General features: G+C 44.1%; 1 protein-coding gene across 1 annotated transcript; it reads right to left on the bottom strand.

The window, feature by feature from the left end:
• Positions 1 to 14,837: 14,837 nt before the first annotated feature.
• On the bottom strand, positions 14,838 to 46,166 carry SHCBP1 (SHC binding and spindle associated 1). The gene is made up of 13 exons (XM_073605811.1): positions 46,032 to 46,166; positions 40,604 to 40,771; positions 37,356 to 37,471; positions 36,946 to 37,154; positions 35,552 to 35,644; positions 28,878 to 29,111; positions 28,524 to 28,701; positions 26,811 to 26,931; positions 24,313 to 24,444; positions 23,140 to 23,258; positions 21,802 to 21,888; positions 20,942 to 21,074; positions 14,838 to 16,478 (listed from the first exon to the last, which is right to left on the bottom strand). The coding sequence occupies exons 1-13, from the start codon at positions 46,117 to 46,119 to the stop codon at positions 16,042 to 16,044; spliced, it is 2,115 nt and encodes a 704-aa protein (XP_073461912.1). The 5' UTR covers positions 46,120 to 46,166; the 3' UTR covers positions 14,838 to 16,041.
• Between the last annotated feature and the right edge of the window lie 25,923 nt (positions 46,167 to 72,089).

Raw genomic sequence — 72,089 nt, 5'->3', positions numbered from 1 at the left:
TCGCAGGCCACTGGTGGACAGAGTCCCCCTGTGCGGCTTACACGGAGGGACGAACGGGTACATCCTTTTGCCACCCGTGCCATTCTGCCGACGTATATCAGCGTGCGGCGGTTGGGAAGGGGTTAAAAAATGAAATACTCATGTCCTGAGGAAACGGGCGAGACCTGTGAAACGCATAAATGTCTGAGTCATCAGACACATTTGATATGTCCTGAAGAAGTGGGTGAGGCATGTGAAACGCGGGGATGTCTTGGATATCTAATCAACATATGATATACATAAATCTACGTAATATTCACGTAGGGTGACATTGTGACTACAAAATTCTAAGATGTGAAAATTATGGTTGTGGTTCCTTAAAAAAAAAAAATAAAAAAAAAATGAAATGCTCCTGTGGAAGAAGGTGAGACCTGCAAAAAAAAAGTGTAGAATTCTAGGATATTCAATATGTCCTGAGGAAGCAGGCATGACCTGTGAAATGCATAGATGCCTGGGATATCCAATACAATTGCTATATCCAGACCTGGGTGTGACCTGCAAAGCGGGTAGACATCTGGGTTATCTGATACAGTATTCGATAAAAGTAAATCTATGTCATTCTCACGTAGGGTCACATTTTGACCTGCAAAATCATAGATATCTGATACAATCAATATTCAATATTTGTACATGTATGTAATATTCATGTAGGATGACATTTTGACTACAGAAGTCTGTCTACAAACATACACCCCAGATGTAAAACTGATGATTATGGTTCCTTAAAAGATCAAATAATCATGTCCTGAGGAAGTGGGCAAGACCAGCGATTTGGGTAGACGTCTGGGATATCTGATACAATTGATGTCCCGAGGAAGCAGGCATGACCTGTGAAATGCATACAGTAGGTGCCTGGGATATCCAATTAAATTGATATCCTGAGGAAGTGAGTGTGACCTGAAAAATGCATAGACCTCTGGGTTATCCGATAAGTAAATCTATGTAATATTCATGTAGGGTCACATTTTGACTACAAAATGATGTCTTCGAACATACACCCCAGATGTAAAAATGATTGTGGTTCCTTAAAAAGTTGAAATACTCATGTCCTGAGGAAGTGGGCGTCACCTGTGAAACGCATAGACGTCTGGAATATCTGATACAAGCAATATTCAATATACATAAAAACTATGGAATTTTCATGTAGAATTACATTTTGACTACAGAATACTGTCTACAAACATACGCCCCAGATGTATAACTGATGATTATGGTTCCTTAAAAAGATGAAATACTCATGTCCTGAGGATGCAGGCGAGACCGGCAAAATGCGTAGACATCTGAGATATCCGATACAAGCACTATTCGATATACATAAATCTATGTAACATTCAGGTAGGGTGCCATTTTGACTACAGAATTCTGTCTACAAACATACAACCCAGATGTAAAACTGATTATGGTTCCTTAAAAAGATTAAATACTCATGTCCTGAGGAAGTGGGTGAGATCAGCGAAATGGGTAGACGTCTGGAATATCCAATACGAATTATAGGTCTCGAGGAAGCGGGTGTGACTTGCGAAACACATAGACATCTGGGATATCTGATACAATATACGTAAATCTATGTAATATTCACGTAGGGTAACAATGCATTTGGATGCTACGATTTATCTGTATTGGCAGCATGAAAGGCCTCTTTTTTTTGCATTAGAACATAATTTTGTAAAATAAAAAAAAAATAAAAAAGGTTTATTTTTATAATTGAGTTGTATGGTATTAATATTTGCATGGGTAGATCTGCATGACAACCCTCAACTTACTTGAGAGCAGGGGCGTTGCTAGGGGGTGGCTATTGGGGCTATAGCCCCGAATCTGGGGCCCATAGCCCCGAGTCTCTCTCCCTGCCTAACCAGCGGGTTGTGGCTGCTGCGGAGGGCAGGTTGGCTGCATGAGAGAGGCAGAGGAGAGGAGAGGAGAGAAGCGAGCGGACGGACGAGCAGAGATGACACCTTTCTCCGCCCGCTCCACATCAGCGCTCTTCACAGCCAGGCCTCTTCAATTGAGGAGCGAGGTGCAGCAAGCAGCAGAGAGAAGACATCATCCCTCACTGCCCGCCACACATTAGCGCTCTTCTGCCCTCACAGCATGGTGGAGTGGAGGTCACATCCTTCCTGTCATCGTGGAGCTCCACTTTGCAGTCAGACACCCTTGCTACAATGTCGGCGGTACGGTGGGGAGCAGCGAGATGACATCTCTCACTGCCCGCCCCGCATCAGCTCTCTCCTGGTCTCACTAAATGGACCAGTGCTGTTAGCCTCCCACCAATGCAGCGTCAATGCACATTTGGTGGCACTGGCTGGCATGGCAAATGACAATCCACATCAGTTGGCAAGTGACAATCTAAAATTGGTGGCAGGAGATGTGGCAATCTGCAAATGGTGCCAGGAGATGTGGCAAGTGACAATCTGCAAATGGTGGCAGGTGACATGGCAAGTGATAATCTGCAAATGGTGGAAAGAGATGTGGCAAGTGACAATCTGAAAATGGTGGCAGGAGACGTGGTAAGTGACAATCTGCAAAGGGTGGCAGGAGACGTGGCAAGTGACAATCTGCAAATGGTGGTAGGAGACGTGGTAAGTGACAATCTGCAAATGGTGGTAGGAGACGTGGCAAATGACAATCTGCAAATGGTGGAAGGAGATGTGGCAATCTGCAAATGGTGGCATGTGATGTGGTGAGTGACAATCTGCAAATGGTGGCAGGTGACGTGGCAAGTGACAATCCACATCTGCTGCCAGGTGAAAGTGGCAAGTGACAATCCACATCTGGTGGCAGGAGATGTGGCAAGTGACAAGCCCAGGGCTCCCACTGATTCTGCAGTATGGTGAGTTGAACCACTTCAATAAATATTATAATGTAACAATAGAAATAATACACTTCAATAATTCGGACACCATATCAACCATGGTGCCATGATGATTGAAGCGCTAACACCAGCCATCGCCCGTGAAAAATTGCTTAACCCCCCCCACGGGCATGCAAAAAGGTTGGTGACCGCTGCTATGGGCTCTAGCCCCAGATCTTTTGCAGACCTAGCAATGCCCCTGCTTGAGAGTAATTTTGATATAACATTTGTTGGGGTGATTAACGCTGCAGTCAATATATTATATAGGGTCCCCAATATAAGAACTCTAATGGATACATTTGAAAACATCCATGTATGGTGTATTAATATTTTGTGTCTACTATATCTTTATTTCTGGTTTAAAAGTTACATTTGTACTATTTGAACCAATACAAGAATCCACCTTTAAGTTTGGAAGCAGCATTAATAAAGTGAGCACATCAGCTGAGCTGACAATATAATCCAGTATGGCTTCTGTAATTACAGTCCTCTCCTTCTTGAGAAGAGAGTAAAAGGGATCCAGGCCCTCTGAGTGGTCACATAAAGTTTAAATACTGCCTTGTTTTACACTTCCATCAATATTACGACTTCACTAATTGAATGTTAATGAAATCATTTCACATAAAGTAGGGGGGAGCGAAAATTTACACCCATTGCAGCAGCTCTGAGGATGTCTGCAGAAAACAACTGGCAGGAAAGGAATACCGGGAGGGAATTAAAGAACAGGCAAGATGTACACAGGGAAAAAAAAATATTTATACTTGCATATTATGGGTTCAGCAGCTAAACATGTACTTAAAATATATGTGTCAATTATTTTGAAGATTTGTAATTCTGTTAAAACAGAGCCCATCGAAAGATAAAATTAAAAGGGAGCTTTTGTTGGAATAATCAGCTTTAATCTGGAGCTCTCCCGCAGTACTTCTCGTCCACCACTAGATGTCCCTGGTCTTCCATGTTGAATGACGGGATCAGCACCGAGCCTGTGACTGGACAGTGAAAGGAGAAGCAGCACAGTGAGGAGGGTCATCTCTGGGTCATTCTACTTCCTGCTGTTCTTGAACTGACTGGCTCCTTATGCTGCGTCTCCATCCCCCTTCGCGATTTGCTGTACAGGGACTCCAAGTCAAGTTCAGGTACTTTCAAAATATTTAATGATTTAACCACTTCAGCTCCAGGTTTTACCCCCTTCATGACCAGGCCATTTTTGGCGATACTGCACTGCGTTACTTTAACTGACAATTGCTCCATCGTGCGACTACATACACAAATAAAAATGTATGTCTTTTTTCAGGGTGGATAAAAATTGATAATAAAAAAAAAAAAAAAACACAAACAAAACAGTTTTTTTTTTTTTTTTTAATTTAAATCGATTTTTTGGATTTTTATCAAATTTATTTTAATAAAATGCTTTTGGAGTAAAAATCTATCTAAAGATAGTTTTCTATTCAAGATACATTAATCATTTAGTTTATTCAGCATGAAATGGAGCTTAGTTATGTAGCATGAGGCTGTATATTCTGCAATATTTTTCATTTTTTTGTAAACTCATTCAATGAATCCAAGCTGAGATAACATGCCCTGTATTGATGCAGTCACACAATTTTACAGTAACCTTGAGATAAAACAAAGTTCGGGAATATTCCTTTATCCCACTGTTTTGCAAACCTATGTACACTACAAACTGTACGATTGTTTGAAGAGAGATGCATCTGTACCAGGCTCTAAGTGTGAGGAGGAAGGGGAAGTAGTAAAAATGAAAGTGAAACCTTCTAAGCAGCTTTCAAACCTTGTGATCTTTCTGCACATAGCTTAAAGTGCTTTATTCCTCCCTTGAGGAGCAAAATGGCAGCAGGCTGTAAAAGAGACCTAGCTTGGGAATATTTTAATGAAGTTCCTCTACCTATGGGTAAAGCAAGTATGCGTGCAACAAAGAGACGCAAGGCCTGGTGGCCCGAATGAAATCATGAGAAGACGTGCAATTTTTTTTTTTTTTTGTATGTGGACCTATCTGATATATTCAGTTTAAGTTCTTTTATTTTTTTTTTTCACTTACTAAACATTGATGTTTAATCAAATACAAGAATATGTAAAATAATGTTATTGTTTTAATTAACCACTTCAGCCCCAGAGGGACTTAGCCTCTTCCTGACCAGAACATTTTTTTGCGATATAGCACTGCATCGATTTAGCTGACAGTTGCGCGGTCGTGCGACTTTGTACCCAAACAAAATTGATGTCATTTTTTTTGCCCACAAATAGACCTTTCTTTTAGTGGTATTTGATCACCTCTGCGGTTTTTATTTTTTGCGCTATAAACAAAAAAAGAGCGACAATTTAAAAAAAAAAAAAAAAGCAATTTTTTACTTTTTGCTATAATAAATATCCACCAAAAATATATATAAAAAAAACGAATTTCTTCCAGTTTTATGTATACTTCGACATATTTTTGGTAAAAATAAATATTGATATATATATATATTTTTTTTTTTTGATTGGTTTGCGCAAAAGTTATAGCGTCTACAAAATCAGGGATAGATTTATGGCATTTTTATAATTTTTTTTTTTTTTTTACTAGTAATGGCAGCGATCTGCGATTTTTATCAGAACTGCAACATTATGGCGGACAGATCGGACACTATTTTGGGACCATTGACATTTATACAGAGATCAGAGCTACAAATAGCCACTGTTTACTGTATAAACAACACTGGCAAGGAAGGGGTTAAACACTAGGGGGCCCCTGTGAGCCGCTACCACTGCTACTTGGGATCTGCGACACGCTAGAGGCCCCTCAATCCAAAAAGCTTTTCGTATTCTATGCGGCCTTCTATGCAAGGAAAGCGATCGCACTGTACTGGAACAAGCCTATTCCACCCTCGATACAACAATGGCAGACCCCGATAGATTTGGCGCTCCATTTATACAAGCTGACTTATATGGGACGCAACTGCTCCAAGAAGTTCGATAAAATTTGGGGGGGGTGGGTGAGTGAGCGGAGACTTCCTCTGGATTAGGACTCGGACAGCGACACGTAGCCGGACTGATATGGGAGGTGAAGGAACCAAGTTTGGGAGGGTTGGGTTGCACCGTTGGTGGATACTAATGGTATCCTCTTGATTATTTTCCCCCTCTTGCCTGACCTCATCCCTCCCTTGATTCTTCCTCTGTCCCTCTTGATTCAATCTCAGTAATCCTTGTACCCCCCTGGTAAATGTGCTGATGGTTTTACATAGCTGTATCCCTGTATATGGTCCTCAACCTATGTCCTTCAGCCTATAATGTACCTCACTGACTTGAAATGTAATGTAACACTTCCGGATCTCTAATGCTTGAATACTAAGATTGTACCACTGCATACCCTTGTCTATTTTGAAACTTGAATAAACTTTTTCTGTTAAAAAAAAAAAAACACTAGGGGGCAATCAAGGTGTTAAGTGTGTCCTGGGGAGGTGTTCTAACTGTGGGGGTGGGCTTACCACAACATGACATCGATCACAGCTCCCGATGACAGGGAGCAGTAGATCCTTGTCATGTTGCTAGGCAGAACAGGGAAATTCCTTGTTTACATCTCCCCGCTCTGCTTCTCCTCGCCGCAATCGCGGGACCCGGCCATACATCGAGTTCGCAGGACCCGCGCCCGCTAGGCAGCAACCTCAAAGGGGCAAACAGGTATGCCCTTTTGCCTGCCCGTGCCATTCTGGCGACGTAAATCAGCATGCGGCGGTCGGCAAGCAGTTAAATAAAAGAATTTGAGTAGTTCAACTTCTACGTCCTACGATAGAACTTGCAGAAAGTGGACCTCCTAGCTTTGATCATAGTAGGAATCACAGACACCTCTGTCCTTCAGAACCTGGGCTTCAGCAGCCATTCTTTTAAAGCAGGCAAGAAGTAAGATTGCAAATCTGGCCTTGACAAGGAAGATACTTACCATCTGGCATTGCCCATGAAGGGTCTCAATTAAGAATCTTACCATACCACATTACCTGGGCCAATGATCACTGGAATAGCATCCATTTTGATTCTGTGGAGCAAATGAGGTTTCAGGGAGGAAAACGCATTGATCAAATTGTACGCAAAGTTCAGTCCAGAAGGGTCCAGGTGTAGCACTCCAAAAGCCAGGCTTAGGTTGACCACACCAGAGAGCTGCAATATAAGAGACCCACTGTAGAAGCAACATAGAGAGTTTTGATCGAAGGGATGTTGAAGAAAAAAAATTTGTGCTAAGAAAATTAGGTTATTCTTCCACACAGTAGAGCTGAGGAGAAGATTTCCATCCACCTAGAGCACCAGACCAGCCTTTTTCAATGAGGGTGTCTTTGGTAAAGGCTTAAAATTTGACTCTTATTGCCCTAAACTTGTCAGCAAGCTGGATTAAGTTTTTTTTTTTGTGAGACAAAACCACAGTTTTTTTTTTTATTGTGTAGCATTACAGGCCAGGGAACCGTGCGGGTCAGCTGCCAGCATCCCAACAACTGATGACATCATAGCTTGATAGGGATGAGGTTGGGTTCCTGGGGAAGTCCTCGTTTGCCCCCCCTCTTCCACCCCTCTCTGTCAGGACTTGGGTCACATTAGCTGAGCGAGGGAGAGAAATAGAATACTAAGCAGTACCAGTGTGCAAAAGGTATATATATACGCTTTGTAATAAAAATAAATCACCTCAAATGTTGTGCATCCTACGTGTATAAATGCCATGGTGTTATGTAAAACTATTGGTTGTTTTTACATTTTAGAATAAGATGCCTTGAGATTGTTCAGGATTTTAAAAGGGTGCCTTGACCCCCAAAAAGGTTGATCTTTGGACACAGCTGTTCACAGCTAGAGGTAAAAGAGCCAATCACAGTGGCCCTTTGCCATGTGATCATCTGTGTCCAATCACAGTGTAAACATACTTGATGGCAGTGGCGCCGCTAGGGGGTGGCTTTTGGGGCTATAGCCCCGAATCTGGGGCCCATAGCCCCGAGTCTCTGCAGGGGTCCCCAAGGGGAGGGGAGGCTTTCTGGGGACCCTGATTTAAGGGGAAGGCTCTCTGGGGACCCTGATTTAAGGGGGAGGCTCTCTGGGGACCCTGATTTAAGGGGGAGGCTCTCTGGGGACCCTGATTTAAGGGGGAGGCTCTCTGGGGACCCTACTGTAAGGGGGGCTCTCTGGGGATATATATATATATACATACATACACACACACACACACACACGTATATTATATACATGTGTATGCCCGCCCAAGCGTACGACTTTCTTCACTACACTACTATCGGCTCTAGGCCCAGATCTTTTGTAGACCTAGCAACGCCCCTGCTTGCCAGTTATCGGTAGTGACAGCCTGAGGAGAAGAGAGACGGTAACTGGCAAAGCTCAGAGGGGTGACATCTACACTGCTAATCAGTGCACATCAATGCTACCCATCAGTGCTGCCTCCTCATCAGTACCCATCCGTGAATGAGAAAAAATTACTTACCTGCAAAATTTTGTAACAAACATTCAGTCTTTTTTCATTTTGGCAAAATATAAAAAAAACAAAAACAAACAAAAAAACAAAAACAAACAAAAGGTCATTAAATACCACCAAAAGAAAGCGGTTTTAAAAAAAATGATAAAAATTTTGTTTGAGTACAGCGTTGCATGACTGCACAATTGTCATTTAAAGTTCAACAATGCTGAAAGCTAAAAATTGGCCTGGGCAGGAAGGGGGTGAAAGTTCCCAACAGACAAGTGGTTAAAGTATATTCTGCTTTTACAGACTACCTGTACAGCTAAAACATGGCTCTTGCATTTGTATACGCTGTAGTTCACTGAATGAGAAAAGATAGGAACGGAGAACTATTTCGTCTCTGGGGCAGAAAGTCAAAACCATATTGGGACACAAGATAGCAAAAAAAAAAAAAAAAAAAAAAAAGAAAGAAAAAAAAAAAATTCCAAAATGATTAAATACTGTACAGGTGCTTTGTGCTACCAACAAAACTAAATGCAACAAAAACGGTCTTGGTTTAGGATATTGGTATATTAATTTTATTGTCTCTCCCCCCCCCCATACAAATAGCAATACATATAAAAAAAAAAAAAAAAAAACACTCATTCATATTGTGAAAATGTAAGACCTCCAAATTATAACCCAATCCCCACCCACGTCCCACAATCTGTTTCATGTAAGAAGTAAATTAGTAGCTTGAAGCAAATTTAGCATGACAGTGCAAAGCACAATAACCAATAGCAACAGGATTCCACTATACCTTCATCAGATCACGTAACATATTATTTCTGTATGCTGATATTTCGCTCCCTTAAGAGAACAGTCCATACAGTACTGATATTTTAGGCCATGGTAGATACTAGAGACATTAATGCTTTTTTTTTTCTCGGTAAACCCAGAAGTGGGATCTCTGAATCTCTTAAACTCTCCGTCAGCTTTGTTACAATTTAATATAAATTAAAATATACAAAAATGAGGTGGAGAAAAGAAAAAAAAAAAAGTATCCAAAGCTCAGCGGAGGTAGGAGCAGAGATAGAAAAAGGAAACACCCCTGAAGTCCCAAAGACATTCAAAAAGCCATAAAAGGTGGCTCAGCCCAACTGACGCCACCAAACTGACCGACACGTTCCATAAAACTTCCTATAAAGATTGGTGATGACTGAGCGCTCCCCATTCTGCAAATATAAATTTTAGCCCCCATACACTTACAAACCTTACTCGCATTACGCCAATTAAAACAACATTTTTTAAAAAAGGACACCTGTCAGAGATACAAGGGTTACCATCATGTAACACTTTCTGAAAATACTAACTGCCTGGCTGTCTTTGGATGCAACACTAAGTTGTCTACATGAAAAAAAATTGCCATATTGTTTGTAATACGATTACCTTCTGTGATCCTTACCTCCATCTAGTGGCCAAAATGCAGTGTTTCTTTTTTTTTTTTTACTGAGGTATATAGGAGTATAGCACAATATAGCCGCTAGAGGGAGCCAAGGATCATAGGAGATGTCAAAAATAAGGTAAATGCCTATGAGTTTAAGGCTGCTCCCTACCTTCAAACTGAACAATTATCTCCCCCAACTTTGTTGCACCCAAAATGAGAACAATTAATGATTTATATTTAAAAAAAAAAAATCTAAATTTTTATTCACACAAAATATAAAACCTAAAAAGGAAAAGCTCTGGTCTGGATACATGCAAAATTGTACACGTTCACATCAATAAGCATATAAACATCAATGCATATCAAGCAAAATTCTTATAAACCACAAGGCACCCAACACTTTTTTTTGATTATGGTTGTGGGAGTCGACTTATCTTGACCTACTTTGGTGATCCATCCTATCTCCTTGTGGGTCCAGGTTCAGACTTCTATGGGTCTAGGGGTGCTTCAGGGCAAATTTTTAATATTCTGTATCATATATTCTGGTAACCCATGCACGTTCACCACAAATCCCCCTGATGAAGATTTGATAAATCAAAACGCGTTGGCTGCCTTGTGGTGTATAGGACTTTTTCTTGATATGCATTGATGTTTATATGCTTATTGATGTGAACATGTACAATTTTGCATTTATAGAGATCAGAGCTTTTATATTTTGTACAGGGTGGATAAAAAAAAAAAAAAAAGGAAAAAAAAAAAAAAAAGATTTTTTTTTTTTTTTTTTTATTTATTTTAATAAAATGCTTTGGAGTAAACATCTATCAAAAGAGTTTTCTATTTAAGATACATTAATAATTTAGTTTATTCAGCATGAAATGGAGCTTAGTTATGTAGCATGAGGCTGTATATTCTGCAATATTTACTTTTTTGGCAAACTCATTCAATGAATCCAAGCTCTGCAAGCTGAGAGAACATGCACTGCATTGATGCATTCATACAATTTCACAGTAACCATGAGATAAAACAAAGTTCAGGATTATTCCTTTATCCCATTGTTTTGCAAATCTATACGAGTGAATCGGTTCTGATATCACTGTTTTACTAACCTGAAAGCTTATTATTCTACATAGAATCTTTAATATTTGCAAACAAAATGGAGGTTTCCCCAACTACCAGCAAGAATAAGTCCTTATATTTAAAAAGAGTACCTGTCACTTTAGATCCATCATGGCAGCCCCTGTTAGCGGGCATCCACTCACCTGCTGCCTCCACATTCCTTACCTGCCGCATCACCAGCCGCCCCATTATAGTGAATGGGACTGTCAGTGAGCCAACAGCGGGTCAGAGGAGGAGCCGCCGCGGGACAGAGATGACAGTTTCTCTTTAAAAATGTTGATTTCAATTGGATTTGATTTGAATCGAGCCTTTTTACTAATTATTTAAATCGGGATTGAAATTGACTTGATTTAAATCAAATCCCTGATTTTGTATGAATTATTCTTTGAAGGACTTTTCTAGGATCATAGGAGATAAAGCGTATTCTAAACAATATGGTGATCGTTCGTGGCAACTGAGCGAATGCTTAAGATATCCATTTTTCACATCACTGCTCTGGAACCAGCGAGTACCTGGGTCATTACAAAACTTATCTGCACAAGTGCCCTGGGCCTGCAACTCAAATGGATTCAATCCAAAGGATCTGAATTACAGTCAGGCACACAGCATTTTTCAGAGTCAGTAATAGCCGTCTGACTTTTTTTCTCCATGACAGGTTTCCTTTAAAAACAAACGACTCAAACAGATACCAGTAAAGAAGGTTAAATTACGTCTCCTGCTTCCAAGGCCGCTGAACACTGCCAAGATTCTAAGAAATGGTCCCATGAAGCCTGCTGGGAAAACAACACTTCCTGTAATGTTGATCTCCTGGGTCCCCCACAGCCCCCAGTGCTTTCTCCTGCTGACCTCCATGTTCTTGCAAGATCTGGAGAACCACTCCCCCCCCCACTTATTCTCCAGGTGATCCTACTAGTAATACATATCCTGTCCTAGGGTGACAAAATTCAGTATACTGTATCCATGAAGGAGCCACGTTGTCACCCTAGGCTGCTCTCCTGAGACAACAAACACTGCCCCTCTTCTGATTTCCATTAAAAGTGATATTAAACACACACTGTGTAATGTACATTGTCCATTCTATTTCTGTATGTGGATGAAGGTACTGTAATTATTTTATTTAAAAAAAACCAAATACATCAAAGTACCTTTTTTCTATATGATATGCAGCTGTCACATTACCCAGCTCTTTCCCAGCCTGTCCGCAGCGAAACCTAAAATAGGAGGAGCTTCTAGTCCTCTGTTACTGGTCATGTGTTCAAAATAAGAAAAACAAACAGCCTTTGGAATACAGAGTAAAAATAAATAAACTGTTTTAAATGGTCATACAAATTATATTATAATTTATATATATATATATATATATATATATATATATATATATATATATATATACACACAAATATTTATTGGCAATAACATGGTGTGGGCAGATTTCTGACAGTCACAGGCTGTGTCACGCCCCTCCAGCCTGTGTCTTAGAATAAGAGGTAGGCGAAGCCTCCATCAATCTACATGTAATATCCCACCCCCATTCTGTTTAGCTGGTTAGTGGGCATGAAGATGGAGGGGGGAGTGGGTTGTCATTTACCACTGTGTATACACCCATATGTATGACTCTATAGTCACATGGGCTGCTCAGATGTGATAGGGAGGTAATGCTCAGCATAGAAAACTCACTGAAAACTGAGCATGTGTGGAGTTTCCACTACAGCTGCAACATTTCTAGCTGAATAGGGGACATGAACAGAAGGTGGAGATAGAGAGCAGCAGGATCAACCACATTTTTTTTTTTTTTGCAGAATATAGGTATTTTTTCTGTACTGGCAGAAAATGATCTTAAACCTGAAATAAAAGAAAACGAATGCAGCCATTAGAGCTAAGGACTGGAAAGCTGCAGTAGATTACATTTTTGCTCTTGGATTTACACCAATCAGCCATAACATTATGACCAGTAACATCCAAACTCAATCACACTGATTATCTTGTTGCAATGGCATCTGAAAGTGGGTGGGATATATTAAATAAGTAAACATGTTGCCCCTGAAGCTGTGTTGAAAGGAGAGAAAATGAGCAAGTGTAAAGATTTGAGTGAATTTGAAAAAAAGGGCCAAAATGTAACGGCTAGAGAACAGAGCAACTCCAAAACTGCAGCTCTTGTGGGATGTTCCCAGTCTGCAGTTGCCAGGACCAAACTGAAAGTGGTCCAAGGAAGGAAAACTGGTGAACCGGTGAAAGGGTCATGGGCGATCAAGGCTCTTTGATGCACATGCGAAGCGAAGCCTGGCCTGTGTCATCTGAGCCAGTAGAGGAGCTACAGGAGCACAAATTGCTGGAAAAGTTAATGCTGGTTCCCATAGAAAGGTAGAAAAGACAGAGGGCGCACTGGTCTAGTGCATTATCCAACAAATATTTATTAAAAAAATGGTAACCATTAAAATCTACTCGTAAACAGGTGATGAATGCGCTTTTTCAACCACAACGTGTGGCTGAGCTGTTCTTCAGGGCCCAAGGAGGACTTTCCTTCGAAACGCGTCAGCCAGCAGGAACCAAGGCTAGGTCCCCCCCCCCATGCTGGTGGTCCCAGGCGGTCTGGGAGTGTTCAGCCACACATTGTGTTTGGAAAAAGCGCATTTATCACCTGTTTGTGAGCAGATTTTAAATGGTTACCATTTTGTAATAAATATTTGTTGGATAATGCACTAGGCCAGTGCGCCCTCTTTTCTTTTATTCATTTCTGCAGTGCTGTAAGGACAACCACAGTGCCGGGACAAGGCCATCTAGAGCCCAGGGCAAACACCAAACTGCAGCTCCCCCAATATGTACGAGGATTATGAGTTAACAACCCCCCCCCCCCCCAAGAAAAATTGAGCACTAATCTGCATGCTTACCCCTAATTTACCCACCCCCCACCCAAGACAAAATCACCCCCCTGCTGAAAATGCCACCTCCCAGCACAAATCTTTGCCCCCCCCTCCCCCCCCCCCCCTCAAATCCTCGCCACCATGGAAACCAGACAGAAAATGAGAAACTTTTTTTTTTTTTTTTAAATGTGGTCTTTTTTTCTTTTTGTAAAAAAGAAAAATCCCAGCAGTGATTAAATACCACCAAGAGAAAGCTCTATTTATGTGAAGAAAAAAAAAAATCATTTGGGTACAGTGTTGCATGACCGCGCAATTGTCAAAGTGTGACAGGGCTGAAAGCTAAAAAATGGCCTGGGCAGGAAGGTGGTGAAAGTGCCCAGTATTGAGGTGGTTAAAAAGTCCAGGGGGAAAGCGATCCACTAGGAGTATTGATGACTTCCAAGGATTGAACAATGAACAACTCTCACCCAGAACTAGCAGCCAGCTTAAAAAATCTAGGAGCCAACACTACGCAGTCTGCATATGACTATATAGGTAACAAAGATGCATAATTAACAGGGAAAAAAAAAAACATTATGTCAAAGTTAAAAGTGGTTGTAAATTCTTACATATACCCACTGAAGGGACAAGCCTCAGGGGATAACACAGATGAAAACAAATCTTTCTACACCAGTTGTACCTGTTGATCTGCAGCCCTCTATCCTCTACAGTCTTCCAAAACACAGATAAAAGGCCATTTCTCAGATCCTATACTTACCCGCTGAAATTGGCCACCACTGATAATACTTATTGGTTGATCCGGGCAAAACCTCTGTTTTTTTTTTCTCAGATCCAGCAGCTGACATCACACAGCACAGCACAGAGAGGAGAGCCAAGTGTAATCTGAAAGCCGAGTGGAGGGAATGGACACCCCCCCCCCCCCCCCCTCTACAGTCTCAGAGAAACATGCACAGCTGTGGGGCTGTCAATCACCTGCTGTGTGCTGGAGGCAGGAGAGGGGTGGTCAGGGCCCAAGGGATTTCTTGGTGTCAGCATAGACTGTCAGAAATAGCTCATGCAGAGAACCAAGGAGAGGCCCAAGAGGAAGAAGATACAATTCACATCAGTGACATGGAGCAGAAAAAGCTATGGCAGAGCCAACATGCAAACTTTATTACCCAAATCCCACTGTGTGTTCTTTGCCTCATATCCCTTGGCAGTACAAAGTATGCAGAAGCAGTGCTAGGAATACTTTTATGGATTGGGGAAAATACAGTATTGTCTGATTCAGCACTTTGTGTGAAACAGTTCAATTGTGTACCATCATTGGGAGGAATTGTGCCCCATCACTGGTATCAGTGAGGGGAATTATGCCCCATCGTTGGCATCAGTGGAAGAAATAGTGTGCCAAGGGCTGGATCAAAGCAAGCAAAGGGCCAAATCTGACCCCTGGGCCGCAGTTTGGAGACCACTGGTGTAGATCACCACAATATTACAGTCAAGTATGACCAATTAGATGAGGCCATTTTAATCTATGGAATATACCAGAACCAGGCAAGGTCTGAAAGCTGTGATTTCTTTCAGTGTAATGCAGGCTCTCTTACGGCAGCAAATTCTCTGTTGTTCATTCATTAAATGAACCTTGTTTTGTGAATAGCCAGGAGGAGAGGTGGGCAATGTGGGCAGAGACCCAACCATAGCAAAAATCTCTTTTACAGCCTCTGTAGCAGCGAGGGTCAACTCTACTGCAGACTTTGACCTCACCAAAGGACCACACGTGATTTTCAGTAAACGTAATGCTGCATAAAACTCAGAGACTGCAACGGGAGATAGTCAATATTGGGCAAGCTGCAACAAATGGCCAAAGAGTGTAGACGTGCTCCAGAAGATGGTCAGAGATTTCAAAAATGCTGTAGAAATTGGGGAATGCAAACTTGCTTCAGGAGACAGGCTGTTGCCTACTAGGGATCACAGCTATTACAGGGCAATAGAGAAACAGAAACTACTATCTGTAGGGGTCCCAAGGGCAGCACAAGTGCCAAAGGCCTGCAATGAGGCCCCTGGGCTGTAGATAGGGCACCAGAGCTTTACAGTGTACTCAGCTCAGACCTACCAACTATTATGCAATTGCTACACATGGGCAGACAGGTAAAAAAAAAAAAAAATACATTATATACAAAACAACCCTTCAAGTCCCCCTAGCTTCATGATTATCTTAATTTTGGTGCAAAAAGCTTCAGCATGGCCATCTTATGTACATGTGCAATGATGATGAGCAATTAAATAAGCAATAATACAAATGAAGACAAGTTCAAGATTCACACGTGCAACCTGAAGTTTAGAAGAGGAAGGTCCCAAAGCTGCCTTTACCATTCCACTTAAACTGATTATTGGCAATGGAGACAAACATCTCTTGGGATAGGATCTGGTCGTCGTCAGCCTTGGTTATCCCCATGGCGCTCAGTCTCTTCTTGTGTATTATGGTCTTTCGCCTGGAATTGGCGGTTAGTTCGGTGGAAATGGTCTGGTTGCCATCGGCCTCTTCGCTAGCAGTGTAGTCATCGGCTTGTTCTTCAGTAAGTAATGGGATACACTCTCCTTCTTTGCCTGGGAGGTCAGTACAGCTTCCATCTTCCATCTCAGTAGTGGGGAGCTTCCCAGAATCCTCAGCGTTACTCTCCATTTGGTCAGCATTGTCTGGCTGCACAGTCTCACCCACTGCTAACTGGATTATACCTGTGGTTGTCTTTCCTTCCATTAAGTTGGTTTCAGGATCTTTAAAAGGAAAAAGAGACAGTATATTCTTTAGTAAGATGAAGTTCACTCAATACCACCATTTTAGTAAACAGAGTTTCAGATAGATGTTGTTATTCAAGTGAAAGCATTAATCCAGATATTAGACCATGTTACACCCATAATTAGGGCATTCTTAAAACCCACCCCCTTCCCTACCTGAATCTCTGGGTACATCTTCGGGCAGAAACTTAGAATCTAGATATCGGCACAGCTGTAGATGGCTCCGCCCACACAGCTCCATCATTCATGTCTGGGATCGCTCCCAGTGAATTACCACATGTTCCATCTGCCACAGTGACTCTGCCAAGCCAGACTGGTGATCTCTCCTACTTCACCCCTTTTAATCCAGCCGTACTTCCTCTAGACTCATAACAGCAGGTCTGTACTTCTGTAACTCTGCAAGAGCCTGTACTTTACACTGACCACAAGCACAATGCTCTGCAGGCTCCATTGCACAAAATTAGTAAATGCACAACAATTAAGAGATCACAGTTGTTGCATTTACTAGATTTCCACAAAAGGGCAACTACCACTTGAAGTGTATGTTAAAGAATTGATATGACAATGTAGCGCTTCCAGGTATTTATTATCCCTTACAGAGGTTACCCCACTACAACAGTGTACAGTCTGATTATTGGGGGGGGAGAGCATACTGAGGAATTATAAAGCACAGCGCAAAAGTGATTAAAAAAAACCTCACACTGAAGAGATTATATATATATATATATATATATATATAAAAATTTTAATGAATCAAAAATTAAACCGTCCCAAGAATTTCAATCCACAATTAATATACTAGTCTATCAAAATCTTTTTTAAAACGCCTTGTGGGAGGGACGAAAAGAGTCGATGGAAGTTCCGGTCTCATATCGACTTCACATTCGCCGGTAAACTCACGGCGGACCAGGAGTAACCCGAGCCTTGCTGGCGTTTATTTCATTTAGGATTGCAAAGCGATTTACCTTTTAGAGTTTTGTAAGTGTGATTTTGTACCTTTTAATTGTATAAATGGAACATACTACACTCTAATGCCCCGTACACACGGTCGGACATTGATCGGACATTCCGACAACAAAATCCATGGATTTTTTTCCGACGGATGTTGGCTCAAACTTGTCTTGCATACACACGGCCACACAAAGTTGTCGGAAAATCCGATCGTTCTGAACGCGGTGACGTAAAACATGTACGTCGGGACCATAAACGGGGCAGTAGCCAATAGCTTTCGTCTCTTAATTTATTCTGAGCATGCGTGGCACTTTGTGCGTCGGATTTGTGTACACACGATCGGAAATTCCGACAACAGATTTTGTTGTCGGAAAATTTTATAGTAAGCTTTCAAACTTTGTGTGTCGGAAATTCCGATGGAAAATGTGTGATGGAGCCTACACACGGCCGGAATTTCCCACAACAAGGTCCTATCACACATTTTCCATCAGAAAATCTTATCGTGTGTACGGGGCATAAGAGCTCTCTCTCTATTTTATCTCAATGGAATATGAGTGATGGGAATGCTGACAACTAGACATTGTATCTTACTGCCCATATAGGAAGAGTGTGAAAAATTGTTACTTATAATTATATGAGAATTATTCCTGCGGTATGGTGAGATGTGGGTGTTTTGCTGTGGTGAATTGGAAAAAATGTCCTGAGCATTAAATGATTTAGATCTCTCTCTCTCTATATATATCTATATCTCTCTCTCTCTCTCTCTCTCTCTCTATATCCTCAGCGCTGTCAATATCCCAAACAAGCCCAAAACCGAAATGCCATTCCAAATTATTGAGGACGTGTGCATACATGATCCTTTATAAACCAAGTGTGCAAAAATGAGCATTTAAGCAAAACATATAACTTTATTCAATGAAACAAAAAAAAAAAAAAAAATAAAAAGGTGTCCATAAATAAACAAAAGTGTAGAAATTCTTCACGAAGTGCAGTCCGTGCTGGCATTATTTTTATTGTATATACACACACCGCACTGTCCCCTTAAGACAATAAAAGCAGCCAGCACAGCAGAAGATCAACTCATGCAAAAAGTAACATACAATATAAAAAAATGCACTATGAAAATATGAGAATCTCAGACATACACTGAGAATAATGAATGTAGTTAGCCAGTGATTGTACAAACATTATGCAAAAAACATAAAAAATAAAACAAATAATATATAAATCCAAAAACGTGGTGTGCACACAATATTGGTATAAGTGGAAAATCACTAGATAGTAGAATTGTCATGAATGACATATATAGTAACAGTCACAATCATATTGTAGTAGTCCAAAAAGGAAAATACCGGAAGTGACCCGAATAGAGTGAAGATACTGTACAGTGACTTTGGTGAAAAAATTGATAGAAGATCCACCACCTTATATTCTTAAAGGCTTACCAGAGGGATTGGACACAGATGGGTGTACACCCACTGGGTCAATCAAGCTTGAAAAATAGTGGTCCCAGAAGGCAGCTGCCGCAAAAGACACAGGTTCCAAGGGGCTGTGACTGAACCCTAGTAAAGATGTTTTTTGAGCAAACTCCTGTAAACACATCATTGCAAGTTTCTCTGATCCCTTGGAACCTGTCTTTTGCGGCAGTTGCCTTCCGGGACCACTATTTTTCAAGCTTGATTGACCCAGTGGGTATATACCCATCTGTGTCCAAAGCCTTTAAGAATATAAGGTGGTGGATCTTCTATCAATTTTTTCACCAAAGTCACTGTATATTATCTTCACTTTATTTGGGTCACTTCCGGCATTATTTTTATTCACCGGTATCAAGAGAATACCAGCACGGACTGCACTTTGTGAAGAATTTCTACACTTTTGTTTATTTATGGACACTTTTTTTGTGTCAATGAATAGAGCAAGGCTACTTCCACACTGAGGTGGTTTTCAGGCACTTTAGCGCTAGACATAGCCTCTGAAAAGCGCCTCCCATTCATTGCAGTGTGCGTCTTTTCACACTGGGGCGATGCGCTTGTGGGACGTTACGAAAAGTCCTGCAAGCAGCATCTTTGGGGCGGGTTGGGAGCACTGCATTTAGTGCTCCCAAAAACGCTCTGGCCATTGCAATGAATGGGCAGCACTTTGAAAGCACCGCAAAACAGTACTTTACCAATTTTTTTGGGCAAAAACTCCCCGCTAGCAGCTGAAAAGCACTGCTAAAACGAGCAGCGCTTTAGCACTAACGACCAGGCGTCCCAGTGTGAAAGGGGTCTTATATGTTTTGCTTGAATGCTAATTTTTGCACACCTGGTTACTTATATTACCCTCCTCACCAGTCATAAGCATATTAGACCCTCATGCACATCAGCTGTGGGTCCACACATTCTGGTGAGTAACGGCACAAAAGGGTACGTTCACAGCACTTCATTGTTAGCACCTTGGATGAAGAATATTAATGTATCAACATTTTTGGAACCATTTAATTTTGTATATATATATATATATATATATATATATATATATATCACAATCACTGGTTTGCGCTGTGGTTGATCACTTTATGAATTTCAAGTTTGATATACTTTGAGCAGCAGCATCAGGAGCACTAGTAGAATTAGGCCAATTTGTCATAGTGCAAGTTTTTTCTCGATTCTTAGAGTAAGGAATTGTTTCCCCCTGCCTGCAGCAGACTGAGAACATCTCAGGGAGCTCAAGGTCAAAAAGTGGAACTTTTTGGAAAAAATCATACATCATGTTTCTGTATAGGTCATGAATTTATGTAGATGTTTCTGTTACTCTGATAGGTTCACTTTAAAAGAACATGTTGGTGTGCATATCAGTGATCAAACGTAGCAATTTCTTAACTGAAAAGTTTACCAGGAGGCCACCCCAGCCTTCCTTGTTATTGATACTCTATCCATTATGAGCAGTGATACTGCCAAGTCCCTTCCTTAACCGCTTCAGCTCCGGAAGATGTATCCCCCTTCATGACCAGTCCAATTTTTGCGATATGGCACTGCGTTACTTTAACTGACAATTGCACAGCCGTGCGACACTGTACACAAATGAAACAAAATTTTCCCACAAAAAGAGCTTTCTTTTGGTGGCATTTGATTACCTCTGCGTTTTTTTGCACTATAAAAACAGACCCGGAAGTGCAGAATAGCGTACAGGCTTCACTGCTGCAGTAAAAGTACGCGGGGAGGTGGGCATCTGGTTAATGAAGAGTCCACAGTTTGAGTATATTAGCTGGCCTATCTTTTACCAAGTTGAGAAAAGGCAGTACCCTCTGGTGGCTTTTATGCGAAGTCTCCATAGCAACCAGATTTGAACCAGTGCCACATACAAAATAGGCCATTTGCAACTGGTTGTTAGTCAGATTTTTTTTTTTTTCCCTTTAAGAAGTTAGGGACATTATTAAAACATCACACTGACCCAATTTCCAGACAGAGTTACAGGAACAGGGAAGGCAAACTATACAGTGGAAGAGTCACCTTCTTGATCTGGCCTCATTTTCTCCATTGTAGCAGTCGGCTTCACCAAAACAACAGCATAGCCCTCATTGTTGTGGATGACGTTGTGTTCTAGAATTATTTTGGGGATATCATAAACCTCGTCAATGAAGTCCTGATAAAAGAATTAAAGAAGAAATTTAGACTGGAGCAATTTAATGTTTTATTACCTCATGTAATTATATTGTTTCTGTCCCCCTGGTCTTTGCAGCCGCACAACCTCTGGTGACCTCTTACCTACTGACTATGGGCCCTGGCTTTTAAGGGAGCACTACTCTTTGGGAAGAGTGTGCCTGGGGGACCTTTAGAGTGGTCTTGCTTTGGATTTGGGCCCATGTCTCCCCGAAAACACAGAGATTGGGTCCAAACCACCAATGACTGCTTTAGACTGCGAGACTCAGAGCAGATGTTAATAACAGCTTAAAGCAACCTGATACTGGGGTCTCCTAACAATTAACACTTAGCACGTTAATAAACAAAGTGTTAATAAACCTAAAAATTTTTTTTTACCTTAGAGCATTGTTTGCATTAAGTTAAACGGTTTCAGTTTCTCTGTTACGGTAACCGCCAGCAGCGAATCCTTTATTCTATAATGGTGCCTATCATGGAGGTATCAGCAATTTACTGGGGCAAAGTTGTTCAAGAGGGTGAAGCTCCACTTTAAGTAGTGGTATAGTCTTACCATAGTCAGACAATGTCACAGCTTACCGTTACATAGACCCTTCTTGGAATATAGTATTGCAGCACATAAGAGGTAATAGCTGCTTCCAGCAAAGCCTAATATCTCAGATGTTCTGTCTCATGGCAGATTCCCTTCAGGAGTCAGGTCTGCGCCCTCGTACCTTGATCAGAATGCCGTCTCTGCAATGGTGGATTCCATTATCTGTCAAGCTGCAGTTACTTCCAGGATAGATCTCCAGGCCGGCTCCCTGAATGAGACACATAAAGTAGAATGACAAAAAAAACAAAAAAACGCATGGCTGCTGGGTCATTCCTCCTGATAAGATGCTCAAAAAAAAAAAAAAAAAAGTTAAACACTTACAAGGTACGGTGTTAACATTTACAGCCCTAGTTTGATCATACACATTACAATCTGAATGTACAATCTCTAAAATCTTTTTTATCCTACCAAAACTATGATCTGAAGGCAAAGACAAACAATCTATTCAATTTGAATTCAATGTGCAGGCACTTACATTAAAAGGTTACTAAACCCACAACAGTAAAATCAGTCTGTAGATGCAGTAAAGGATGCTTGTTATACTCACTGTGGAACCTACACTGTGCATTGTGTAAAAATGCTGTTTGATCCCGTCTTCTCTGATCCTCTCCTCCTTCCACCAACTCCAAAACGGGTCCGGATAAGACAGTTACTGGAGTCAGGCTGCACATGCTCAGTTTGGTGTGTATCGCTATTTTTTTTTTAATTATTATTATATTGGGAGAGTGCATGTGATCAGCACAGGGCCAATCAGCACTGTATAGGCAGAGGGTCAGGGGTCCTGCATCCTGATAGAACAGCCAGTGCAGTGTGAAAACTCCTCCAATAAGCTTTAACTAGGCACTAATAGAAGTCAAAAGACTGCTATATACTGCTGATGAGAAAAGGTATTTAGCCGTTTATATTAACTAAAATCGTTGCATTTCCATGTTTTGTATACTGTGGGAGACCAGATCGAGTGAATGCAGGCTCCTGGGTTTAGGAATACTTTAAATAGTTGGTGGTAGATTTTTAAGATCATGTACAATCAAACTGTATAGTGTATGATCAGCTCTCAGCTCATTTAAATCCATGGGAGAGATGAGTGCTGTGTGGCTCAGTGTTCAGAAAAGGTGGTGATAACAGTGGCTCAGTGGTAGGCACTTTTGCCTTGCAGCACTGATTCGAATCCTTGCTTGGACACTATCTGCATGGAGTTTGCATGTTCTCCCCGTAATCCAAGGTACTCACATTTCTTCCCACACTCTAAAGACATGGTGATTGGTTAATTTGCTCCTGTATAGTCTGGCCCTACGATGTATATGTTTGTATGTATGTATGTGAAATAGAGAACTTTAGACGGTGTGACCTTGAGGGCAGGAACTGATGTAAATATGGAGTATGTAAAATGCTGCATAAATTGTCAGTGCTATATGAATTCCTAATATACAAGTAGCTGTAAAGATGGGAGGAAGTCTACCTTTGCTCCATACAAGTCACAATATCTCATCACCAATTCTGCCGATTTCTTCACTGTAATGCCAGTGGTGTCACACTGAAACACGCAGTTCTCCAGCTCAGTCTTCCCTCCGAGGACGCCTAAAATCACAACACAAAGAAATACCAATGAGAACTCCAGACAGCCAATAATTAGGCAGCAGAACTCACCAAGAACAACCACCAGTGATACAGTCTACTCAACCAATTGCGATTTACCCTGTGCCATGCCCAATGTGTAAATGTGACAGACATGCATGCAATTAAACCTAAACACCAGGCAGATCTAAAACATACAAAATGATTTGTTTCTATTTCTACATTAGTAAATGCCTTGTTTGTGATGCAAGCAGCGCAAGTACCTTTTAACTTGGTATAAACCTACTATGACTTTGTACAGCAGAGCTCAGATTGGGGGAGGGAGAAGCAGCATGAGGAGCCAAAAAAACTGTGCTGCGGTGCTCAGTTGCTAACAAGGGACATGCCAGTAGGAAGAGAGAACAAAGTGACAGTGATGAGATTCAGTCCGCTGCTTTTACTGGCCAAAGGCCGGGAAAGAAACAAGACCTGTAAGGGTTACTTAGGTGTATCAAAGGAAAAATTAAAAAAATTATAATATATATAACTAAATTTCCAGGTCTGTGTAAGTCTCAGGACTGGATGGACAGACATACAAATTCCTTTGGCAGGTTTAACAGCTCCCATATGTATTCCAACACTGCACTTAAAAAGGAGGAGCTCCAGGCTCCTTCAGAGAAAATTAAAAAAAAAGTCAGCAGCTACAAATATTGTAGCTTCTGACTTTTAATATAAAGACACTTACCTGTCTAGGGATCCCACAATGTCCTTACCTGAGCCGAATCTTCAAACGGCTTTGGGTGCAGGCACCAACATCTGTAGCAAGGGAAACAGGAATAAAGCCTTGCGGCTTCACAGCCCGTTTCCTACTGCGCAAGCGCGAGTCACGCTACGCCTCGTGAATGGTCCCGTAGTCCTCTGGGACCAGCAATGCATCCCAGAAGACTGCGTGGGAAGGAGGGGGCTGAACTTCCAGCTGTTTGCCAAGGTGATCTGCAGAGGGATCAAGACTCATAACAATGGAAATACTCAATATCACCTCTGGGAGATCTGTTCTGGCAGCAGATAGCACACTTACTGACAATTCCTTCCACGGCATTGTGCTGGATCAGCTTTACATTGGAGATTTTCACACTGGGACCGCAGCATTCCACAAACTTGTCCCCTTTCCCTTTCTTCTCAATAATGATGTCATCTGCCATCCCGTAACCTGGAAATGAAAGGGTATGCAATTAGAACAGCTTATTTGCACAGGAGCATTAAAGCAGTAGTGAACCGCCGACGATTTATTTTTAAATTTTTTATTAACCTGAAAAAAGGTAAAGCCATAATGTGGTAGTATGCATCGCATACTAGCTCATTATGTGAAACTTACCTTAGAACAAAGCCCTTCCAGCGGCAAGCTGTCACCGCTGAAGGCGCTTCCATCTTCACCCTTCTTTCTTCCAGATTCACAGACTCCGGTTGTGTGACTGGCTGGAGCCGCAATGACGTCACTCTGGGGCATGTGCATGGGAGCCGCCGTTTACGACACAGGACTCCGAAGGATCAGCCTGTGTGGCCATTTCTTCAGAGCGCATGCAGCGGTGATGTCAATGGCTGCATGTACAGTAAAATATTTCCTATATGGTGGATGTTTAGGAGATATTTACAGTAGCTATAGGCAAGAATTATTATAGGCTTACCCATAGGTAAAAAGGCATTATGGGAGTTTACTCCAACTCTAAAAAAGACACAAACAATAACTGGCCATAAACTGCATCATTTAACTACCCTCAAATACACAAGGGCTCATTGCACATTATGTATCAGTATACATGATTTTTAATTTTTCTGTATTGTTCTATTCATGTTGTGTATTTTTCAATAAATAGTGTTTATTCTCATATTTTGTTGTTTCCTATGCCTATAAAGTCCGACCTAGGTTTACTGCTATAGTACACCTTTTTTTCCTTGTTCATACCCTCAAATACCTTTGTATGCCCCTTATCTTGTGGTCATGTGATGTAGCACATGTACTTTTTCACCTCATTGTCAGATAGTGGGGTGGAGATTTTCCGCGCCACGTGTCCCTTCATTCCAATGACCTAAATCGCAATTCTAATCCAATGGCTCCGGTAAACAAAGGTCACGCAAAATTAAAGTGCGCTGCCAGGGTAGGATTTCTCCAAAAAGGAAAAAAAAAAAAAAAAAAAAAAAAACCACACACTATTGAAACTGAACTCAATGCAAATATTGCCTAAATACATTTGTCACATGTATCCTTTCAGGAATCTCGATGCGCTTTGTGTATTTCTTCCAGATCTACGCAGTAATCCAGTGTGAGACTTCCTGTAATAAAGACTACTCACTGCTGAACTCTCTCCTTGTGCAGAGACTGGTCTTGTCTCCGCCCCCTCCTGTAGTTTTAAGCATGCAGCCTGTAGTGGGTGGGGTCTGCTGTTCCCCTCCCATAGCTCTGCTCTCTGCATGGGCAAGGTACAGCACAGTGATGATGTCACCACTACATTTATAAAGCAATATTTGAGTTTATAAGGGCATTTGGTGCACACAAAGTAAATCTATACCCTTTGTGGATATTGCAGAATAGATTTAAAATAAGTTTGTGTGCCCAGTGTTCAGTTTTAAAGTAGTAAGGAGATACTAAACAGCAACGTATCTTACAACACACAATAGCATTTTTGTTAGTGTGTGTTTAGCTTGAAATTGGCAAAGGATTTTTTTTTTTTTTAATAAAAAAACATGTTATATTTACCTGCTCTATGCAATAGTTTTTTGCACAAAGCAGCCCTGATCCTCCTCGTCTGGGGTCCCCCACTAGTGCTCCTGGCTCCTCCTGCCTTAGGAGTACCAGGTCCAAGTCGTTTGCCTAGAAGGGTACTCATGCAGGCTTGCTCCCGAGTCGCATTGTTTGCATCTATTGACACACACACACACAGTGTGGCCCGGCCCCACCTTGTCACTGGATTTGATTGTCAGCAATAGGTCTCTCCGAGTCCAGCGAGAAAGGAGAGAGAGCGCAGCACCGCTGCTCTCGGGCAAAGCGCTGGACCAAAAATCGGGCTCAGGTGAGTATTTAGGGGGTGAACCGAAAAGGATTTTTACCTTAACGCATTCTCTGCATACAAAAACAAAAAAACACCACACCCTTTAGCCTGTACAACCACTTTAATCAGAAATTTTGAATTGTGTTTTCTATGAACACTCTACCTACCTACACCAATACAGTTTGTTCAGACAAGTCATGGACTTCATTTTGTACATCCAGCTCCTGCATTGCTCTTCATAAGCATCAAAATGGGCTTTGTTGCAGAAATTACAGGTTATAGATATACTTATGAATTAACAGAGCCATCATTCAGATACAAGCCAAATAAGTGGGCACAGAAGTTAGCAGACAGGAAGATTGGTGGTTCCTGCACTCACCGCTGCTGAATCTGAATTGCAGCTCCATTCATCCAGAGATAAAACAGAGCCTGATATTCATTCAGCCAAGACCAACCAGGCTCTACAGTGCCAATACTGCACCCTGGTTACAAGTCCCAATAGTAAAATCCACACATTAACCAACCTTACCTTCTATATGCACAGAGTCTGCAATGCAGATCTGGCTGTATATACTATAATGTCCAGGACAAATCAGGATCAGATCACCATCATAGCACGCATTCACTGCTTCCAGGAGATCTTGGTGGAACTACAAGAGGGGGAAAAAAAAAAAAAAAAAAAAAACACACCTCTTTACAACCGCATGATGTGATAAAACAAAATAACCTAGACTGCCACTGTACAAAACTGGGAGCAGAGGATTACAATCCAAGACTATTCAGAATTGTATTTTTTGCTCTACACAAAAACTTTATATAGCTGGAAGGTGAAAGAGGCTGAGGAAACTGTATGTAAAAAACAAAAAAAGGAAAGCAGAAATTGAAGCGGTAGCTGTTGACAAAATTCTCAACTATGAAGAACTAAACCCTAATCAATGGCTTTTTTGGGATTAATGCTAGAATCGTTCCTGGGTAAATCTTCAAGGAACAGATCATGCTGGCAATTTTGACACTGGCTACTCTATTTAATGGAAGCCCCTTTTACTGCTGTGTCCTATAAAGATATAGGGGGTAGAAGGTGTACAGGCATCAGATACTCCTGAAGTGTATGATGTTGAGGCCACTGACAGAAGTAGGAGACAAGCCACCAGAGAGGTTATAGTATATAGCATCTGCTTGTATATGCACTGGATATGGGCTTTAAAATTCTTCTTTAAAACAGGACTCTTGGGGCTTGTTCTCTGAAGAGCAATAAACATTTGGCAATGAAAAGGCAATGAAAAGGCACTATATCACCTTCTGCACCCCCACAGTTGCATGGGACATGCAGAGCAGCACCATGCACTATTATTCCTGCCGCAACATGTGTATACCCCCAGCCACTACCTCTGCAGTTAAAGGAGAAGGGGTAAAACCATGGCTCAAACATGGCTCCCAACCGCTAGTGAGAACAAGCCCTCTGAGCCAAGACAAGCCCAGGAACAGCAAGTGCTACAACAGAGATGTTATTTGTTTAAAAGCGGTTATTTGTTTAAAAGCCCTCTCTTACAAAGAAGATATAATGGGTAGTATCTGTGTTTAAAATGTATTCCGCAAAATATCTTATTTTACAGCACTGCTGGGCACTCATGTGACCTACCGGCGCTATCATTCCCAGAGCTGAGCACTACAGTGAGAAGGGCTGAGATTTCCGCCAATGTCAGCCGGGTGGAGAGAAGGAAAGTGGCAGGAGGTACGTGAGCACCCAGTGGCGCTGAAAATAAGGTATTTTGCTGAATAATAACAATATTAAAAAAAAAAAAAAAAAAAAAAAAAAAAAAAAAGAAGATACTGCACATTATATCTTCATAAGAGAGGGGATTACAGGATTTCTCAGTAGTAATAATTTTACAGCTATAGCAGCGGGAGGGGAGGAGAAAGGCAAGGAGATAGATCACACACAGACTCCTGAGCTGACAGGCAGGGAGGGAGGGGAAGAGAAAGAGGAGAGACTGCGAGATGAAAGTTATGTAAACTGACCACAGTTTCATGCATCAGTAGCCAGGATTACCATGGTCAGTTTACATAGGACGACACAGAAACAGGCAGGATAAACCAGGTTTTTTAGAAGAGAGGGACAAATGACACAGCACAAGCACTATGCTTTAAATGATCAGGCTTTTTTTAAGGGTTACAACCACTTTAATGGATTTCTTAAAACAAAAACAAAAAATTAAAATAAATAACAAAAGGGGATGCTTACCTGGATTTCCTGGTTTTGGTTACAAGACTCCGGCTCCAACCGCTCTCTAGTTAGACATGTCAAGGTCTCAATGGTCATTCTTGTGGACACAACATGAATAACTTTTCCACACTCAGTACGGGGACCCTTTTTTTTCAGGCTGTACCTTCCAGGGCTATTCTGACAACAAAATAGGTACCTGCAACAGGAATAGAATTAAAGAGAACCCCACCCACAAAAAAAAAAAAAAAAAAAAAAAAAAAAAAAAAAAAAAAGTGTATGTTGGATGAAATGTAGGAAAGGAGGGGTGGCAATCAGTTTGTTGGCAAACAGGAAATCAGTTGAACACCACCAATGCCAAAGACAGCACAATACCTCAGCAGAGGATTCTCGATCAGTTTTAGCTTCCGTTTCAGGTTCTCCATTTCACCATCCATCTTCATCCCTTCCACCATGGATACGTTATCCAGTTCGCTGTCGGAGTCGCTGCTGGATAATGCATTTCGGAGGTTGTTGAACTGACTGTAGACCTGTATGCAGCGTGTTAGAATGGCATGATACTCTGATACCAGCTCGGATGGGATACGCTCTTCCAGAACGTCATAATGGCTGCAACAAACAACGTGAGTGTATTAAAGAATGGTGTGTTTGCCCGAGCAACCAATCAGAATTTAGTTGCCAGTCTAATCAAAGCTAAATAGAATGTAATGGTGAACGCACGTTAAAATCTAAAAGTTTTCTTTGCAGTGGGGCTCCCCTCCCCCCCCCCCCCTTCACTGCAAGAGTGAAATACTCTTTTTTGTCTAGGGCAGGGATATGCAATTAGCAGGCCTCCAGCTGTTGCAGAACTACAAGTCCCATGAGGCATAGCAAGACTCTGACATCCACAAGCATGACACCCAGAGGCAGAGGAATGATGGGACTTGTAGTTTTGCAACAGCTGGAGGTCCGCTAATTGCATATCCCTAGTCTAGAGGGTAAAAACAGCAATTAGGCAACTTTCACACTGAAGCAGCAGGTCCGTTAGCAGTAAAACACCGCTAGTTTTAACGGGGCATTACTGTTGTTATAGCAGCGCGCTTATAAATGCCCCGAAAGGGTTGAAAAAACAAAAAAAGTAGCGGGTTAAAAGCGCCTGCTTAGCGCTGCTTTGAAAGCAGCGCCCATTCATTTCAATGGGCAGGGGCAGTGGAGGAGCGATGTGATGCCGCTTGCAGGACAGGTAAAAAAAGTCTTGCAAGCGCACCGCCCGTGTGAAAGCACTCAGGTTTTCACACTGGGGCTGCAGAAGAGGCAGTTTATAGGTGCTATTTTTAGTGCAAAAAACCCTCAGTGTGAAAGTGGCCTTATACTTTATTCCTTGCTCCTGCAGACTTCCTTCTAGCTGAAGCATTTTCTCTTTGCCGCTGCGTCAGTCACAGGCACTCGGTCATCACATTCAATGCAGTAGCAGCAGTTCAGCTTTACACCTAATTGGTGTGCAATGTGTTAAAGCTAAAACTCACTGCAATTATCTCTATTTGAATCTTGGTGTGCTTTGTGTATTTCTCCCACATCTCTGGAGTAATCCAGTGTGAGATAACTTCTGTACTCTGTGCAGGCATTGCCCATGAGAGACCGCTCATTGCTGCCCTCTCTCTCCTTGTGCTGAGTGTGAATGGTCTTGTATCTGCACCCCCCTTTAGTTTTTCACAGGCACCCTGTAATGGGTTCCTCCCCAAGCTCAGCCCGGTATAAGTGCAGCATTATGATAGTACCACTATTTTTAAAAAGGTAATAACAAAGTTTGCAAAGGCATTTGATACAAAGTGAATTCAAATGTTTTCTGGCTATTGAGGAATATATTTATAGTAAAAATAGGATTTTTTATTACAGCTTACCTGTAAAATCCTTTTCTTTCGACGGACATCACGGGACACAGAGCCACAGTAATTACTGATGGGTTATAGGGTATCACTAGGTATTAGACACTGGTCACACCCTAATCAGGAAGTTCAACCCCCTATATAACCCCTCCCCTTCCAGGGATACCTCAGTTTTGTAGCAAAGCAGTATAGGTGTATTAGAAGAGGGGCGGGACCTCTGTGTCCCGTGATGTCCGTCGAAAGAAAAGGATTTTACAGGTAAGCTGTAATAATAAATCCTATTTTCTTTTCTCGGACATCACGGGACACAGAGCCACAGTAATTACTGATGGGATGTCCCAAAGCAATGCCAACTGAGGGGGGGGAATCACAACCAAGTAGGGTGCTATCAGACCTGAGGACCTTGTACCGCTGTCAGCAGCACACTACGCCCAAAGGCGATATCCTCATGCCTTCTCACATCCACCTGATAGAATCTGGTGAATGTATGTACTGAAGACCAGGTTGCGGCCTTGCAGATCTGAGCCATAGAGGCCCAGTGATGCACTGCCCAAGAAGCACCAATAGCCCTTGTGGAATGTGCCTTGATCTGAAACGGGGGAACCTTCCGTTTCAAACCGTAAGCTTGATTAATCAACTGTCGAATCCATTTAGAAATGGTCGCTTTTGACGCTGCCTGTCCTCTATTGGGACCCTCCGGCAGCACGAACAAGACATCCGTCTTGCGAATCTGAGCAGTTGCCTCCAGATAGGTCTTGACTGCTCTTACTACATCCAAAGAATGTAATGACCTTTCTTCCGAAGAACAAGGTTCTGGAAAAAAGGAAGGTAGCACAATGTCTTGGTTTAGATGAAAATCTGAAACCACCTTCGGTAAAAAAACTAGGATGAGGGCGCAGTACCACTCTATCCTTGTGTATAATCAAGTAAGGCTCTTTACAGGGAAGAGCTGCTATTTCTGATACTCTTCTAGCAGAAGAGATAGCTACCAGGAAAATTAGTTTCCTCGTCAGTAAGACCAAAGGAATCTGACGTATTGGTTCAAAAGGTTGTTTTTGTAACACCGATAGAACCAAGTTCAAGTCCCAGGGGTTTAGGGGCGCCTTAACCGGAGGATTAAGACGCATCACCCCCTGTATAAAGTTTCGGATCAGAGAATGCGAAGCAAGCGGCCGTTGAAACAACACTGATAAGGCCGACACCTGGCCCTTGATGGTACTCAAGGCTAGCTTCATCTCTAATCCTAATTGTAGAAAATCCAGAATTCTACCTATGACATATTTCCTGGGATGCCAACCCCTGGATTCACACCAGGATACATAAGCTTTCCAGACACTATGATAAATCATTCTGGAAGCTGGCTTCCTTGCCTTGATCAAGGTAGATATGACAGGACCTGAAAGCCCACGATTTTTCAGAACGTGGGATTCAATAGCCCACCCGTCAAATCTAGCATTTGTGAGGCAGGCTGGAACACCGGACCTTGAGCTAACAGGTCTGGGTGTATCGGTAGGGTCCACCGGGAACCCACCATCATCCCTGCTATTTCTGCTTATCAGGTTCTTCTGGACCAAACGGGGGCCACCAGAAGTGCCGACTTCCCTTCTTGCCTGAGTCTGCAAAGGAGCCGTGGCAGTAGCAGAATGGGAGGGAATGCATAAATCGGTGAGAGCCGATGCCACGGAATCACCAACGCATCCGTCCTGCCTGCAAGAGGATCCCAGGCAACCGGTAGGAAGGATTTCCCCTTCTGTAGGTTTTCGGGTATGAGCCATCAACTGAGGCTCTGACGCATCGCATGCGATAGGTGCATTGGAAAGTTTAATGCCTGCACCTTCCTGTTCCAGGTCAACAGAATACTGTGTTACAACAGTTCTGCTTGGAACTGCGCATAGGGAACTGCTTCGAATGAAGCCACCATCTTCCCCTGCAGCCTTATACAAAGGCGGACAGAAAGACCCTTCTTGGCCCTGACTGTCAGAATCAGCTCCCTTAGAGCAGTGATCTTTGCCTGCAGACACTTCAGTTAAGCAGGAAAACTGGGCACATATAGGCCTGCATCTCTGATGCCTATTGATATCAGAAATTCTCCTCCCTGCAGGACGGAGATTACTGTCTGAATTGATTCCAAACGAAAGGACTGCATCCTTGGGAATCGTTTCAGATCTCTCAAATCCAAAATGGGTCTGTCGTCCCCATTTGGTTTTCGGACCATAGAAAGATTGGAACAAAGTCTCAATCCTTGATCCTTTGTGGGAACCCCCACAATGACCTCTTGCGACAAAAGTCGCTTTATCGCTAGAAGGAGCGACTGCTTCTCTTCTGGCTTTCTGGGAACACCTGATCTGAGGAAACGAGGAGAGGGACATTCTTGGAACTCCAGTCTGTACCCTAAGGTTACCGTGGAGATCACCCATCTGTCCTGGAAGTCCTTCTGCCAGGGCCCTGAGAGCTGCAGCAGTCTTTCCCCCCACTCGAGCAAGCGGGGCGCCCCTTCATGAAGAGGTCTTAGTGTCTTGCTTAGAAGACCTTTTCCCCCAGGATTTCTTGTGTCCCTGGGGTTGACTCTTGTTTCTTGCCCCATACGGAGGAGACCCTCGTGACTGCCTGGAGGCTGATGCCCCTGGCGCTGGGGAAAGAGTCCGTTTAAAAGAGGGACGCTTACTCTTCTTCTTATCAGGTAAGAGAGTGCTTTTCCCACAGGAGATCATCTTGATATAATTATCCAAGTCCTCTCCAAACAACCTTTCACCACGGAAGGGAAACCCAGCCAGTAGCTTCTTACATGGTGCTTCGGCTGACCAGTTTTTCAACCATAAGATTCTACGTATATGCACCAACCCAAGCAAGAGGCGAGAGGTTTGCACGATAGAATCTCTAATGGCATCAACAGCATAACATAAAGCCGCAGGAAGGTTAGCAAACCCCTGGGCCTGCTGTTCAGGTAATACTTTGATGACCTGTTTAACATGGTCTCTTAAGTATTGACAGACTCCAATCGCTGCTACTGTAGGTTGGGCCACTGATCCTGCTAAAGAGAACACATCTTTCAATAAGAAGTCCATCTTTTTATCCACAGGATCTTTGAGCATCTGAGCGTTGTCTACAGGACAAGTCAGATTACTATTTACAGAGGAAATGGCCGCATCAATGGCCGGTATTCCCCACCTCTTAGTAAACTTTTCTTCCATAGGATAAAGTGTAGAAAACTTTTTCGGCGGAAGAAATCGCTTATCTGGGTGATCCCACTCAGAATAAAGCAGCTTTTCAAGTAAATTATGAACAGGAAAAGCATGTGCTGCTTGGAAAGGTTTCAGTGACCCCAAAGCAGAAGAGGTTTCTGTAGTAGTTTCAGGTAGGGACAACTTAAATGTGGAGCGGACCAAACCAGTGAGGATCTGCACTAAGACTTTCTCCTCTTGGGAAGTCGCAGAGGGTCGCTCTCCACCTGAATCCTCCGAAGAGGAATCATCTGTCCCATCCCGATCCTCTGAAAGGGATTCATCTCCTTTATCCCAGAGCTCCTCTGGCTGAGGGTCTTGGGAAGCAGAGGAAGGCCTTGTGCGTTTTCTTTCACTGCGTGAAGATGTAATCGCGGCCATTAGCTTTTTCTCTAATCCAGAAATGGTTGAGGAAAAAACTTCTTGTGTAATGTACACAGGGGCTGAAGTGCCGGCAGCAGATGTAGCCCCTAACCCCAATGGCTCTCCCTGTCCAGCTGCCCCTGGTCCCTCAGGAGGGGATGGTGTAGCAGACAGGGGGTCCTCAGAACCTGAACGAGACCCCCTAGTGCCTCTGGTTCTTGGGGTGCTTGAACCTCTTCTACCCATAGTGCAAAGCAACAAGGTGTGAGGTATCAAAAGCGAACACTGACTGCTGAGCGATGTAGTCTGGCTAAAAGCCTTGCTACCAAATGCCCAGTCCGGTGTTCTTTAGTAAATGCAGCCTAGGGGAATGCCTGTGTCCCACCTTACATGCGACTGTCAGCTCTGTGTCTCTCCAAAGCTCAGAGCACCTGTACAGTGTGCTTTAAATGGCCATGCTTTCTGGCACTGTGGGCGTCTGGGCACGCTGACGCTGTGCTGACGCCCCGCCCCCCCTTCCCCCCCCTCGTTTTTGAAAAACGAGCGCTTCCCGCGCGAGCCGACCCTTTCTGACAAGCCTGAAGGGAGGCTGGGGTTGGGGGAATAAGGAGGAGGCCGGCAGTGATGGGCCCTGCATCGCAATGCGGCTTCGGTGGCGGCAGCGGCTGTGACAGTACGGTCTCACCCGCCTTACAGCATACCTGAGCCTTTCCCTAGCCTGGGGGAACCATCCCAGCAGAGAAAACCCCCCACCATCTACCTTTGGAGCTGGAGGAAGAGCTAATGCAGCGGACGCTGAGACAGATCAAACATGAAAAGGTTTGTGCTCTTGGCAGCCCCCGGTGGTCACAATAGGCACAGCATGCATTCACCTTAAAGGAGAAAAGCCACTAGAATTAAAATTCTGTGGAATCTCCTCTTACCTTATCCAGGCCGCAGGGTTCAGTTTACACAGACCCAGCCTTCGCCTCTCACGGTGGGCTCCGTTTGTGGAAAAACCGTCAGAGACTGGGGCCCCCATCAGTAGGGGGATCCTTCAGTTCTGGGCCTGTAAAGCACCTCGCCAGAAATTAGGAAGTTTAAAGCCATTTTCTGATCCGCGGGTCCAGCTCTCTAAAAAGAGAAGCGTTACAGGTAAAACCTCGTTTCTTCGGACACGAGGCCCGGGTACCATCCAATTCGGCCATGAAAAGACACTTTGAATGAATCCGGTCGCCTGGCTTGCCCCAGTATAGGATCTTAGAATATTCCTTTTGGAGCTTCAGCACAGGACATCTTTACACGTCCAACACCTAAGACACTGGCGTAAAAAACTGAGGTATCCCTGGAAGGGGAGGGGTTATATAGGGGGTTGAACTTCCTGATTAGGGTGTGACCAGTGTCTAATACCTAGTGATACCCTATAACCCATCAGTAATTACTGTGGCTCTGTGTCCCGTGATGTCCGAGAAAAGAAAAGTGTTTTGCTTTAACCCCCTGCTCCCCATTCCCAGATTCCCTTTTAAATAGCTGTACACCGTCATCCCTCCCTATCCCTAGATCCCTGTAAATGGCTGTACACATCATTAACCCCCCCCAAATGGCTCTACACAGCTCTTACAAGCGTAATCGTGGCTCAGCACATCTTGTAAAATAATCAAAATAATCTTCCTCTTCTTCATCCCAGGGGCGCCAGATGTGTTGGAAAAAGAACCTGAAAGAGAAAAGTTCCAGCACGTCATAGGGGCTTTTCAGCATACTATCACAGTGGACAATATGGGGGAAAGATTTGCTAAATCTCTTTCCAAGGCACAGAGCTAAATGTTTAGATCTAAGAGATAGTAGATAGAATTTTTGGAAGGTTATGTGACCTGTTAAAAGTTCACATGATTCCTGTTCTGAGAAACAAATAAATAATAGAATGCTGGAAGTACAAAATGTTCCTGACTACTCAGCAAGGATATCACGAATCTGACACTTCCTGAACTTAGTCAAATCCTGCATTAACCTAGAACGGAGAGACCCCTCCTCTTTATTATCCATGTGGGTTTGCAAGGTGGAAGACATCAGATGGTGGGAGATCCTAAACCTGTCTCCTCACAAAATAAAACACGACACTTACTGCGCAAAGTGGTTCTATTGGATCAGCTTTAAACTTTTTTTGGAGGAAGACAAGGCCCTTTTACATGGGGACCCTTGAAATGCCACATTAGGGAAATAACCATCCCCTTATTAACTTAAATGGGAAATCGGGACAAAGCTCTACTACTTCTCTCCTATAGATCATAGGAGTGTACTTTGTTCTGCACTCCTGTGACCCGTTTTCAGCCGACTGTGGGCTATAGTCCGCTGTCGTCACTAAGCTGGTCCAGGCTATGAAGAGATCCCAACTTTACAGTCGGCAACTACCCAGATGCCTGGGCTGGCAGCTGGCTCAGTGCACCGCTGGGAGACTAAGCCAGCAGCTCCCACCCCCTGCACAGCCCAGCATTTCAGTGAGTGCTGGAGGGGCAAAACAGGGAGCCGGTGACTGACCGAAAACTGAGCAATCAGCAGTCTTTGATTGTTCAGTGCTCAGTCTTCGAGGTGGCGGACAATAGATGCAGCATCAGACCAATGCTGCATCCACCTAGGTGAGTAGAACTGGGTTTTGTGTTTTTTTTTTTTTTTTTTCACATCCCCAACTTCTTTTAAAATAAATTTACAAAAGGTGGCATGGATTTAGAAAACAACTTCCCTCTGTTTCAGAATTCTGTGGGCTTCCTGCATTAAAATGTGGATGAACATGAACACGTATCAATGAGATTCATAAAGTTTATTCACAATAATCAAAAAATCCAGAGGGAGCAAGCCAAGCTGGTGTGAAACGCGTCAACAACTGCTCTCTCTGTGTGCTGTATTTGGATTTTTTATTTTTGCAAATAAACTTTATGGATCTTATTGGTAGTAGTGTGTGGTCATCCCCTTTTACTTTTCATGCTGAGCAAATAACCCAGACCCCATTGTTTTACTAACCTGACGTGTTCAATGGACATGGCGGTCTGGTCATATTCTCCTGAATCATCATAGACCACATACAGCTCCTGTAGAGGGACCTTCTGCTCCTTCACCTCCAGCAGGTCGCGAATGCTCTGCTCAGTGATGCACTCCATACGATAGTCACACATGAATGGCTCGCAGAGCTGGACAACAGCCTTTAAACTGGAGTAAGACACGTCTATCACCTATTAAAAAAAAAACAAAAAAACAATTTTTTTCCGGTAACATCAAAAATGCCCATTCACTCACATCACTTGTCTTGGTAGGTCTCCACCCATTTGTGAACTACAAAACCATTAGCTTAGCAAAAATAAATGAATAAAAAACCACACATACACACAACAGAAATGCAGTCAAGGGGTGAAGACACAAAATCTATTGTATACCTCAACAAGAACCTCAAAGATGTCCGTGCGCCAAACGGCCTTCCAGCCGGAGGATTCCAGTGCCTTTTCTAAGTATTCTGATATGAACGCCATCACTTCGGATGGTTTGGCATCTCCTGTGAATCCAAAATAACAAGGCTTAAAAGGCAAAGTTTACCCTTTGAAAATTGTTACACCCCTATTTAGGGTGTAAAACGTAACATGGTGCAAATAACCCCCCCCCCATACCCCTGCCCACTAAAATTGTGCAGGGTTCTTCTCCCCTGCAGTATCACACTATCACTAACATTTTGCATGGCTGTGCAGGGCTCCGCCCACACAGCATCATCATTCATTCACAGATATCTGTGAATGAAAGAACTACAAGTACCCTAATTAACACACTCCTAGTCCATTGACACTTCCTCCAGGGGTCTGCAGCAATTGCAGGTGCATTACCTGTAAAAATAAAATGCACATATTCTTGCAGGGGGGGGGGGGGGGGGGGGGGATATTGTGGGGAGAGGAAAAAAATCCTGACTGATGGTCTAAATTTTTTCTCTATTAAAAGCGGAACTCATAACAAGTGATATAAAAAATACATATTATTTAGCAAGGAACATACATTCCACATTAATTATGCTACCAGAATTAGTTTGTGCTGTAAATTGCCTCCAGCATGGTTCCCGTTAATTCTTCCTGGAGGTTGCAATTTTGTTGTAGCCCAGAGCCATGAGCAGCAATTAAAGCAGAACTAAACCCTCCTATCCTATTCAGCCAAGGAAACTGTCATCTGTTTGATCTGCAACTGCCATGGTCCTGCATATGTGATCAGTTATGACACCGGCCATTTGATGATTTGACAGTTTGGTTGAGAACACAAGCAAAAATGACAGTTGGCATTCCTGGCATGCCGGGAAGGTTACTGTTTTTTACTGTTAATGGGATTAACAATGGAATTAGTTCCGCTTTATTCTTTAGGCTGTCAGCAGATGGGCCTCTACAAATTCAGCACAGTGCTGAAAAAGAGAGCAACTGAATGTATTCCTGGATTTTAAACAGTATAGGCACTTATTTTTACAGTGATTCAAAAGGTTTAAATTAATAAAAAAAAAAAAAAAAAAAAAAATCTCACACGCCCAGCCCACATCTGTTATACCTGCTCTGTGTAATGGTTTTGCACAGAGCAGCCCGGATCCTATCTTTTTGCTTCCCCCACTAGCGGTCCTGGCTCCTCCCTCCTGCTAAGTACCCCCAATAGCAAGCCGCTTGCCATGGGTGCACTCGAGCAGGCTTGCTTCCGAGCTCCTGTGAATGGACATGGTCTATTCACACACAGAGTGTGGCTAGGCCCCGCCCACAGCTTTCTCCTCATTGGATCACTGGCTGTGATTGACAGCAGCAAGAGCCAATGGCTCCCACTGCTGTGTGAGCCAATAAGAAGACCGAAACCCGACAGAGCCGCTGGTCTCATGCACATCACTGGACCTGCGATGGGGCTCAGGCAAGTATAAGGAGAGGCTGGGGAGAGGGGTGACTGAACCTAGGTCTTCCTGAGCTGAACCCCACATGCATTAAGGTAAAAAAAAAAAAAACCTGCTGCCTTTAGAAACACTTTAATGTTTTACATAGCTATCTATACCTGCAAAAGGGGCCAGTCTAATGTGATCTAGCAGGACTTAATTTTCTTACTAAAGCTCCACTTTGAAAGTGTTTTTACTGCTGTCCCTCATTGGAGGAGATTTCCCCTCACTTCCGGTTCAGTCTGACTTTTAGCTAGGCTTTTTTTCTTGATAAGAAAGTTTAACCACTTCCTGCTGGGTGGCCGCTCTTTACTTACAGTTGTTATTCCGGCATAATGCTTGCAGCTACAGGTATCATCCCGTTATCTTTTCAGCCAGCAATTCCCTGTGATGTAAAAACCTTGGGGAGCCCAGGATCCGATCCGGCAGTGCTGCCAGCTTATCAGAGCTGGCCGTGGACCAGGCGGTTATGGCGTCACTTCCAGATGTAAACACTGCCATTTTTCCCATTCTGGAAAGCATGAAATCGATGGGATTTTTTTTCTAATCTAATGCTTTCCAGGGTAGAGGAGAGATATGGGGTCTTAGAGACCCCAGATGTCTCCATAAAGAGGACCTGTCAGGCCTTATTTCTATCACAAGGGATGTTTACGAGTGTCTTGGGTGTCAGATTCTCTGGCTGAGACACAGCAGCAGCGCCATTGGCTCCCGCTGCCATCAAAGTCAGTTAGCCAATCAGGAGAGAGAGGGGCCACAGCTCCGTGTCTGAATGGAAACAGAGAGCTGTGACTCGGCTCAGGTGCCCCATAGCAAGCTGCTTGCTGTGGGGGCACTCGACAGGAGGGAAGGGCCAGGAGCACCGAAGAGGGACCCGAGAAGAGGAGGATCCGGGCTGCTCTGTGCAAAACCAACTGCACAGGGCAGATAAGTGTAACGTGTTTATTATTATAGAAAGAAAACAAGACTTTACAATCACTTTAAGAACACAACATTTTACAGATATCATTTCTTTCCCATTATACGGCTGCAAGATAGAACATGGTCTTGCATACACTGTATAGTTGATTTAGGCAAAAGCGTTTTGCATAGCAGAGGACGACCATTTACGGTCATAACACTTCTGTGGGGCCCATTTGTAGCAGAGACTGGCAACCGGTATCAGCTGGACATTGCAGGATTTACTCCATACCACACCTGCATTTTACATGCCATTCATACTGTACAGTCCAGGCCCTAGAGTCTGACAGATTTCTCTGCATTATATTGCAAAGCGATTTCTGTGACTGGGGGAAGAGGTCAGTGACATGATTGACAGGTGTTATTACCAGGCATTATTCCCCAGCTGCCGCCCCCCCCCCCCCCCCCCCAGCCATTCATTTGAATGGGGCTTTGCTTGCTTCGGTGTCCCAAACCAACAAAGCACTAGACACAGATGTAACCCACATCACTATGCTTTTTTTTTTTTTTTTTTTTCTCCTCTCTTTCAAAGCAGCAATACCACCATTTCAAAAACAGGGCCCTGTGTGTCAGCGACCCTCAGTCTTGGGTGATGGGTGCCATCATGTGACTTCCTGACCTGTTATAGGCCATCAGAAGCTTTCGTGGTCACAGGATTGTTGGGGGGGGGGGTGTATGGTGTACGTCATTAGTAATAATTAGGAGATGGCGCAGAACACTTTGGAGCCACGAGGAGCTTTGCTGCAGGAAATGGAGGAAAAAAAAAAAAGCACAGGAACTCGTACATACCCAGGAGATAATCCTTGTAGGCCTCAAACCTCTCATAGAAGAGGAGATTGCTGGTCTGGAATAAGTCAGGAAAGTGCAAGGTTCCTGATAAAACACGGCATGGAGACACCCGGCCCAGTTTTTTGTGGCTGCCGTAGTCACTGTCATCATCATCTTCTGCGAACAAGGCTAGAGGTAAAGAACACAAGTTACTAAACACATCCTATTATATGCCAGGGAAGGACTTGAGGCAGTCGAATACATCATTTTTGGGGCTAATCCTGCATTTGCAGGGGGGGGGGGGGCAGCTCAGTACCACAAGGAGCAGGCATGCCAGAGAACATTTTTTTTTTTTTTAAACATGTCATGAGAGAACTTCAAACAGGTAAAATTACTGCGCTATCCCAAAAACAAGTATATATAAATATACAGTGAATGATGTGAGAAATGTATAGCTGCAACTAAAAATGTGAGACACATCCACTTAATAAAAAAATAAAGCAAAAATAGCTGCGCTGCAACTTGTGAAATGAAATAAAAATAAGACAATGTGATCACCTTAATACATCCAAATTGTACACCCATATATTGTGGACTAACAGTGAAGAAAAAAAAGTTTGATTGTCATCATAAATCAAATGTAATAAAATGACCCATGGATCAATGAACATGTACAGTCCAATTCCAAAGTGCATAGAGTAAAAAGTTCACTGGCAGAGTAATCTTTCAAAAAGGAGGAATTAACAGTCATCCAATCGGTGTGAAACATGCGACCTTATCACCCGGAAGAGCGTGATGACAGAAAGGTTCCTCCACCTTTAAAAAAAACTACCCCTTACCAGCTCCTTTGATCTCTTGTTAAGGAGATTGTGAAGGCGTGTGGCTATCTACCCCAGCCTTGGGTCTTTACTGAGAACGGATCCCAAATGCGTCTCCTTACTAAGAATCTTCTAGATGATGGATGGGCACTCGTTCCCCCAAGCAGGATCAAGTCATAGGTAACAGGGGTCCTTCCAGCTTCAAACTCCTCTCAGCTCTCTCCAAGACTTTTTTTTTTTTTTCTTTTTTTTTTGCAGACTAAAACTCCTCTTTAAGTGGTTAAAGTAGAAGTCCAGCCTGAGCTTGTTTGGCTGGAATTCTAAGGGTCACAGGAGTGCAATTCGTTTTGCACTGCTGTGACCCGTTTTCAGCAGGGAGCGTTCTGAAGTCCTGCTCTCTGCTGACGTCACAAAAGTCAGTCCAGGCACCGCGTCACCCCGACAAGTCTGGATCCGCCAGGTGCCTGGACTGATGTCCGTCTCAGCGAGAGCCTGAGACAGCCGCTTCCCGCCCCTCCACAGCTCAGCGCTTCATTGAGCGTAGAGGAGCAGAGAGGAGAGCTGCTGATCGACAGGCAGCAGCTCTCCTCTCAGGGATCTGTGAGAACTGAGCCATTGGTGATGTTCGATCGCTCGGTTCTCAGTGTAGAGATGCCAGGGGACAGATGCAGCATCGGTCCCATGCTGCATCCACATAGGCAAGTATGATTAGGGAAAAAAAAACCCAAACCCAGACTTCTCCTTTAAGTGGTTAAGCTTTGACATAAAAAAACAAAACTGGAAGCTGATTGGTTTCTATGCAGAGCCAGACTTTGCACTCAACCCGAGTGTGTGCTATGAACATTAAAACAAGTCTCAGACGATGGTACTTGAAAATAAATGACATTTTTCAAATGGGAGGACTTAACCTCAACTAAAAATTCAGATCGATATTGATGCCTTGGCTATACTTTAAATCTATCGATCCTTACGTTCGAGCAATGACACAACAGCCTCCCTCCTCTATCCGAGGGACTTGTAAATAAAAGATCTTACTACAGAGCCCAGCATTCCTGGGAGATATGACCCTCTCTAGGGGGAAAGTACGACATGTTTGTTATATATAAAAGACAAAAAAAAAAAAAAAAACAAAAGAAAAGGGTGTACATTTACATCGAAGGGTTTAGTTCTGTTTTTTAAGTCAGAAAAATAATACAATTTTTACAAAGTTCACTTTCCCTCCCCCATAACAGCCAGCTCAGACATGTACAGCACTTATTCTGCACAAGAATAGATAAAATCTAAAAATCTCAGCACTGGCCCCGAGCTTCAATCCCATCAGGACATTCTGTAGGTGGAGATCCCTGAAGGGACAGAGAAAGGCCGTTACGTGTCAGACAAACATATGTCCATAATTGTACGCAAACCTCGCTAGGTGTGTCCATTCCTACAACACAGAGGAGCTCTGCACTCAGGGGGTTCATGTACGAAAACTGGAGAGTGCAAAATCTGGTGCAGCTGTGCATGGTAGCTAGGGATGCACTGAGATCGGCCAGCGAAAATAATTGGCAGAAATAGGATTATCAGCGTTTTGTCAATAGAAAAAAAAAAAAAAAGGTGCCAGTAAAGATGCGCTACATCACATTTTATGCATGAAGGTAAAAGTCTTCTGTGTGCAGCGTTCCCCCCCTCCCCCATACCTTAGCTGTGCTCCATGATATCCTCGGCTGTCCTAGGACTCTCCCATCTCATTGGCTGAGACAGCAGCAGGAGCCCATTGTCTTATGGACGCACAGAGCAGAGGATCGGGAGCGAGCATGCAGCGGTGCCCCCAGGGCAAGCAGGTTTCTCTAGGCGCACTGCTCGAGGGGGAGGAGCCAGGAGCGCCAGCAAGGGACCCGAAAGAGCAGGCAAGAATAACAAGTTATTTAAATAATAATATTAGAAGAATAAAAGAAGAAAAAAAAAAAACCTTTAGCACCACTTTGAATTATTTTTTTTTATTTTTTTTTTTTTTTATTAAACTGACCATTTTGGTTTTCAGCTAAGCACATCCTAAATTTTACCACTGTTAGTAGCCAATCAGGTTCTAACTTCAGATTGTTCAAATAAGCTTTGACAAAAAAGGAAAAAGAAATAATACATTTGGAAGCAGATTGGTTTCTATGAAGCGGCACCAGATTTTGCACTCCAGTTGTAGCAAATCAACCCCATAGTGACAACCAAACATTATGTGGCCCCCAAAACATCATTATATTCACCACTTTGTACATGTATACAGTGCTTGAGAGCCCCCCGCCTCCGAGAGAGCGTACCTCCTCCATGTCTACCTCAGAGCCCCCCGCCTCTGATTGAGCGGACCACCGAGTAGGGTTGTCACCTCATCCTTGGTGCCACCTCAACCGAATACATTAATTACACAGATTCTGTGGCTGATTAAGTTGGTAATTAAACTCACTTGGTGCCTCATCTGCATTCAATTAGCCTCAGAACCCGTGTAATTCATATGTGTTCGGGTTTAAAGAGATGAGGTGGCAACCCTACGTTCGAGAGACGCCCCCCCCGCCTCCGGGCGTGCAGACCGCAAACAGCCCCCCCGCCTACGAGCGGGCGGACCGCCAAGAGGCTCCCCGCCTACGAGCACGCGGACCGCAAACAGCCCCCCCGCCTCCGAGCGCGCGGACCGCAAACAGCCCCCCCGCCTCCGAGCGAGCGGACCGCCAAGAGGCTCCCCGCCTACGAGCGCGCGGACCGCCAAGAGCCCCCCCCGCCTCCGAGCACGCGGACCGCAAACAGCCCCCCCCCACCTCCGAGCGCGCGGACAGCAAACAGCCCCCCCCGCCTCCGAGCGCGCGGACCGCAAACAGCCCCCCCGCCTCCGAGCGCGCGGACCGCAAACAGCCCCCCCCCCGCCTCCGAGCGCGCGGACCGCAAACAGCCCCCCCGCCTACGAGCGCGCGGACCGCAAACAGCCCCCCCGCCTACGAGCGCGCGGACCGCAAACAGCCCCCCCGCCTACGAGCGCGCGGACCGCAAACAGCCCCCCCGCCTACGAGCGCGCGGACCGCCAAGAGGCTCCCCGCCTACGAGCGCGCAGACCGCAAACAGCCCCCCCGCCTACGAGCGCGCGGACCGCAAACAGCCCCCCCGCCTACGAGCGCGCGGACCGCAAACAGCCCCCCCCGCCTACGAGCACGCGGACCGCAAACAGCCCCCCCGCCTCCGAGTGCGCGGACCGCAAACAGCCCCCCCGCCTCCGAGCGAGCGGACCGCCAAGAGGCTCCCCGCCTACGAGCGCGCGGACCGCCAAGAGCCCCCCCGCCTCCGAGCGCGCGGACCGCCAAGAGCCCCCCCCCCCACCTCCGAGCGCGCGGACAGCAAACAGCCCCCCCCGCCTCCGAGCGCGCGGACCGCAAACAGCCCCCCCCGCCTCCGAGCGCGCGGACCGCAAACAGCCCCCCCCGCCTCCGAGCGCGCGGACCGCAAACAGCCCCCCCCGCCTCCGAGCGCGCGGACCGCAAACAGCCCCCCCCGCCTCCGAGCGCGCGGACCGCAAACAGCCCCCCCGCCTACGAGCGCGCGGACCGCAAACAGCCCCCCCGCCTACGAGCGCGCGGACCGCCAAGAGGCTCCCCGCCTACGAGCGCGCAGACCGCAAACAGCCCCCCCGCCTACGAGCGCGCGGACCGCAAACAGCCCCCCCGCCTACGAGCGCGCGGACCGCAAACAGCCCCCCCGCCTACGAGCGCGCGGACCGCAAACAGCCCCCCCGCCTACGAGCGCGCGGACCGCAAACAGCCCCCCGCCTACGAGCGCGCGGACCGCAAACAGCCCCCCCCCGCCTACGAGCGCGCGGACCGCAAACAGCCCCCCCCGCCTACGAGCGCGCGGACCGCAAACAGCCCCCCCGCCTACGAGCGCGCGGACCGCAAACAGCCCCCCCCGCCTACGAGCGCGCGGACCGCAAACAGCCCCCCGCCTACGAGCGCGCGGACCGCAAACAGCCCCCCCCGCCTACGAGCGCGCGGACCGCAAACAGCCCCCCCCGCCTACGAGCGCGCGGACCGCAAACAGCCCCCCCCGCCTACGAGCGCGCGGACCGCAAACAGCCCCCCCCGCCTACGAGCGCGCGGACCGCAAACAGCCCCCCCGCCTACGAGCGCGCGGACCGCAAACAGCCCCCCCGCCTACGAGCGCGCGGACCGCAAACAGCCCCCCCGCCTACGAGCGAGCGGACCGCCAAGAGCCCCCCCCGCCTCCGAGCGTGCGGACCGCCAAGAGCCCCCCCCCCCGCCTCCGAGCGAGCAGACCACCAAGAGCCCCCCACCTCCAAGCATACTTTTGAGAACCTGCACCTCCAATTGTAACTCAGTGAGCCCCCGTCTGACTACAACCCCCGATTGTTCCTTATTTCCATGGACTACAAATCTCCCCCCTGTGCAGTAAAGGAGGTGTTTTATAGTCCCAGCACACTGCCTGTCCTCGGGTGACAACGCTACAATGCTGCTCAGTACAGTTGTCACCCTCAGACAGGAAGTGCTGGGTTGTCATGGTTACTGCCCCCAGTCAGGGCAGTAGAGGACAGAGCCAGGTGGGTTGTCATGGTAACTGCCCCCCTCCCCCAGCCCAGGTGACCTGTCAGCGCTCCTCACCCAGCTTGACGTCCTGACACATCTCCCGGTCCAGTCCGCCCTCCGCCTCTCCCTCCTCCAGGAGCCCCGCCATTCTTCTCTCCGACATTCCGGACACCGCCCGCCCCGACTCTGTTCAAATCCCCCGCTTCTCCCGCCCTCCTACGTCACCGACATCCGCCGCGCCCATTGGTTGACGGCTGCTTCCTGCTAAGGTGAAAGAGACGGGCGGACATGTGGCTGGAGTGTACGGCGAGGACCCTATCGCCATCTGCTGGCGGGAGACGACGCTGCAGGTTGTGGGTTGGTTATGACCAGTAGAAAGCTCTAATTAGCGCCGTCTGCTGGCGGAAGGCGGCACTGCAGGATAAGCGAATCTCCCAGTATAGCTTACCGAGAGAACTCTATCGCCGTCTGCTGGAGAGAAGCGACACTGCAGCCGGGACTCATTGGAAACTCCATTAAAGGCTCACTAAAGATAGATATATATATTTTTTTTTTTAAATAACAATCATGTTATACTTACCTCCACTGTGCAGCTCGTTTTGCACAGAGTGGTCCCGAACCTGGTCTTCTGGGGTCCCTTGGCGGCTGTCTCGGCTCCCCCCCCCCGCAAGGACTCAGCTCCCTCGCATGGTGTTGAGTGCTTGCGGGCGCGCTCCCGTGATACAGCCGGCGGCTATAGCCGCTCACTGTATCACTCGGCCCCGCCTCCCAGCACGCCGCGTCATTGGATGTGATTGACAGCAGCGCGAGCCAATGGCTCCATCCACTGTAACCAATCAACGGCCAGTCTGAGCGACGAAGAGGATGTCAGGGGCGAGCGCGGGACTTTCAAGGGGTCAGGTAAGTAAAACAGGGGGGGGGCTGGGGGGGCGGCAGTATTGTCGCATGTTTTTTCACCTTAATGCATAGAGTGCATTAAGGTGAAAAAACTTTTACCTTTACAACCCCTTTAGAGCCCTTGCACACTGGGGCGGTTTGCAGGTGCTATTGCGCTAATAATAGCGCCTGCAAACCGCCCCGAAAGTGCCGCTGCTGTCATCCCAGTGTGAAAGCCCCGAGGGCTTGCACACTGGAGCGATGCGCTGGCAGGACGGTAAAAAAAGTCCTGCCAGCAGCATCTTCGGAGCGGTGAAGGAGCGGTATGTAAACCGCTCCTTTACCGCTCCTGCCCATTGAAATCAATGGGACGGCGCGGCTATACCGCCGGCAATGCGCCTCTGCAGAGGCGCTTTGCGGTGGTATTTAACCCTTTCTCGGCCGCTAGCGGGGGGTAAAACCGCCCCCGCTAGCGGCCGCATACCGACGGTAAAACGCCGCTAATAATAGCGGCGTTTTACCGCCGACGCCGCCCCCCGCCCCAGTGTGCAAGGGCTCTTAATGACTTCTACTTGAACAGAAAAGAGCTGCATGGTCAAGTTGCCAGTAAGAAGCCTTTACTGTACAAGTTCCACAAAAAAGCCTGGTTACAATATGCCCAACAACACCCTGACATGCCTCATTGGGCTTTTTTTTGTGGCATTGGTGCAGTAAAGGCTTCCTAATGGCAGCTCAGCCATGCAGCTCTTTTTTTGTTGGAGTATCGTTGAATTGTGTTTCTTAAAAACAACCACGCCATCTTTTTGGAGATCAGCCTGTATTTCTCCTGTGGGTTTTTCTTTGTATCCTGGGCAATAGTTGTGGCTGCAATCTTTCTTGGTCTACCTGACCTTGGCTTGGTATCAAATTAGCCCCAAATTTTCCACTTCTTAATAAGTGATTGAACAGTACTGACTGGCATATTCAAGGCTTTGGATATCTTTTTATATCCTTTTCCATCTTTGTAAAGTTTCATTACCTTGTTACGCAGGTCTTTTGACTGTTCTTTTCTTCCTCCTCATGGCTCAGTGTCTAGCCTGCTTAGTGCATCCATGTGAGAGCTAACAATCTCATTGACTATTTATACACCGACACTAATTGTGATTTAAAAATTAATTAACCTTTAGTATCTATTTTAACCTGTGTGTGCCACCTTCTGTGTCTCTGTACCAAGGCCAAACATTCCAGGGTATGTAAACTTTTGATCAGGGTCATTTGGGTGGTTTCTGTTGTCATTACGATTTAAAAAGAGTAAACACAGTTGATTGATAATAAATGGCTTCAGCCAAACACTGACCATGAGTGAATGAAAATTTTTTTTGTGTTATCATTCGTATTCTCTGAAAAATGGCCAAGAGATTATAAATTCTGCCAGGGTATGTAAACTTATGAGCACGACTGTAGCTAAAATAAAACTGCATTGGATTCAAGTCCGGTCATGTGATCCTGCAAGTCCGGCTCAGGGAGCAGCTGGGAATTCCAGGACGTCACCCATAGACTCCCATGGCCATTGTCACCGCTCCCTCCTCTCCCCTGCAGCAGCCATTGGCTGATACAGGAGAGTCAGAGCTGCGGGATCATGAGACTGGATCAGAGCAGATTAATAATAGGTAAGTACCCAAATCAGCGCCTTGAGGCGATTCAGTTCGCCTTTGCAGTGCTTTACAAATCATTCATTCAAATCTTTTTTTTTTTCTATAGATTAGACAGGATAGGTAGGAGGAGGGGGAGGAAACATATTTAAGAATAGTTATACTTATGCTTTTCTTACAGTTTAAGCTGCCCATAGATACATTGACATGCATTGAGCAGCATTTAATACAGAATACCTGCTGATGCTATATCAATCTTAGCCTCATAAAGGTCCAATTCCAACATTCTCAGTCTAACAATTTGCCTTGTAACTAGAAAAGCTACAATTTCTGGGGAAATTGTGTGAAGTGTTCTTGCCTCTACAACTGGAGTAGGCGGAGTAACTGGGAGGAGTGGCTTGAGTAACTGTGAAAAGTGTTAAAAAGCTTAATATTTTAAAAAGTATAAATAGTAGTAAAAAAGTTGCAGAAGCCCCATCATTAGCTGAAAGAGCTGAACATTTTTTTCTAATTTTTTTTTTTTTTTTTTTCAAAAATGATTTTTTTTTTTTCAAAAATGATTTTTTTTTTTAAATAATTTCTTTTCTTCAAAATTTTTTTTTTTTAATTATTTTTTTTTCCCAAAAAAATTTTTTTTTTTTCAAAAATTAGTTTTTTTTTTTTAAATAATTTTTTTTTTCAAAAAAAATCTTTCCGCCATTCATTCCTATGGGACCAATTTTGCCGCAAAAATGACGATATTTCGTGAGCCATTCGGCGAAGCGTTCCACAAAGTAATAGCACACCAATCGGGAACAATCCGCACGTTTCGGTAAATTACTTGTCTATGTAGTGTAAAAGCTGTGGGAGGAGTTAGGGTGGTAAATTTGGCTATAATAAGAATAATATATATATGTGAGATAACAGTAAGTGGACTTGCTATGCAAGAACACTTAATAAATGGCATTGGCTTAAGCACAAGGATAAGGATCTTTATTTTAGTCACTTTACCTTCATTTTTAAATCTCATTGGACAAAGCCTCAAGTGTTACCAAACCCACCACAGTAAAAATCAGTCTGTATATACAGTAAAGCATGCTTGTTATACTCACTGTGGAACCTAAGGGGTTAATCCTCTGCATTGTGTAAAAAAAGGCTGTTTGATCCTGTCTTCTCTGATCCTCCCCTTCTTCCACTGTCCCCGATCCATCTCCTGATAAGACAGAGTATTGGGAGGCACTCTGCACACGCTAAGTTTGGTGTGTATTGCTACAGAGTATTTTTTCTTTGGAGGGTGCATGTGATCAGCACTGTCCAGACAGAGGGTCAGGGGTCCTGCAGCCTCATAGGACAGTCAGAGGGGAATGGAAACTCCTCCTACAAGCTTTAACCAGACACTGATAGAAGCGATAAGACTGCTGCTATATACTGCTGATGAGAAAAGGTATTTATCAGTTTATATTTAGCAAAATAATTGCATTTCCATGTTCTGTGTACTGTGGGAGACCAGCTATGAGTAAGCACTTAGTTTAAGTGTGAAACGCGTCAGCTGTCTGTACCACCTTGCCGTGGTGCCCTGTGTACTTCATGATCCTGTTCTACAAATAAAAGGCATATGAAATTTCTTCCGGCGGGCGGCTGTCCAGACTTCTTCGTTCACTTGTACTGTGGGAGACCAGATATAGTGAATGCAGGGTCCGGGGTCTAATAACACTTTAACCGCTTGCGGACCAGCTGACGCAGTTTCACTGCGGCAGGTTGGCTCCGCTGCGCAAAATCACGTTATTATACGTGATCTCGCGAGGTGCCTGATAGCAGGCACGCGCGCGCCCCCCGCCGCGAGCTCCGTGAGTCGACCGCGGGTCCCACGGATTCAATGTCCGCGGGGATACCTGCGATCGTCTCACGGAGCTGAAGAACGGGGAGATGCTAATGTAAACAAGCATTTCCCCGTTCTGCCTAGTGACAGGACACTGATCACCGCTCCCTGTAATCGGGAGAGGTGATCAGTGTCGTGTCACACACAGCCCCTCCCCCCCACAGTTAGAGTCACTCCCTAGGACACACTTTACCCCTACAGCGCCACCTAGTGGTTAACCCCTTCACTGCCAGTCACATTTACACAGTAATCAATGCATTTTTAATTGCACTGATCGCTGTATAAATGTGAATGGTCCCAAAATCGCGGCAAAAGTGTCTGATCTGTCCGCCATAATGTGGCAGTCCCGATAAAAATCGCTGATCGCCGCCATTACTAGTAAAAAAAATAAATATTAATAAAAATGCCATAAAACTATCCCCTATTTTGTAAATGCTATAACTTTTGCGCAAACCAATCATTAAACATTTATTGCGATTTTCTTTTTAACCAAAAATATGTAGAAGAATACGTATCGGCCTAAACTAAGGGAAAAAATGTTTTTTTATACATTTTTTGGGGATATTTATTATAGCAAAAAGTAAAAAATAATGTGTTTTTTTTCAAAATTGTCGCTATTTTTTGTTTATAGCGCAAAAAATAAAAACGGCAGAGGTGACCAAATACCACCAAAAGAAAGCTCTATTTGTGGGGAAAAAAGGACTTCGATTTTGTTTGGGAGCCACGTCGCACAACCGCGTAATTGTCAGCTAAAGTGATGCCGTGCCGAATCGCAAAAAGTGTTCTGGTCTTTGGCCAGCCAAATGGTCCGGGGCTGAAGTGGTTAAAATAATTGTTACTTTTTTTTTTTTGGAAAATGGATCTTTAGTTACAAACCCAAGAACAAATGGGGTATGGGCTCAACCCCACCTTTCCTTAAAGTGAACCTTCAGTAATTTTTTCAATTTTCCATCTATTAAATCTTCTGCTCTTGTTGTTGTTTTAACTTTGAATAGGTAAACATTTTCTTCTGCCAGTAAATACCTTATACAGCCCACTCCCTCCTTCTTGTCTGGTCATTAGTCTAGGCTTATAACATCATGCACAGCTCTCTCTCTCTCACTCTGGTGAGAGTTTGCCAGGAAGGGCGGGAGGATGAGTCATAGGAGGGCCAATGAGAGCTGCAGAGCTGGAGGTGTGCCTTTGTGTGTCTGTGTAAATCCAGGAAGTAAACAGGCAGCAGCTTCAGCTGCCCACAGTTAAAATGGCTGCAGCCAGACTCAGTGGAGGGAGATTTCTGCAGCATATTTGGCAAGTACAGAATCACAGTATATATACAATAATATGCAGAGTGGTTGGAGGGAAGCTTCAGAACGGCAAAGATGATTTTATTACAAATTATGTGAGCAGGCTGCAGTTCCTCTTTAATCAGTTAAACCAGTCTCGAAAAATATTATCCAAAAAAGGGACATATAATGTACCACGTGATCAGCTGTCAGCCAATGACAGCTGATCACATGATGTAAACAAAAGTTCGGTAATCATTTTTTTTCTCCTCACGCTGACAGCTTGAGGAGAAAAAAAAGCCGATCACCAGCTTATCTGCAAGGGACATCGGTCCCGAAGAGGAAGAGGCAATTCTGCCTCATCTGTGCCCACCGGTGCCCCCTGCCAGTGCCCCCCAGTGCCACCTATCAATGCCCACCAGTGGTGCCAATCAGTGCCACCTAGCAGTGCTGCCTATCAGTGTAACCAACCAGTGCCGATCAGTGCCCATCACTGCCACCCACCAGTGCCCATCACTGCCACCTCATCAGCGTACATCAATGAAGGAGAACAATTACCTGTTTGCAAAATTTTATAACAAAATATAAAAAATATATAATTTTTTTTTTTTTAATTCAGTCTTTTTAAAGTTTTTCAAAAAAAAAAAAAAAACGGAGGTGGTCAAATACCACCAAAAGAAAGCTCTATTTGTGGGGAAAAAATGATAAAAACTTCATTTGAGTACAGTGTTGTATGACCGCGCAATTGTCATTCAAAGTGCGACAGCACTGAAAGCTGAAAATTGGTCTGGACAGGAGGGGGGTTTAAGTGCCCGGTAAGCAAGTGGTTAAGGATCTTTATTTTAGTCACTTGACCATCATTTTCAAATCTCATTGGACAAAGCTTCAAATAATTGTTACTTTTTTTTTTGGAAAATGAATCTTTATCATGGCGTGGTATATTGGTGAAGTGAGTCTTTGTTATAAATAACCAGAATAAGAAAAGTGAAGTACCAATATAACGCCACTAGGAGGCAGTCTTCAACCATTTTCTTTTTCATTTCTACCTTTGCGCTGGTTATTACATCCAAATACATAAAACTTCCAATAAATTTGAGCTTAACCAGTTCAGCTCTCACACCTGTACGCCACTTATGGGGCAGAGCAAGTGTTACATTTCTGCTATTGGCCTGTTTATACAGCAATCATTTTGTCATTTCTTAAAGAGGAAGTAAAGTCCACTCAATTTTTTTGTTTTGTTTTTAGGGCCCCCCCCCCCCCCCAGGTGGGTTATGCCATAATGTACAGTGGAACCTAGGATTATGAGCATAATCCGTTCCAGGAGAATGCTTGTATTCCAAAGCACTTGCATATCAAAGCGAGTTTCCCCATAGAAGTCAATGGAAACGAAGATAATTTGTTCCGCATTGACTTCTATTACATGCAATACTGCATGTGGCCAGAGGTGGGGGGGGCGCCGGAGAGCCTTGGAAATACTCGGGGACAGCTTGGCTGAACTTGGAAAGGCTCGGAAACACTCGGGAATGGAGTATTTCCGAGTGTTTCCAAGTATTTCCGAGTGATTCCGAGTATTTACGAACGGCTCCGAACCGTTCCGAGTGTCCGAGCGCCCCCGCACCTCTGGCCAAATGCGGTACTGCACACCCCATTAGTTTGGATCCTGCTCGTTTTGTGAGACAACACTCGCAAACCAAGTCAGAATTTAAAAAAAAAAAAAAGTTGCTCGTCTTTTAAAACGCTTGTTAACCGCGTTACTCGTTAACCAAGGTTCCACTGTACTAGTATGCACGGTATATTATTACATTATGGCAGACTCAGCTGTCATATGATTTTCCCAGAAGTCTGCATTCAGACACAATAGATACACAGATACAAGTCAGATTTTGAGCATCCCCTGCAACAAAAATTTCATTTTTGGTGAGATACTCCCAAACGGCAATCGCGTCCAAAGGAATGCAGACCCTGCCAATGTCCTCATTAGAACCCTGCAGATGCAGCAGCTGATTGATAATTCTAAAATCACTCCCATACACATTCCCTTTGCACATGGACACAGGAGGGGGGGTTATTTACGAAAGGCAAATGCACTTTGCACTACAAGTGCACTTGGAAGTGCAGTTGCTGTAGATCTGAGGGGGACATAAAAAAAAGGATTTTAGCTTGCACATGATTGGATGATAAAATCAGCAGAGCTTCCCCTCATTTCAGATCTTCCCCTCAGATTTACATCGACTGCACTTCCAAGTGCACTTTCAGTGCAATTTCAAGTGCACTTTGCACTTGTAGTTTGCACTTGTAGTGCAAAGTGGATTTGCCTTTATTTTGATTTTGCCGCATATGAAAACGGTGTTCAAACCACACATGTGAAGTATCGCCGCAATCGGTAGAGCAAGAGCAATAATTCTAGCCCTAGTCCTCCTCTGTAACTTAAAACATGCAACCTGTAGATCTTTTTAAACGTCGCCTATGGAGATTTTTAAGGGTGAAAGTTTGTCGCCATTCCACGAGCAGGTGCAATTTTGAAGCGTGACATGTCGGGTATCAATTTACTCGGTGTAACATTATCTTTTAGTCCTCATGCACACGGACGTTTTTACAGCTGCTTTTTTGAGCTTTTTTTGCAGCTTAAAAAGGCCTGTCTATGTTAGTCTATGGCTTCATGCCCACCTAGGCGTTTTTGAGCTGCAAGTGGCATAGGCGTTTTTAAGCTGTAAAAAAAACCCAGGACCAGTGGGTTCTGAGAGACGTTTTTCAGCTGTAAAAACGCTCTAACGCTGAAAAACGCTCAAAAACGCTCAAAAACGCTCATTCACTAACGTTTTTTAGCGTTTTTGATCCATTGAAAAAAAAAAAAAAAAAAAAAACGCTCAAAAACGCTAACGCGGAAAAACGCTAAAAACGCTATTGCAAAAACGCTGAAAAACGCTGAAAAAAGTTTAAAAAAAATCACTGCAAAGATACTGGCGTTTTCATAACTTTTTTTAACAGCCTGTGTGCATGAGGGCTTACTATATAAAAAAAAAATGGGCCAACTTTACTGTTGTCTTATTTTTTAGTTCAAAAAAGTGTATTTCTTCAAAAAAAAGTACTCAGCCCTGAAACATAAAATAAAAAGAAACATTGTTTCTTTTTGTATATTTCTGTTTCTTCTTATGCAGATCAAAGGGATGAACAAATGTTCCTCTGTTTAACCCCTTAATAACCCTTAATTTACTCCAATCAGAATTAACTCCCTATTCTCCTCCATTTAATTATTATTTTCCTTTTTTTTTTTCTTTTGTTCACGTCTTTTTCATAAACGATAAACAATTAAAACTTTTTTTTTTGTTAGATTTGTTAGTGAATATTTTTCCACATATATTAACATATATTTACACATTTCACGTTGAAAAGGCGCTAAATTAAAAAAATCTATTTATTTCATTTGTAAATAACTTTTCAATGTTTTGTGCCATTGCTGACAGCTGAAATTAAAACAAAACAGTTGCGGTAGGTATCGGTAATTGGTATCGGCGAGTACTAAAAAAAAAGTATCGGTACGCGTACTCATTGTAAAAAAAAAATGGTATCGGTGCATCCCTAGTATAGATGTCTAAAAAAAGTGTTTTCCAGCGCTAAACCTTTCATCTGATTTCTAAATTGCTGCATTTGTAAATTCCAAAGCCAATATAAAGGAATATTAGTGGTAAAAAAAGCACTTGTGGGTTTAACCAATCTTGGTTTTTTTTGTACGATTCTCCTTTAAGGGGGCGTGGCAAGGGGTGTGTCCTATGCCTGCATACTTTTGCTGATAGGTGTCCCTCATTCCCATCTCAAAAAGTTGGGAGGTATGATTTTACAGATAACTTGATGCAAGTTGGTGAAAAAGTTATATAAGGTGAAGATACCTTCATTACCTTCATTGTTATTACCTGCATATTGGATAGGGATGCAGTTTCTTTCTCCTATGATCCCTCTACACATGATTGCATAGTTGCCAACATTGTAAAAAAAAAAGTGGGACACTTTTGTGGCTGTAGGCGGAGCCGTAGAATAATTAGGGGGCAGGGCATTCGTTTATAGGCGCAGCCTAGGAAAAATATACAGGTGCGGCGTGCGAGGGGGAGAGGGATTAGAGGGGGAGAGGGATTAGAGGGATTAGAGGGGGAGAGGGAAATGAGGGGACAGCAGCCCCAGGTCCTACACAACAATAGAAATATGTGTATTCTAGAAAGTTTAACAATCAGCAGATAAAGATACTCCAAACACCTGGTGTTATCGCTTCAATCATCCCGGCACCATGGTTGTTATGGTGTCAGGATGATTGAAGTGCATTATTTCTATTATTACATTGTAATATAAAATGAAATCATTCAACTCACCATAATGCAGAATCAGTGGGATCCCTGAGCGTGTCACTAGCCACGTCGCCTGCCACCAGCCGTCCGTCCTTGCGTCAGATGTCCCAGCAGAGTCCGTCCTTGCATCAGGTGTCCCCAGCGGAGCCCCCCTTACATCAGATGTCCCCAGCAGAGCTCCCCTTACATCAGATGTCCCCAGCGGAGCTCCCCCCACACCAGGAGTCCCCAGCGGAGCCCCCCCACACGAGGAGTCCCCAGCGGAGCCCCCCCTCACACCAGGAGTCCCCAGCGGAGCCCCCCCACACGAGGAGTCCCCAGCGGAGCCCCCCCTCACATCAGAAGTCCCCAGCGGAGCCCCCCCTCACATCAGGAGTCCCCAGCGGAGCTCCCCTTCACATCAGGAGTCCCCAGCGGAGCTCCCCTTCACATCAGGTGTCCCCAGCAGAGCTCCCCTTCACATCAGGAGTCCCCAGCGGAGCCCCCCCTCACATCAGGTGTCCCCAGCGGAGCTCCCCTTCACATCAGGAGTCCCCGGCGGAGCTCCCCTTCACATCAGGAGTCCCCAGCGGAGCCCCCCCTCACATCAGGTGTCCCCAGCGGAGCTCCCCTTCACATCAGGTGTCCCCAGCGGAGCTCCCCTTCACATCAGGAGTCCCCAGCGGAGCCCCCCCTCACATCAGGTGTCCCCAGCGGAGCTCCCCCTCACATCAGGAGTCCCCAGCGGAGCTCCCCTTCACATCAGGTGTCCCCGGCGGAGCTCCCCTTCGCATCAGGTGTCCCCAGCAGAGCTCCCCTTCACATCAGGTGTCCCCGGCGGAGCTCCCCTTCACATCAGGAGTCCCCAGCGGAGCTCCCCTTCACATCAGGTGTCCCCGGCGGAGCTCCCCCTCACATCAGGAGTCCCCAGCGGAGCTCCCCTTCGCATCAGGTGTCCCCAGCGGAGCTCCCCCTCACATCAGGAGTCCCCAGCGGAGCTCCCCTTCACATCAGGAGTCCCCAGCGGAGCTCCCCTTCGCATCAGGTGTCCCCAGCGGAGCTCCCCCTCACATCAGGAGTCTCCAGCGGAGCTCCCCCTCACATCAGGTGTCCCCGGCGGAGCCCCCCCTCACATCAGGTGTCCCCGGCGGAGCCCCCCCTCACATCAGGTGTCCCCGGCGGAGCCCCCCCTCACATCAGGTGTCCTTTGCGGGGCCCCCCCTCACATCAGGTGTCCCCGGCGGAGCCCCCCCTCACATCAGGTGTCCCCGGCGGAGCTCCCCTTCACATCAGGTGTCCCCAGTGGAGCCCCCCTTCACATCAGGTGTCCCCAGTGGACCCCCCCTTGCATCAGGTGTCCCCAAAGGAGCCCCCCCCTCACATCAGGAGTCCCACAGCGGTGCGCCCTCCCCCCCCCTACCTTAGAGGTGTCCTAGTAGTAGCGTGGCTAGAGCCCCGCCCCTTTCCTTATCAGACAGGAAGATGGCTGGGGGGGCTAGACGGAGCTCCTGCGTCACCGCCCACCCTCAGCCTCGCCCCGCCTACCCCCCCGCCCCGCTGCCAGTCTGATATGGAAAGGGGCGGGGGGTAGGCGGGGCGAGGCGGAGCGGGGCGGAGGGTGGGCGGCGATGCAGGAGCTCCGTCTAGCCCCCCCCCAGCCGTCTTCCTGAACTTCACCAAAATGGCGGCCGGCGGAGACATTGTCTCCGCCGGCCGCGGACCTCTAGCGGGGGCAGCGGGGGCGGCGGCGGCGGCGGCGGCGGATCGTGAACAACCGGATTTCTCGGGACATTTCCCGGGACACCAGGAAATCCGGGACAGTTGGCAAGTATGTGATTGATTGATTGAAACAAGATATTGGAAGGAGATGTACCACTGAAATGAGGATTTCCTCATAGATATTACATGCACACCTCCTAACATTCTGAGATGGGAATGAGGGACACCTATCAGAAAAAGTATGCAGGCATAGGACACACCCCTTGCCACGCCCTCTTAAAGGAGAATTGTACAAAAAAACAAGATTGGTTAAATGCACAAGTGCTTTTTTTTTACCACTACTATTCCTTTATATTGGCTTTTGGAAATTACAAATGCAGCAATTTAGAAATCAGATGACAGGTTTAGCGCTGGGAAACACTTTTTGATAGATAAAAAGTGCATTTTATATACATCTCTATAGATCAGACCAAAATGAGGGACAAATGAGGAGGAATGAGGGACAGAGGGACATTGCTCCAAATCAGGGACAGTCCCTCGAAATCCGGGACAGTTGGGAGCGATGTTACATGCTTTATGGTTACCTTGTGGCCGAGGTGTTCTGGCGAACGCATTTTATTTCTCACTTCGGGTGAAGCACTATTACATTTTATTATTCACGGCGTTGGATATACACAAGAAGATTTGATTATATACATTTAATATGGACATTTTTTGACGGTTATAAATTTTGCACTTTATTCATCATGTTTACACTGTGTTTTCATTTATTCGTTTAATCGTGTCCTTTTGCGCCCTTTACATATCATTTCTATGCTTGTTACCATGACAACACATGTGGGGGGGGGGTTCGTTATCGGAGAGATAGGCCGCTTTCACACGGGCGGCTGTTCTGCCGCTGTTAAAAGCATGTTTTGTTATTTTGAAATTCCAAGACTCCAGGCACAGCGTTCACTTGCATTTGTACGTTGCGTTTAGCCGCGTTGGAACATCCTTGCCATTTCTGATGTGCTTCCTGTTGTTTTCCTTTCCTTGTTGCCGCTGCTATCTGCAAGGAGAAATAGTTCACTGCGATTAGCTGCGGTTATGTGCAGATAGCTGCAATAAATCGGTCCCGGACTCAGCCAAATAAATTTTTTCTTACCGCACCGAACCCCATGTAATGAAACCGTTGCTAAATGCAGTGTGTGAAAGGGGGGCCATAGGAAAGCATTGTCTGAGTTTAGCTGCGGTAGATAACTTGATCTATCTGCAGCTAAAAGCTGAATTCTATCCGCCCGTCTGAAAGGGGCCTTAGAAGCAACTAACATGGCCATATCTACCAACCGCAGAGGAGCGGGGGGGGGGCGCCGGAGACACTCGGAAGCGCTCGGAGACACACGGGAACGGAGTGTTTTCGAGCGGCTCTGAGTGTCTCCGAGCGTCACCGGCGCCCCCTGCACCTCTGGCCAAATTTACGAATGAAAATGAATGACCCGAAAAACGATTAAAAAAAACGAATGACACTAAAATGAAAACAAACTAATTTTTCGGCAGTGCACATGTCTAGTACACATCAACACTGGTTAGGCACACAGTTAACCCTTTGATCACCCTAGATGTTAACCCCTTCCCAGCCAGTGTCATTAGTACAGTGACACTGCATATTTTTAGCACTGATTACTGTATTAGTGTCACTGGATCCCAAAAAGTGTCAGTGAGAGTCAGAATATCTGCCGCAATATCTATTCTAGGATATATCCCATGGTTTGTAGATGCTATTACTTTTGCGTAAACCAATATACGCTTAAAGAACTTTGATTTTTTACCATTTTTATTAGATATGTTTTATAGCACAAAGTAAAAAATGTAGTTTTTTTTTCAATTTTTTCGGTGTTTTTTCGAGCAGAGAGGTAGAACGCCGGTCTGACAGGAGGGAAGGCGTGGATTCTGTGTCTCTGTAAAGCAGGCACATGGTTCCATGTCTTCCCCAATAAAAGCACCTCCCATAGTACCGTAAAATTCTGAATACAAAACAATATTTTTTACTTTTTTGCTATAACAAATATCCCCAAATTTTAAAAAAACACAAAACAAATTTCTTCATCAGTTTAGGCCAATATGTATTCTACATAAAAAAAATCTCAACAAGCGTATATTGATTGGTTTGTGCAAAAGCTATATCTTCTACAAACTATGGGAAAGATTTATGTTTTTGTTTTGTTTTTTACTAGTAATGGCGGTGATCTGCGATTTTTAGCGGTATTGCGACATTGCAACGGACAGATCGGACACTTTTGACACATTTTTGGGACCATTGACATTTAAACAGCAATCAGTGCTATAAAAATGCACTGATTACTGTGTAAATGTCACTGGCAGGGAAGGGGTTAACACTAGGGGGCGACGAAGGGGTTAACTGTGTGTTCCCTCAGTGTGTTCTAACTGTATGGGGATAGAACTGACTAGGGGAGGAGACAGATCGTTGTTCCTATTCAGTAGGAACACACGATCTGTCTCCTCTCTCCTGACAGCACAGGGATTTGTGTGTTTACACACACAAATCCCCATGCTGGCTCTCGTGCCCGCGGCGGTGCGCGCCCTCTGTCGGCTCTCCTGGGCAAAGCCGTACCCGTACGGGATTTTGCCCGGGAGAGCCATTCTGCAGCAATAAAAGTACGTGAGCCGGTCGGGAACCGGCCAATTTCCCCATGTTTTCTTCTTTTCATTATTTCACTTTCTTCTAATTTCTTTTTTTTAATTTCCTAAATGTTATACTTGTGTATATATTTGTGTTTTCTTTGGTTCACTTTTTCTTTCTGTTATATTTTTTTTTTCTCCTTTGCGCTATTCCCCAATTTTTTCCTTTCTATTACTTAATTTTCTTTTTATTTCTTCATTGTCTTATTTTTTAAATTTCTATATTTTTTTTAATAGATTTTCTGCTCTCTGTTTTCTTTGGAATCTTGCACTTTTTATTTGTTTTTTGTTTTTTTTTCCTCCTCTTTTTTTTATTAATTTGCCAATGTTTTCTTCTTTTCATTATTTCACTTTCTTCTAATTTCTTTTTTTAATTTCCTAAATTTTATACTTGTGTATATATTTGTGTTTTCTTTGGTTCACTTTTTCTTTCTGTTATTTTTTTTTTCTTCTTTGCGCTATTCACCAGTTTTTATTCTTTCTATTACTTAATTTTCTTTTCATTTCTTCAGTGTCTTATTTTTTCATTTCTATATTTTTTTTTAAATAGATTTTCTGTTTCCTGTTTTCTTTGGAATCTTGCACTTTTTATTTGTTTTTTGTTTTTTTTTCCTCCTCTTTTTTGATTAATTTCCCCATGTTTTCTTCTTTTCATTATTTCACTTTCTTCTAATTTCTTTTTTTAATTTCCTAAATTTTATACTTGTGTATATATTTGTGTTTTCTTTGGTTCACTATTTCTTTCTGTTATTTTTTTTTTCTCCTTTGCACTATTCCCCAATTTTTTTCTTTCTATTACTTCATTTTCTTTTCATTTCTTCGTTGTCTTATTTTTTAATTTCAATTTTTTTTTAAATAGATTTTCTGTTTCCTGTTTTTCTTTGGGATCTTGCACTTTTTATTTGTTTTTTTTTTCCTCCTCTTTTTTTTATTAATTTCCCCATGTTTTCTTATTTTCATTATTTCACTTTCTTCTAATTTCTTTTTTTTTTTATATCTCCTAATTTTTATACTTGTGTATATATTTGTGTTTTTTCTTTGGTGTCTTGCACTTTTTCTTTCTGTTAATTTTTTTTCTCATTTTACTCTATTGTCCACTTTTTTTCTTTCTGTTATTTAATTTTCTTTTCATTTCTTTATTGTCTTTTTTTTTTTTTTTTTTTTTTTAGATTTTTTAAAATAGATTTTCTGCTTCTTGTTTTCTTTTGGAACCTTGCACTTTTTCTTTTTGTTATTTTTTTCTTTCTTTTCTTTTTATTATTTTTCCCCACATTTTTCTTATTTCTATTGTTTCATTTTCTTCCATTTATATCCTCCTGGTGTCCATTTCACTATCTTTTGTTCTATTTCTGGTTCCATACTTGTTTTGTATCTCTACCTTTTTGTATGAGTGATCTGTTTCTCTAGATGTCTGGCCTTGCTGCATAGCAATGTTATGGGCAGATGTCATAAAACTCTGATTAAAGGTAAACTGAGTTGACTTCTCACCTTTAGCACAGCTGCATTGTTTACTGGAGAGGACTTTTTTTTTATAATGTATCCAAAAGTAATGTAAAGGCCAAGGTAAATATATATCTTCTAATTACTGAATCCAGTAAGTACCCACCTGCAGCGGTCTGACCTCGCTCCGTTCTTCTCTTTCACTGTGAATTTCAGTGGCGGAGAGGAATCAGAGTCCTGTCACCTTTGTTTAATGCCTGTCCCTGCGGTGAGAAGACGGAGCTCAGGCGAGGAGGCTTCGGCACAGCTAAATGGCGGCCGGACAAATCGCGGCGTAACAAGCTGTGACAATGAGAAGACCCGCACAGGTAATTGCTCGGCTATTTCAGCCTCAAAATGTAAATGGATCTGTGCAAGAACTTCGGGAAAATATAAAAACCTCCATTCAGTCTTTTTATAGTCATTGGAATAATCCAAGATGTTTCTCCAGAAGGAAACTACACTGTATTACCAAAAGTATTGGGACGCCTGCCTTTACACACACACATGAACTTTAATGACATCCCAGTCTTATGCCCCGTACACACGGTCGGATTTTCCGATGGAAAATGTGTGATAGGACCTTGTTGTCGGAAATTCTGACCGTGTGTAGGCTCCATCGCACATTTTCCATCGGATTTTCCGACACACTAAGTTTGAAAGCAGGATATAAAATTTTCCGACAACAAAATCCGTTGTCGGAAATTCCGATCGTGTGTACACAAATCCGACGGACAAAGTGCCACGCATTGCTCAGAATAAATAAAGAGATGAAAGCTATTGGCCACTGCCCCGTTTATAGTCCCGACATACGTGTTTTACGTCACCGCGTTTAGAACGATCGGATTTTCCAACAACTTTGTGTGACCGTGTGTATGCAAGACAAGTTTGAGCCAACATCCATCGGAAAAAATCCTAGGATTTCGTTGTCGGAATGTCCGAACAAAGTCCGACCGTGTGTACGGGGCATAAGTCTGTAGGGTTCAATATTGAGTTGGCCCACCCTTTTGCAGTCTATAACAGCTTCAACTCTTCTGGGAAGGCCGTCCACAAGGTTTAGGAGTGTGTCTATGGGAATGTTTGACCATTCTTCCAGAAGCGCATTTGTGAGGTCAGGCGCTGATGTTGGACAAGAAGGCCGGGCTCGCAATCTCCGCTCTAATTCATTCTAAAGGTGTTCTATCGGGTTGAGGTCAGGACTCTGTACAGACAAATCAAGTTCCTTCACCCCAAACCTGCTCATCCACGTCTTGTTGAAGTCAGAGGAGAATGGGCAGACTAGTTCTGTCAGGGAAATTCTAAGCTTCTCCCTATAAGCATATAATTTCTTTGCGCTTAAAAGCACAAATACAGCCCTCTGATATAATGCTGGGAAAGCGCGCTCGTTTATCTCTCCAAGTAATACAAACAGATGCTGGTAATACCTCGAGCTCAGTATAATCCTGAAGAGAAATAGCCAGGCTGCCTTTATTTATACTGAACACATGGATAACAAAAGAACGTGGTGGCTTCAAAATCAGCCAATCAGACACTTGCATTCATTCAAAAGAACCAATCACACACACACATGTATATATTCAAATAGAAATGCAGTAGTGACGTGTGCAAATGGTCGTGTGCAAAACCGTGCGGCATGCACATGGTTCTGAACTTGATCGTGTGCACATTCCCACTGCTACCAATGATGTGAGCCATACTCTATTATGGCTCAGTGGGGCATAATTTTGTATGGTTATGCTATGGTTCCCATGTACGCAGATTTGCTTACTTAGGAGTTTAAATACGATCACCATAGAGTGGCCAGTCCCTTGGCATAAGCAAACATCCTTAAAAGAGCAAACAGATCTGCCGTGTCCACGGTAAGGTTTCCGCATCCAATGGTCTTCCACCAGCATCTGTATATGCGAATACCCTCGCATGAGCGTATTAAGACCAAACCAGGTGCCGCTCCTGTTAAACCTTGAAGAAGATGGGCTACAGCAGCAGAAGACCAAACCGGGTACCACTCCTGTTATCTAGGAACAGGAAACTGAGGCTACAATTCACACAGGATCACCAAAATTGGACAATAGAAGATTGCAAAAACGTTGCCTGGTCTGATAAGTCCCGATTTCAGCTGCACCATTCAGATGGCAGCATCAGAATTTGGCGTAAACAACATGAAAGCATGGATCCATCCTGCCTTGTATCAATGGTGGTGGTGGTGTAATGGTGTGGGGGGGGGATATTTTCTTGGCACACTTTGGGCCCCTTAGTACCAATTGAGCATCGTTTAAACACCACGGCCTATCTGAGTATTGTTGCTGACCATGTCCACCCCTTTAAGACACCAGTGTCCCCATCTTCTGATGGCTCCTTCCAGCGGGATAATGCACCATGTCACAAAGCTCCAATCATCTCACCACTGGACAATGAGGTCACTGTATTCCAATGGCCTCCACACTGACCAGATCTCAATCCAATAGAGCTCCACACTCACCAGATCTCATCCAATAGAGCTTCACACTCACCAGATCTCCATCCAATAGAGCACCTTTGGGATGTGGTGGAAACGGGAGATTGGCATCAGGGATGTGCAGCCGACAAATCTGCAGCAACTGTGTGATCTTATCATGTCACTATGGAGCAAAATCTGTGCGGAATGTTTCCAACACCTTGTATACCGGTTATCAACTCCGCTTGAAGATGAACTTCACCCCTCACTAGAGGAGAAGAATGTAAAAAAAAAAGTATGTAAAACAAATAAATAAAACGGGTAGATGGGGCTTGATCTGGGTTAAGTCAATGTCAGTGTGTGTTTTAGGTAGGATTAAAGAATTAAAAAAAAGTTTTCATTTTCAGTAACTAGTGTAAGGCTTGGTTCACACTGCTGTGACCGTAAAGTATTATGCAGTTTGCGATATAACCAATAAAATACTTTCTTTGCTACGGCCAAAACATCATAATTAGCACCACATCCCTGAATTAAGGAAATATTCAGACATTTATGGGATTTTTAAGGTGCATAGACTAGTAAGTGAATCCAAGGAGATTCATTTAAAAGAAAAACATTTTATTTTTAACATCGGTTAAAATAATGTTAAAAAACAATGTAGTACAACATACTCATATAGTACAGTCCTTATGGGTACAGCAAGATTACCGCAGTTCCCAACATGTTTCACCCTGAAACTGGGCTTCCTCAGGGGATGCTGTCCACTTGGAAACAGAGCCTTCCCAGGATCCAAAGATAGATTATAAAGCTGCAATCAATGGGAGTTCAGGGATTCTAAAGACGCCACAATAAAATACTTGTTTCAGTTTTTCTTTTTTTTTTTTATCCCTTGTTGCCTCTCAATTTTGCTGATTTTGTAGATCCTCTTTTTGCCGCCACCTGCTGTCTGCATGCACTCCAGTGATGGCTGCATGGCTTTTCTCATGGTGGGTTTCTTGATGGTGACAATAGTGAACCATTCCTACATTATGTTTGTTGAAACCGCCACTTCAGAAGAAGGTGTGGCAATTCAGGAGAACAACTGCAAATGGGGATGAAATGTTGTCACTTCATAACAGGTCCAGCTTGGACCAATGGTAAATGGTAATAGACACCGCTGCTACAGTGATCTCCACTTGCTTCTGGGTCCAGTGCCAAGTGGCTGCCCTGCTGCATAGTGAACACAAGATGTTGCTTGCTCAGCATGGGCATTATTCAGGGAACAACTTAAATTTTCCCAGTGAATCCAAAGTGTTCTCTGATTGGACAAGGTGGAGAGGCATCAGTGACGTCACGGTCTCTACCTCATCCAATCAGAGAACATGTCGCATTCATCGAGAAAATACAACGTGTTCTCTGAATGCCTCTTGTGTTCAGTAAGCAGCACTGTAGCCGCTTGGCACGGGATTGAGCAGATCACAGTGGCAGCTAGTGCTCCATTTTTTGGTGGGGAGGCAGCAAACAAACCACCCAACCCCCCCCCCCCCGTTCCGTCATTCGGTCAGTCGGTTGATAGATCACACCCCCCCCAGTCGCTCTGTCGATCGTCAAACAAACCCCCCCGCTCTCATCTGCCCACCAGCCCCATCCAGGCCGCAGGCAGCTTCGTAGGCTTCCCCCTGCGTCTCCTCTTCGGTGGCTTCCCCCCTACTTCTGCTCCTGGCCAATACGGTCATGTAAGATCCGCTTCCTGATTGGTCGGGAGGAGGAGCAGGAAGACCATAGCGAATATTAGTTTGCTATTGTCACACAACTGGGTGGACTCGGAGCACAGGGCTCTGCACCCCAAGCCCATCCTTTTTTAGGCCAATTAGAGACTCAGGCTCTTATTATGTGCTTAAAAAAAAAAGCCCACTGAAATCCATGCGTCCGGCACCCTGCTTGTAGATTAGGGGCCAGGCGCATGAATTGGATGGCAGCACCCCTGATGGAGCGGCCACCGCTGCCCATGGGTATAGCACATACATACCTACATTGGTCCAAGATGGACCAATGTAACTGTGATGGACCACCTGGCACACCGCCGAGATGCTTCTGCCAAGATACAGCTTCCTTCACTCTGGAAACATGAGCTAGGTATTATAGCTGAATATTGCACCCAAGAACTAGACGACACCAGCATAGGTGCAAACTGGAACAGACTTTATTGTACAATCTCAAAAAATATAAACCACACAAAATCAGGTAAGAGCTTGATCACATTATCCTAAACAATTCAAAACTGTAAACAGTAATATCGGTACAGCTAATGAACAGCTAACATAAACATAAATAGTAATCCTAATTAAACAGTAAGCTAATTAACAACTAGTCGCTAACAGTGATCTACTCAACATAAACATAAAAACATAAACACAATAGTTTGGTAAACAAGGTAAAGTGGACACAATACTAGTAGACAGACAGAAACAATAGGTGACTCAATTAAGAATGGGGATTTATACCTAGGTGGCCTACAATGGGGGATTATACAATGAGAGAAAGACACCTTAATAAGCAGATTACACATAGCAGCAGGAAACCTCAGCATCGGGTTGTTTTAAGCTGATTATAATCTTCCGCTTACAGTCTCACAATCTGGGGAGGAGGGGGGGGTTGAAGCACTCAATGCTGGTTTGGGCACAGAGGCCCCAAATCTGTATCCAGGTCCTCGATTCCCAGATTCTGTATGTTTCAGGAAAACACTGAGTCCAAAGTAAAACCACTCCAAGTATCCTCCAGGCACACGCCTCCAATGAATAAAGCCCCCTCAAAAGCCAGGGCCCATAGTCAGTAGGCAAGAGGCTACCCTGCAGTCCCCTCCAAAAGCCTCTGTCCTGGTTGGGTCTGTCACAGTAACTATGGGAAAATCGTCATACATTAACATGTTAAAACTATTAAAGCTGCAGGTTTAAAATTTGACTTTTAATTACATCAACATGTTAAAGCTTCCATCATTCTTTAGCGATTGGATTCAGATCCACTTCAAGGAAAAAGTTTGAGTATATTGCGTATATTTCTGACACGTTCTAAACATGTTTAAAACTGGACGGTCATGTATGCCTTGTGGTTCCAGTTAAACAGGATGATAAATTAATTCACCAGTAAGTGAATCTTAAAAGGAGACATGAGGATATTTTCATTAGTGCATAACAACGGCGATCAGACACAGCGGCTCTCTAAAGTGCGCCATTCCGGAGTATTGTCCTCTCTGTCATCAGCCGTCTGTATGAATTGCCTCTGTAATTTGCAGTGGTTGATGTACGGCACTTTATGTTCTGTGGTTTAATTAGAGAACATCATTAAAAGTGATGATGTGTTTGTGTTCATCGTTTCTCATCTGCTGAAAACAAAAAAAAAAAAGATATTTATTTTTATCTATAGAGATGTAGTGTAACAGGGAGAGCTTTGGTGCTGTGCTATATGTATATCTATATGTACACTTAGTACTTTGTATTATATGAAAGTGGACTTTTTAGGTGTCCAAGGATTACACAGCATCATTTAAAAACTTTACTTTCACTCATGGTTAGTGTTTGGCTGAAGCCATTTATTATCAATCAACTGTGTTTACTCTTTTTAAATCATAATGACAACACAAATTACCCAAATGACCCTGATCAAAAGTTTACATACCCTGGTGATTTTGGCCTGATAACATGCCACAAAGCATGACACAAAGCGTTGACACAAAGGGATTTGAATGGCTATTAAAGGTAACCATCCTCACCTGTGATCTGTTTGCTTGTAATTAGTGTGTGTGTATAAAAGGTCAATGAGTTTCTGGACTCCTGACAGACCCTTGCATCTTTCATCCAGTGCTGCACTGACGTTTCTGGATTCTGAGTCATGGGGAAAGCAAAAGAATTGTCAAAGGATGTGCGGGAAAAGGTAGTTGAACTGTATAAAACAGGAAAGGGATATAAAAAGATTTCCAAGGAATTGAGAATGCCAATCAGCAGTGTTCAGTTGAAACTAGGGTTGTCCAGATACCAATACTAGTATCGGTATCGGCACTGATACCGAGCATTTGCCCAAGTATTTGTACTCGGGCAAATGCTCCCGATACTTCCCCGGATACCTTGACAGTCAGCAGTGATCAGCGCATGGGGGAGTTACATGCTTCTCCCCCCCGCGGCTTTCAGCTGCTTTAGTGACATACAGCGGTGATCGGTGCTTGTAACTCCCCGACACACGATCACTGCTGACTGTCACTGCATCCTCCATGTCCCCTCCGTTTCGCTGTCCCCCTCCGTTCCTCTGTCCCTCTCCGTCCGTTCTGCTGTCCCCCTCTGTTCCTCTGTCTCTCTCCGTCCGTTCTGCTGTCCCCCTCCGTTCCGCCGTTCTGCTGTCCCTCTCTCTTCCTCTGTCCCTCTCCGTTCTGCTGTCCCTCTCTCTTCCTCTGTCCCTCTCCGTTCTGCTGTCTCTCTCTCTCCATGTCCTCCTCCTTCCTTTTTGTATGGACAGAGTCAGCTGACTCTGTCCATTCACATAACTGAAACATTGTAACCTCCTGTGATTACGATGTCTCAGTTTATGAATGGAGAGGAGCCGCTGTCTTCTCTCCATTCATTCTCAGTGCAGCTGAGGCTACAGAGAAAGGGACTGGGGAATCTCTATCCTCTGTCTCTTTCTCTGTCTCAAGGGGGAGATATCAGAGGTCTGTTAAGATCCCTGATATCTCACCAAAGCCCCCCAACAGGGCTGATTAAAAAAAAAAAACACATATTGCAATAAATAATAAAAAAAATATTATTGTAAAAAATAATAAAAATGTAAAAAATGTATATAAAAAAAAACACACAGACACTGTTCACCCCCTCCCCCCCTAAAAAAAAAATAAAAAAAAGAAAGCATTGTTTAAAAAAAAAAAAAAAAAAAAAAAAAACACTGTCAGGTGACATTAAAAAAATCGGTAATCGGTATCGGCGAGTACTTGAAAAAAAGTATCGGTACTTGTACTCGGTCCTAAAAAAGTGATATCGGGACAACCCTAGTTGAAACCAAACTACGGTCAGGTAGACCAACTAAAATTTCAGCCACAACTCTCAGGAAAATTGTTCGGGATGCAAAGAAAACCCCACAAATAACTTCAGGTGAAATACAGGACTCTCTGAAAACACGTGGTGTGGCTGTTTCAAGATGCACAATTAGGAGGCACTTGAAGAAAGATGGGCTGCATGGTCGAGTCGCCAGAAGAAACCATTACTATGCAAATGCCACAAAGTATCCCGCTTACAATACACCAAACAGCACAGAGACAAGCCTCAAACCTTCTGGCACAAAGTCATTTGGAGTGATGAGACCAAAATTTTGCTTTTTGGCCACAACTATAAACGCTTCATTTGGAGAGGAGCCAACAAGGCCTATGATGAAAGGTCCACCATTCCTACTGTGAAACACGGAGGTGGATCGCTGATGTTTTGGGGATGTGTGATATACAAAGGCACAGGAAATGTGGTCAAAATTGATGGCAAGAGGAATGCAGTATGTTATCAAAAAAATACTGGAGGAACATTTGCATTCATCAGCCAGGAAGCTGCGCATGGGACGTAAGGCCAAGTCGACCTGTCATTGGCTACAGCAGAATAAAGTGAAGGTTCTGAAGTGGCCATCTCAGTCTCCTGACCTCAATATCATTGAGCCACTCTGGGGAGATCTCAAACGTGCCGTTCATGCAAGACAGCCCAAGAATTTACAGGAACTGGAGGCTTTTTGCCAAGAGGAATGGGCAGCTTTACCATCTGAGAAGATAAAGAGCCTCATCCACAAATACCACAAAAGACTTCAAGCTGCCATTGATGTTAAAGGGGGCAATACACGGTATTAAGAACTGGGGTATGTAAACTTTTGATCAGGGTAATTTGGGTATTTTCTGTTGTCATTATGATTTAAACACAGTTGATTGATAATAAATGGCTTCAGCCAAACACTAACCATGAGTGAAAGAAACATTTTTGTGATATCATTCATATTCTCTGAAAAATGGCCAAGAAATCATAAATTCTGCCAGGGTATGTAAACTTATGAGCACAACTGTATATACACAGAGACCCATACACTCTAATAAACAAATCTAAACAGGTAAAAAAAAAACATTTTAAAGTGTATTAAAACATGGACGATGTCAGTAGTGTCCAAACAGACCCCTGATGTCTTACTTTTGTGTGCTGAGCGGCTTCCTATTCATTTGCAAATTGAAGCATAGTAAATACAGTTTACTATGCCTCAGTTATGAATGAATGCAGTGAGTGATTGGCAACGATCACTCACTGTGTTCATTCAGAAAAAGTTGCCTGCGAAGTATGTTGTGGTGCTTGGGAGAGTTGTTCGCCAGCAGTACATTTACTGTCGGCAAGCAGTTAAGCAGCAGAAGTTTTACTGATTTTGGTAAAATCGCTGCATTTATTATATATAATATATATACTCTGTATACATACTCTGTACTCTCTATATTACCAAAAGTATTGGGGCGCCTGCCTTTACACGCACATGACATGAACTTTAATGGCATCCCAGTCTTAGTCCGTAGGGTTCAATATTGAGTTGGCCCACCCTTTGCAACTATAACAGCTTCAGCTCTTCTGGGAAGGCTGTCCACAAGGTTTAGGAGTGTGTCTATGGAATGTTTGACCATTCTTCCAGAAGTGCATTTGTGAGGTCAGGCACTGATGTTGGACGAGAAGGCCTGGCTCACAGTCTTCGCTGTAATTCATCCCAAAGGTGTTCTATCAGTTTGAGGTGCAGGCCAGTCAAGTTCCTCCACCCCAAATTCGCTCATCCATGTCTTTATGGACATTGCTTTGTGCACTGGTCCAAATCATTTGGTGGAGGGGGGATTATGGTGTGGGGTTGTTTTTCAGGGGTTGGGCTTGGCCCCTTAGTTCCAGTAAAGGGAAGTCTTAAGGCGTCAGCATAGCAAGACATTTTGGACAATTTCATTCTCCCAACTTTGTGGGAACAGTTTGGGGATGGCCCCTTCCTGTTCCAACATGACTGCGCACCAGTGCACAAAGCAAGGTCCATAAAGACATGGATGAGCGAGTTTGGGGTGGAGGAACTTGACTGGCCTGCGGAGACTGCGAGCCAGGCCTCCTCATCCAACATCAGTGCCTAAACCTTGTGGACAGCCTTCCAGAAGAGTTGAAGCTGTTATAGGTGCAATGGGTGGGCCAACTCAATATTGAACCCTACGGACTAAGACTGGGATGACATAAAGGGTCATGTGCGTGGAAAGGCAGGCGTCCCAATACGTTTGGTAATATAGTATGTATGTATGTATGTATGTGTGTGTATATATATATATATATATATATATATATATATATATGTGTAAGTGTGTGTGTGTGTGTATGTGTATATATATATATATATATATATCGTGTACATACAGTATATACATACATACACATAGTAAATAATTAGCTTCAGGAGCTTATACACAAATTATTCTATTCACAGAACGGTCGGCCAGCGGGCAATAACTATTCAAACTTGGACAAAGAGCCTGGATGAAAATTACTGCTTCTCCATTTCTGCCTGTCAGCCTTTTCCGGCAATGAATAAAGCCGGGTATGATTACCGCGACTGATAAATGGAGATTGCAGCGGCCCCCGAGCTGTCAATAAAAATATAAGGCGCAACAGAAACTGCTTACATTAACATAAGAAATTCCATATCAATGTGGATTAGGAGACACATAATGCAGTTTCTTTTAAAGGGTCAGTCTGTGAAAGCCTTGGAATGAGCACATGTTCAGCTATTATGTAGGCATGATTCGCTTTTAAAGACAGACCCTCGGTATGTTTCGTCATTCAGGAAAACACTGATGGCTTTTTTCCATTGAATGATGGTGCGA

The sequence above is a fragment of the Aquarana catesbeiana genome, linkage group LG11, assembly GCF_042186555.1.
Source record: "Aquarana catesbeiana isolate 2022-GZ linkage group LG11, ASM4218655v1, whole genome shotgun sequence".
NCBI lineage: Eukaryota > Metazoa > Chordata > Amphibia > Anura > Ranidae > Aquarana > Aquarana catesbeiana.
This window is presented reverse-complemented; position numbering and strand designations above follow the sequence as displayed.

Bases quoted from the DNA above. Each gene is read 5' to 3' on its own strand.
- SHCBP1 (XM_073605811.1), bottom strand. From the start codon at position 46,119: ATGTCGGAGAGAAGAATGGCGGGGCTCCTGGAGGAGGGAGAGGCGGAG. The intron at 37,472-40,603 runs GTATGTACGAGT...TTGGATTCACAG, and splicing joins CTACAAGGATTATCTCCTGG to GAGATGCCAAACCATCCGAA. The intron at 23,259-24,312 runs GTAAGTGTGCTA...TTGTGATTTTAG, and splicing joins TGCCGTGGAAGGAATTGTCA to GCGTCCTCGGAGGGAAGACT.